Source organism: Oreochromis niloticus, linkage group LG18 (assembly GCF_001858045.2).
Source record: "Oreochromis niloticus isolate F11D_XX linkage group LG18, O_niloticus_UMD_NMBU, whole genome shotgun sequence".
Lineage (NCBI taxonomy): Eukaryota > Metazoa > Chordata > Actinopteri > Cichliformes > Cichlidae > Oreochromis > Oreochromis niloticus.
This window is the reverse complement of record NC_031982.2, coordinates 19824071-19895209: the sequence shown is the minus strand read 5'-3', so window position 1 is coordinate 19895209 and position 71139 is coordinate 19824071. Positions and strand designations below refer to the sequence as shown.

Here is a 71139-nt window from a genome sequence, read left to right as displayed (position 1 = left end):
GTATTTTCTTGCTTTTGCACCTTGAAGGGAACCTTTCCCTTACTTACTTACAAAATGACAGAAAAAGTTTGCAAAAAATGAAAGTAAACACACATAAAAGTATGTGTGTGATCTAAAAGCTCAGGTGACAGGCTGTCCTAAACACTTGGCTGTGGGTTTACCTTGTGTTTTCTTTTTAATTTTTTTCTTTTAATTATCTTACATAAATTCAATGCTAGCATGGCATGGATTTCCTAAATGGCTTCCATCACCGGGTTTCCTCGCAGAAGTCCATTAAAAGGAAGAGGGCGCTAAGCAGACACGAGCTCAGGGGCTGCATAAATAGCTAATACATAAAGAAGAGAAATAAATATAATTTTGAATTGTAAATCATGTAAATCATTTATATCACCTTACAGGAAGCTTATGTGATGGCCAGTGTGGAGCACCCCCACGTGTGTCGTCTGTTGGGCATCTGCCTCACCTCCACGGTGCAGCTCATAACGCAGCTCATGCCTTACGGCTGCCTGTTGGATTATGTCAAAGAGAACAAGGACAATATTGGCTCCCAGTACCTGCTCAACTGGTGTGTGCAGATAGCCAAGGTAAGAGGGAAAGTTCATAAAGGTATCACGTTACAGTTGAGTAATCTGTTGATTAGGCTGGACCTGTTGTTGCATGAGTTGTTTTACATGCATATAACTCTGTATTAGCCAATGAAGATATAAATCTAGGGGTTTTATTGTTTTTATTTTCAATAACAATATTATTAATCGCATGCTTTTGTGGGTTTAAGTCTTAGTGGGTGTGCAATTTAAAAACATAAGCTTAAACTTAGATTTGCAGAGCGGCGGACAAGAAATACCGTTTCTTTTATCTGAGTAATCAGATTATCATGACAAGTCTGTCGTGACAGATGTCATTTTTCACTTTGTCTGAGCAAGCGTTTCACGTTTCTAACAATATCAGCGAGCCAGTGAAAGCATGGCTCTTATGTAATCTGTATTTGATTATTTGTTTGATAAAAGGGTATGAACTACCTGGAGGAGCGCCACTTAGTGCATCGTGACTTGGCAGCCAGAAACGTCCTGGTGAAGACTCCTCAACATGTCAAGATCACTGACTTTGGTTTGGCCAAGCTGCTAAAGGCAGATGAGAAAGAGTACCATGCAGATGGAGGAAAGGTTGGTTGGGGTTTGTTTTTGTTTTTTTATTTAGTAGTCAGTTGTTGTGACCACTGTTGCATCACAGCAGGAGATCCCTGGTTTAGAATCCACTCGGCTTCCTCCCACAGTCCAAAGACACTGATGGCTTTGGGCTAATTGGCAATGCTAAATTGACCTTAGAGTGAATGTGAGCGTGAATGGTTTCCTGTCTCTCTGTGTTAGCCCTGCATTAGACTGGTGGCCTGTCTAGAGTGTACGCTCCAGCCCCCTCACAACCCTGAATTGGATAAGTGGAAGAAAACTGATGGATAGAGTTGTTGCTGCACACAAATGGGCCTAAATATGAACATGATCTTGTTTAATGAATTTATAGCCAGTTGACAACTGACAGACCATTTCCTGTAGATCACTCAGCTCGACTGCATAAAAGATATATTTTTGTACTTTGTTTTGTTCTAGATCGTATCTCATGCAAGTGGTGCTGTATATAAATAGCTTCTGTCAGTGAATTACATTCAGAGAGAAATGACAAATCCAAAGGGTTTCTTGTCTTTTGTTTCCTTTGGAAACTGAAGGATTCCTTACTCAAAAACATGCTGTGTTGTTTGTTTTTTGTGCCTGTAACTACAGGGTGAGCAGTGCATGTTATATCAGGTGTAATTAGGAGAAATAATATAATACAAATTCAACCCAGATATCTCTCTGTATTGCCTGTCAACACCAAATGTGCAGGTGTGGAAAAAAACAGGTCTTTAAAAAAAAACATCTGGACAAATCCAGATGAATCAGTGAACTTCAGACACTCTTTTGTGTAGTGCAATAAAAAAAATATCATTGACTTATGCAGAAAAACTGCCAGAAAAACTGGTTTGTGTGATGGTCTTTGCGTGCCTTAAGTCTGCCTTAGTAATATAAAGAGACTTTTGTATATCTCACCATTAGGTGGCAGTAAAATTGCATCATAAACTCTAATGAATTGGCCAGAGACATTAATCAATTTGAGAATTATAAAGAGCTGCAGCGTTTTAAGGTGTCTTTGAAAACATCCCTGCAAATACTTGATGCAAAATGATGCCACAAAATAAACTCACTGTTATCAGTAGTATCACATTTAATTTATCCCATGCATGCATATGCAAAATGATATACACACCATACATTATAAACATGTTAGTGGGTAACTTGTCATTATTTCAAGTGTTTTGCATTCTTTTTAATCACGCTATAATGTTTATTCCCACAGGTGCCAATAAAATGGATGGCTCTTGAGTCGATCCTTAACAGAACTTACACGCACCAGAGCGACGTATGGAGTTATGGTGAGTCACAAGAAAAGAAAACCTCGCTTGCACTGTCCCAGATTGAGCCCGAATCCTTGTGTAACTTCCGATAAGTAAAACAGCTGGCCCTCCGTGCTCCTGAGCATTGGTGACATTCTCACTGGAGCAATATTTATTCATCGCTAAATAAAGCGTTTTAACAGAAAGCGAGGCAGGGAGCGGGCAGTCATTTTGAAACTTCGGATAGCGTGTTGTTTTTGGAGCCAATAAAGTTCATCAAACAGGGAGTGAAAAGGGAGAACATCTTGTTAGCATCTGTGATTTTAGGACACAGGTAGCACACACCTACATGCTGGCAGTCTCGGATGGACAATTTCACATCAGAAGAGATTGCTGCCTCAACCCACATAAACAGTTCTACCAGCCCAGGAACGCGCGCACACACACACACACACACACACACACACACACACACACACACACACACACAGAGGAGCATGCACAGATGCTTACACACACACACACACACACACACACACAGGAGCATGCACAGATGCTTACACACACACACACAGAGGAGCATGCACAGATGCTTACACACACACACACAGAGGAGCATGCACAGATGCTTACACACACACACACACACACCCACAGAGGAGCATGCACAGATGCTTACACACACACACACACACACACACACAGAAACCAAATACAGCTTCTTTTTTTTTTGTGGGCCAGCTTCCAAATCTTCTTTCCCCGAGGGTTTGATCATGCCTTCCGCTCAGTATGGCAAAAGCATCAGCAGACCCTAGCAGAAGTGACGGGCTTCCTTTCCTCCTTTTCCCTTTTTCAGTTCCTCCAACACAGAGAGGCATCCTGCTCACTCCCACTCCTGCATACAGAGCCAATTTGTCAACATAGCTATTTTGATACTGTGCAATACTTGAGAAGCGTACATCCTGTCACTCTCATTTCTTCCCTTTTTTTTTCTTTTTCTTTTTTTTTTATTGGGAGCAAAACAAAGTCAGTGACAGCTCATCAAACTGACATTTACCATCTGTCCTCCTCTCTGTGCTGTAGGTGTAACAGTTTGGGAGCTGATGACATTTGGGACCAAACCATACGATGGGATTCCAGCCAGTGAAATAGCTGGGATACTGGAGAAGGGAGAACGCCTGCCTCAGCCACCAATCTGCACCATAGATGTCTACATGATCATGGTGAAATGTAAGCTCGTGTACAAAACCCGTGTACATTTATTATTTTATGTAAGAACTGCAGTAATTAGTCGTCTATTTTGGGGGGTGTTTTTTCTCTGTTTCCTCCAGTTTTATAGAACAAACAGTTACACATGACAGTTAACAGCAAATGAATCAGGAAGGAAAAAGTAATAATTAGTTACATCACCATTTGTTTTATTGTTTTTAAGACATAATGCACTTTAGCAAACAGTTGTTTTTTTATGTTATCCCTGTACAGCCTACAGCAGGGGTGGGGAACTCCAGGCCTCAAGGGCCAGTGTCCTGCAGGTTTTAGACGTATCCTTGATCCATCACAGCTGATTTAAATTGCTAAATTACCTCCTCAACATGTCTTGAAATTCCAGAGGCCTGGTAATGAACTAATCATTTGATTCCGGTGTGTTGACCCAGGGTGATATCTTAAACCTGCAGGACACCGGCCCTTTAGGCCTGGAGCTCCCCTACCCATCATATATCTTGCATATCATATTTGATACGCAAGACTCCTACATCATCGATGTGATGTAGCAAATATGATACAAATTAATTTATTTTTTGTTTGTTTTTTTGTCAGAATGTTTAATAAACACTCAAATTTTATGGCAGTTGTTTCATAGTTCAGGCTCTAAAGAGTTTAGTTTTGTCTTTATCATCCGTCTTTCCCAGTTCTGCTTCCTGCTGACCCGCTGTTTTTACAGATTATGTCTGCTAATGTACTCACAAATTTAAAGTTTCATGTCACTGAGTCGACCCACCCTGATGATCTCTGCTGATGCATGTGCGCAGGTTGGATGATTGATGCAGACAGCCGGCCTCGTTTCCGAGAACTCATAGCTGAGTTTACAAAGATGGCTCGGGATCCACCGCGTTATCTTGTCATCCAGGTATAATTTTAAGCCACTTCTTTCTTTAAAATTGCTTAAATATACAGAATATCTGATGATGAGCTGCAGTGATTTGTTACGTACAACAAAAAGGGTAAACTCTTTGATTTTAGGGGGATGACCGCATGCACCTACCGAGTCCTTCAGACACTAAGTTCTACCGCAGCCTGATCAGCGGGGAGGACATGGAGGATGCTGTGGACGCTGATGAATATCTGGTGCCACAGCGTGGCTTCTTCAGCAGCCCGAGTACCTCCCGCACCCCACTGATTCACTCAACAGTAAGCGCCTTTATGGAAATGTAAAATCAAATCTGTCCACGTGGTTTACAGTAATTTAGATTTTAGACAAATCTCATAAATCAAGCAATCATTACACTTTAGAAATAAAAAAAAAGAAATGGCGTGAAGCTTTTCTGCTTTGTCAGGCCAGGCGTGTAAGAGTAAAACTAAAAATCATTAGAAATTATGCAAAACGTTTGAGTCTTGGAGACCGTGCTCCTGCTTAACTAGTGCAGCTCAAGTGAAAGTGAAATCAAAAATGATGTAATTACGAGAGGGGAAATCATCACGACTTGCGTTGGTGTCACACTGAGTACTGACTACTCCTTGTTACACCCACAAGGTGACGCGGTTCACCAGAAACCCACTCTATTGTTCTTGTGAACATCACACAAACTGACTGTGCTGTGTGCGCCTAGTAATCAAACGCCTGAAGTCACAGCTGCTGTGAATCCTAGGAAATAAAGTACTGTGCAAAAGTCTTGAGCAATCCTTCATTTCATCACATTTTCCTTCCAAGGAGCCAGACTGTCTTGTACTTTTGTAAGTGATCTTGAGCAATAGTTCTCCAGACTTTCTGAAAGGTTTAGTAAGTTTTTCATTTGCTGCTCTTTCACTCATTTTTAATCCATTTCTAAGGAATGTTTTTTTGGTTTTTTAAGCCACTTAATACTTAATAATGTGTCATTCAAGCATAAAAAGGCACCTAACTCAGGGGATGAGGCAGTGGTGTCTACACATAACAGACAACTTAGGAAAACTTATTTTAAATTGTGTCTTCAAGCATTTTGTCTACAGCAGATGAACAGTGTCTGAAAAATCCAGGATCTGAGAGATGCATCTGGCTTTTCAGTGTCTACTGCCATTTTTTATGAAGGGAAATAGGAAAAGTGAGTGAGCCTCAGTAAACTCTGGAGGCTCTGTCATGTTTGGGGCTGAATTTCAGGCAGTGGTGTTATGGATCTTGTCAAAATTGATGCAATTATGACTATAGACACAGAAAGAGCCGTTATATACTTACAATATATCCTCTCCTTATATAAATATTTTGCTGTCCCTCTATCAGCACAAGGCTGAAGCCAAATGCTGAACTGCTGACCTGTTTCAGCACGTTCACTTCTAATTTTAAAAGATTTTTACACAAATACGGGATCCACATGCAAAATATTGCCACTGTATTTTGTGCTGTGAGCTGTAAGGCTCCTAATGAGCCATGTAATGGTGCATTTACCACAGACACACACCCACACCAGATTCACTCACACTGACCTTCTTGGTTCACACAGCTTTAGCTGTGAACACTTTACCAACAGGCAGTCAACTGTTTGAAAATGTAATTGTGCTGCGTTAACTGTGTTTTGGGGAAATGAGATTTCGGCATAAATCATTACCCTGTGAGTCTGGATGGAAATAAACACAGTCATTTTTTTCTTTTACTGTGTTGAAAACAATTGCTCCTGCCTTCAGTCAGGAGAAACAGAGTTGCAGCTGCTAAACTCAGCCTACCAGAAGTGTTTAGACAGAATTTAACTAATTTTACTGACTTGAAGTGGGAAAAGGTTGTTTTTGACCCCAGCGGCCCTGCTTCTGTTTACCTGGCCTGTCGTGACTACCACCCACTCGCCCTCCTTAATCAGCGCCTCTCCCACGTTTCCTCCCAGTTGTCCTGTGATTGATGAAGGTGGAATAAGGAGAACTCTTTTACTGCAGGTTCAGTGAAGGCCATGCGTAGGTCTGGCTCTTTTACCTGGGATTATTGCCGGCCACTGACAGCCTGGTTAGTCCATATGAGGTTTCAGGTTTGATTACCTTTACAGGCGCCTTTTTTTTTTCCTTTGTTGTTTTTTATTTCTGTCCAATAAAACTTCAGAATAGGTCTGTTTTTGTAATATTACTGTTGGGACATGGCCCAGTAAGGCCTTCTTTCGTTTTTTTTCCCACATGGTCAGTGCTTCAGCGTATTTAATTTCCTTTTCTTGTTGAAAGTAATTGCATTGCCACAGCTGTCACCCTGTTTTCCCTGTTTTCCCATTTTTCATGGTTTTATGCCGCTCACAGCCCTTTGACTTAGACACAGCAAAGCTTGTCAGATTGTCTGAATGCATATGAATCTGCATGGCGAACGTTTATTTTGATCCCTATCAGCTTGTACTAAGAATGGCAACTTCTCGGGGACCATAAAAACACTTTCATGTCACAGTTCAGAGAGAACTTGCCATCCCTGTGTCCAAATGAAACATGCAGTAAAAAAAAATAAGAATAAAATTAAAATAAACCAAACCAAGAGATTAAAAAAATGATTTTCCAGAAACTAAACAAAGCAGGCTGTCTTTGTACGGTGCATTATGCCTGTTTAATAAAATGTTAAACCTTCCTCTTCACTCAGTGGATGCTTTATGGTTTATAGAGGATTATCTAATTATGTTATGGCTTCATAAAACACAATTTCCTGTGTCGCATTTGATGTGGCATCATCATTTGATGATTAACAAAACGTTTGCCGTACCTATTTTTCAGAGCCTCAACAGCAGCATCGGGACGTGCCACAGCAGAACTGGCTTACTGGTGAGAATGCATTAAACCCTTATTATACCTGTAAAGAAAAGGATTTTTCTCTTTGTGCTGGCCTCTTTGCAATATTTTCACAGGGAGTGTCACAACCCTGAAAACCTCCACTCTTTGTTACAGAACGGATTTCCGAGCAGAGATGGAAGCATGGCCCTGCGATATATTCCAGACCCCACAGACAAATTTCTCGATGAGGCCTTCCAGCCCGCTCCAGGTTAGTCACCTTCGACTTAATGCCATTACTTTTTAATTTAGTTCAAGAGAAATCTCAGCATGGCTTGCCTCTGCGTCCTTTGTGTGATTAAGTGAGGAACGGGGACATCTAGTGGCCAACAAGTGTACTGCTCCCCTCTTCTTGTAATGCTGTTAGCAGAACATGCAGTAACCCATCTATTGTTTACTAGTTACATTAGCGTTACCACTCAGATCTTTAGCCTAAGAACCTCTAGTGGGGGACTTAAAATGAGAAATGCTTAGCAATCAGGCATTAGAATTTATGAGCAACTATTATTACCATCTGCACCGTGATTTGACCGCTTCTTTTTGTCAGACGTTGTAAGGCTTTTTCATATGTGTCTTTAATGCTAATCAACCTTGACGTGCCACACCTCTTCATGTCCCCTTGTCTTTTTGGCTACTTGTGACTTTCATTATCCTTCAGCCTGTAAAACCATCTAGCATATAATGACGCAATAAGAGTGTAAAATACTCAAAGAGATGCAGTAAAATAATCAAATTTAAGAAAACACCTGAAAATATGAAAGCAAATCGGATTATCCAAACCAGTTTCTTTGGAGATGAGAGGGAGGCAGGTGAAGCAGGGATGATGTGAGAAGAAGAGTAGCGAAGGGGGCTGAAATACCTGGGGTCGACCATCCACAGATCAGACAGTGCACAAGAGAGTACTGGCAGGGTGGAGTGGGTGGAGACAAGTGTCAGGGGTGATTTGTGAGATAAGGATAGAAGTGTGAAAGAGAAGGTTTACAGGATGGTGGTGAGACCTGCTATGATGTATGGTCTTAAGACGGTGGCACTGACAAAAAAAAGGGAGGTGGTGCTGGAGGTGGCAGAGTTGATGCAGAGTTTTCATCAGGAGTGAAAAGAATGGACAGGATTAGAAACGAGTGCATCAGGGGGACGGCTCAGGGTTGGAGACAAAGCTAGAGAGGCAGGGCTGAGATGGTTTGGACATGTGCAGAGGAGGGATAGTGGATATACTGGACAAAGGATGTGAGCGATGGAGCTGCCATGGATGTAATGAGAGAGGGTTAGTGATGATGAGGATGATAGGAACAAGGTGAGATCGAGGCAGAAGAAGAAAAACAAGAAAAAGAAGACTTTCGTTGTTGGATAGAATGGGTCTTATTAAAGCCTTTCTGCATAGATTTGTAGATTTGTACCATTTCATCTTCAGAATCAGAATACTTTATTAATCCCTAAGAAAATTATGTGGTTATAGTGGCTCCAAGATAATAAGGACAGTAACAGACTGAACTAAATTAAATAATACAATAAAGTTACAAAATATAAGAAATGGCTCTAATATATGCAAATAACTCAACGTCAAGATTACAGCATTATTTGGGAGCTTTGGGAAAAGATCTGCACTGATGGTTTCAGCTCATGGCGCATCAAACCGGGGGTCTCTACTGCATGTCATGACTCATCTTTTAGCCTTCACTCATGCCATGTTTAAATAGTCAGTTGGTCTAAATAAATAAATACCCTAAAGCATGCGGCTCTCCTGTTATGATCATTACTTTTTTCCTATGGAAAGAGAAATTGTCTGGTGCCCTCGTTAATGTAAATGTCTTTCTTGCAGGCTACATAAACCAGACTCCCATCTCAGATGTGGTGAATCCTATCTACCAGCATCCCGGTCCACCTCGCACCCTTCTTCCCACCATCTCCTCGGACCATACGGAGACAGAGTACCTGAACTACTTTAAGAACGGGGCCGCCGGACCAGAATATCTCAATGAGATTCTGTCCCCGGCCGTCCTCCCGCTCACGTCAAACGGCACGGTCCACAGCATTGAGAAATACCTGCCTCAGCAAAGCATAGACAACCCCGACTACCAACAGGATTTCACTCCCACCTTCAAGACCCACACCAATGGACACATACCGGCAGCGGAGAATGCAGAGTACCTGGGCCCGGACTGACTTGGTGGAATGTGACAAGAAATAAGAGACTACTTTCTGTTCCTTTAATGAAAGGCGTTATCTTCAGTATCTTGGCTGGATTGCTGAGTGGTACCACCCTACTCTGTCCTATCGTATGGAGTCAGCTGACAGTTTGAGCAGCATTGTTGGCATGCCTTCAAGTTAAACCAGTCTCATTCCAAAGACTTTTTTTTTTCACACCACCTCCAAACTACCAATGAGAATGACAAAAGTTGTTTCGCATGTCTCAGCTGACCTTAAGAGAACAGATAGACTCCACCTTTGTGACGTACCTCCTGACAGGAAGGGAAACTCTCTTCTGAAAATGTGAGAAGTAGAAATGTGTAGATACTATGCACAAAAGATTTTGTGATCCAAATGTGTTGGTGGAGGAATGCTATTAAAAGCGTGTAAACACCTCCGGTAACATTTCAAGAACGCCGAAGCGGGCAGGTCAACCCAAAAACACAACTTGAGGTACATACGTTGTAGACTCGCTAGTTATAGGCCATGTCTCTGTGGTGAAGTCAAAAAGATTAAAGGGAGTTTCTTTTAAAGATTCCCCTGAATTCCTTTGGCACCCCTCCTGGAGGATGAGTCAGATACCTTGGAATGTAGGGGATGTACAGTCGGCATAAAGGGGAATTCTGGTGAATTGTCATTTTAATGTGTGATCTTTATGTTCTAAATTAATTCTGTATGTATTAAAAAAGACTGTTGCATCACCTGGCATACAACAAGAGAGCTGAGCTTCTTGTTTTTCCCTGTCATAACTATGTGGAGATTGTGATGGTAAATACAGCAAATGTTCCCATTCGTCCTGCTGTGTTTTGTAGCTCAGAATCGGCAGCGTTCTTGTAACATGAAGCATATTTGTGGAGACCCACAAAGCGAGATAGTCTGAGGTTTTTTATCAGTGTGTCATACTAAAGTCTGAGTATTAAGGAAGTCATTTGTAGCCCTCATGACTGAGTACTTTTCAGCAAGAGCTGTTTTTTTTGTTTTTTTTTGACAAGCAAAAACGGCGTCATAGATAGACAAGTTGGGGAAAAAACTCAGCAGCACCAGTTGTGATCTAGATATATAGTACTTTTGTCTTGTTTGTACCATGTTTAAAATGCTGGTTGACCTGTCTTAGGCCGTTTGAGTAAATTGTTTGAACTGTAGCAGTAGTTGCACTTCCCTGGGACATATTTTAGAAATGAATGTTTCTGACGCCCGTGGTCTGTTATTATCACCAGAACCCCTTTGGCTGGTTCCTTGTTGTTTCGCACAAAGTGTTGACAATGCATCTATGAATCTGTTCCTAGCTTTAAAGCCTTTTTTAGTCCTGCAGCAGCATTAAACCTCGCAAATATCTATTCCTAGTTTTAAGGGAATATAGTTTTGTAGCAGCCTGTAAACCTACCTTTGCAGATTTTACACAGGTACATGTACAGGTAACAGTGTGTATGCTGTAATATAACCCGGCATAGTCGCCTATAATTTATACTCAGTACACAGTTTTGTCATATCATATGTGAATATGCACTTATTCCTGAATTGTGATTATTTCATTCAAAAGTGTAAATGAGTAAATCTTATTTTCTATGGACATGTCTCCTGTTTGTTGTTATTTCAGCACAGCCTGAATGCTTTCCTGTTTCTGTTTTAGTGAAACAACGATGCATTAAGGTGTTCCACTCACAGCTTTAAAGAGATCTGGACGTCAAGATATGCTCTTGATTGAATTTTAGCTGTGTGCATAGACTAAAACATTCAATTTATTCGGCAGACCAAATGACAGGTTTATATGTCGCTTATGCACTTTTTTCTGTCCTAGCAGACGACTTTTGGTGGACCTCAAAAACTAGGAATGTGAAGGGAAACAGAGTCATTACAAAAAACACAAAAGGTTTCTTGCAGTACCAGGACATGAGATAAGGTAATGGCTGCTGGGTTGTGGGCAGAAAAACTTGAAATTAAAATGTCGGCCTGCAGGAAAGAATTATTTAAATTAGATTTGTGACTGCAGAGAGCCAGTAACATCACAGCAGGATCAAAGGTAAATTAAATCGTTTGGCTTCAGGAGAAATGCGGAAATGTCCTCTGCTTTCTTGAAGTTTCTGTCCTGTCTTTGGACATTTCCAGAATGTATAATTATAACAGTAAAGCTGTTCAGGTGACACATGAGCCAGAACTCTGCCCTGTTTTGGTAAAATATTCAAACTTGTGTGTTTCAAAGGAATGCTGAAAACACATGTGGTTTGTGGTATCAGAATATACTAGAAATGCTCACTTCCTGGTTGGCAGTGTTTAAAAATAGTTGGGAAAAGGAAGGCCAAGGAATGCCACATCAACCCCGGGACAAATCTTGGAACAAACAAACTCTTGGCACACATATTCACATAAAGTACAGTCACTTTTTTAATGGTTGTATTTATGACATAGGTCAGGGTAGGGCTGTGAGTGGTAAACTGATACGGATGATTGACTACTGTATGATATGTTCCATAGATGTAAAAAAAAAAATGTTATATTATATTATATGGTATTTATGGTTTCCCCTTATAAGCTAAGGTTAAATAATTTAAATAAGGTAAATTTCTCTATTGTCTTAAAACAAGGTAAATATTTTATGGTGTAAGCTGTAGCAAGCAGATGTCTATCACTGCAACCCAAATTTATCTGACTCAAGCACACTCTAATCCCTAGTTTAATCATGTGAATTCACGTGAAGACAATAAAAAAAAAGGTAATGGGGATTATTAAATTAAATGGGGAAGTTCCTTTTCGTGGTGCAGTGGGCCGTCTTCGTCGCTAGGGGGCAGCGCTCGGATAAATATTTATCTCCGCCCCAAATAAATAGTGGGAGGAAGAAGACGAAGAAGACGGTTGTGAGGATATGTCAAAGTTTACCTGAGCGTTCAGTTCAATTTGATCGTTTCAGGCACCGAGATGGGGCTCATGGCAGGGAGAAGCTTCTTAAGTCTGCTCTTCCTCGTTATATTCCTGGCCGAGGGTTATTTTAGATCGGTAAGTTTGATTTAACGTCACTGCTCTCGTGACTGTTTAATGACTCAGCTCAGGCGTAGCTAGTGTTTGTTTATCAGTTGTCGAGGGAAACTCAGGTTTAGGCTGAGTCGAGCTATTAAAAGTGCTCACCCTATTTTGTATATATTGAAGACAGCATTAGCCGATAATTGGCTTAATGTCGGTTTGAGCATATAGCTGGGGTTGATACTGCTGCTTTGTGGCGGAGTAACATGAGACTGGCGGTGCGTGTACAGGTTCTAGGTCCTAGGTTCAGCGAATGTCGAAACCAGATTCGTGTGCTGACTAATGTCTCCCGAAGTGTCATCATAGCTATGATAAATGTCGCTAAAATCTCAAGCCTGTCAACGGTGATCAAAACCTGCGAGTTAAAAGCTAGGTAGTAGGAAAGAATAGCTGTGGTGAAAAATTCACTTTCTATTTGGATGTATCAGGTATTTGAACTACACGTAATGTAGCTGATGTAGTAACCGCGGAGCTGGTTAAAAGAAAATGGTGCAAAGAGAGAATACAGAAGCTCATGAGACTTGAAACTGCTGGGGTTAATTTTGAGATTAACATCAATTCACATAAAAAAAAAAGCACAGTTTTGTGTGCCAGCTTCAACTTCAGCATGTATTGATAAACTTTTAAATTACTACATCTCCTTAAGAAATACCCATAAAATTATTTAAGATCAGTTTAAGAGATTTTTGATCAAAGCAGACAAAAAAAATCTTGTCTGTGATTTAATCAATGTAGATAATGCTCAGCCTCCCAGCTCCTATCACTGCATTGTTTGCTCTCCTCCTCGTGATGTAATTGGGTCAGTCCACTGTCTGCACTTTTTTTGAAATTCTGCTAAAACACCAGAATGATTAATCATTACCTCTTTAGGATAAGATATCCGGACAGAAGCAGCAGGAATGTCAAAATCAGTAAAAGAGTATTGATTTGTGGCTGCTGTGGATGAAGCTGAAAGTATTTTAGCAAAGCCTCTGAGTGTGCATGGCTCCTGAGTTGAGGTGAATTTCTCTGAATATTCCCAGTCGGAGTTTTGCTTTTTACCCTGAATTAACAAGACTTAATTTCGATAGATGCAGAGTTTGGTCACTAGCCCTGGCTGCACTTTCAATTTTTTAGTGATATTCTAATGCCAAGTGTCATCTTTGCACCACAAGACACGAGTAGGACAAAGTGTGACAGGCTTTCCCATAAAAGTTTGTGGAGTAAGTGAATCAACTTCCCTAAGTTACTCATCGGAACGAAAAAAGCATGTGAGAGCGCACTGATGCTGAATAAACAGAAAAAAAATGTTTAGTTTTAAATCTTTATGTAAGAGTATCTCTCCATGGTTGACTGATTGGAAAACAAAAACTGAGAAATGTGTCTGTCTGCTTTTCAAAGGGTATTCTTTAAAATACCAGATGAAAAGGAAACATGTTTGCAGAAGTGAGGGGACTATTTTCAGACATGCAAAGCACAAGATACTAGAAACACAGGAAATGAGACGGGTCTGATATTTAACTCTGTTAAATGTCGTCTGCATCCAAATTTGTTAAATCCCCTTAAGCAGTTTCAATCAAAGTCACACAGTCTGTTGGAGGAAAAGTTGGCGGAGAGGAGTGAAACCAAGGGAACCTCCCTCTATTCACTTCAGTTCTTCACCCTCTTGGAGGGATGACAGGAGAGGAACGGAGAGAGAGAAATGTGGCCACTCTTTGCGTTTGTGCAAGGGAAGTGAGAATCTGCAGTGACGTACCGATGAACTCTTATTACTCTCAAACACAAATACAAGAATACATAAATGTGACTCTGTTAAGGTGTGGTCTCTTTTCACACATATTTGAACGCTCGTAAGGGCCACCCACTTCTGCTGTGGCTCAGGAGGTAGATCAATTCCCCAGTTAGCCCCAGCCTGGGCACAATGCTGAACCCAAGTTTAAGTTAGTGTGTGTGAATATTAGACATTATAGAAAAAAGAGATTGAGAGTGAGTGAGACGCATCATAAAAAAATCACTGTGTAAGTGCTAGCATTTCTAACTGCTGGCACTGTTTTAAGTCTCATTCCAACATCCTGAGCTGATATTTAATCTTGAAAACTTTTCGCAATTACATTTAATCACACTTTTTTTCTTTTCATAAATCTCTGCAGCCCTCACAGCAGACTCACTCTGAAAGTCTTTGAGACGGAAATGTATCTAAAGGAAGTCAGGTCATCGGTCTACAAAGTCATATGGTCTGCTGCAGCCTTTAGAGAAACTAAATGTGTCTGGGCTTTCTCTTTGCCCTCTTGGTTTTGACCATATCCTCACTTGGTGAAAATTGAAGCTGAGTCACATGAGTTAAAAAAAAAACCCAAAAAAAACCAAACATGTTGTTTACTGGACTGTGCAGCTGAAACGACCATAAACTTGCACTGCTGCTTTCTCTACAATCACTAAATAAATGACCTCTGATTTTCTTGTTTTACAAGTATCATGTTGTGGCCCATCACTGTGTGTGGTACGGTGAGTGCGGTGAGTCGACGGTGGCTGGAAAAAAGTACAACTGCAACTACACTGGTCCACCTATGCCACTACAACCTGATGGTTATCAGCTTCTCACCGTACGTACAGCCCTTCAATGTTTTGTTTTGTTTTGTTTTCTCTTATTGCTCAAATTGTTGACACCTAAAGCATCCCACAGGTTTCCTCTTACAGAAATACTCTTATAAAGTGTCATCATTCTCTTTGTGTTTGTATATGAAGGAGCTCTGTCCTGGGTACGACTATGGAAACAAAAGTCTCTGCTGCAACGCTGACCAGTTGCGAACCCTCAAAGGCAGTCTCCAGCTGCCACTTCAGTTCCTGTCTCGGTATGCAGAGATGTTATATAATAAACTGCCAGAACACATGATCTGCTTGGCATCGTTGTTCCCTTTTTCTTTTTGAAATTTCTGATGATAAACTCTGCAGTGGCACACACAGCATACTGACAGTCTTACATGTTGCAAGTGTCAACGTTGCATTTTCCAGTTAATTGGTTTAGATGTGGACTTGCTCAAAGGCCAAAGGAATTTCATTTTATGTCAGCACACTTTTGTTTTCTCCAAGAAACTTTTACAGACTTGTACACTTGAACTTGTTTTATTATTTTGAGTTATAGCAGCAAATCTGTTTCCTTGTTTCTGTCTGACTGTGCGTCTGCCTGCAGGTGCCCGGCGTGTTTCTACAATCTCATGAACCTCTTCTGTGAGCTGACATGCAGTCCCCACCAGAGTCAGTTTATGAATGTCACCAATATTACTGGCGTAGACGTAAGGGCAGTGGAATACTATATTGGACAAACATTTTCTAACGGTGAGTTTTTAGCCAGAATTCCCAGTATTGTAACAGTAGGGAGCTTTATCAGTTCTATATAAAGTCTTGTGTAATTGTTTAATTTTTGGTGACTGATAATTATAACATTTTAAATTTGGAGTTGACTTAATTATTTATATGCCACCTTTTTGGGTTTTTTGCCTTGTTTTTAAAATTCTGTCATTTGACTTCTGCCAGCCATGTACAACGCATGCAAGGATGTCCAGGCACCATCTAGCAATGTGAAGGCCTTATCTCTTCTGTGTGGCAAGACCGCAAAAGAATGCAATGCTACCAACTGGATCCAGTACATGTTCAGTACCAAGAATGGACAGGCCCCTTTTCCCATCGAGCCAGTATTCACAGGTCAGTATTTTTTAAGTACTTTTTTTTAAAATTTGTTTTTAAAGCAGTAGTTTTCTGAGCTTGAGTATTTTTAAGTGTCTGGTCCCTCTTTGTCCTGTGATGTGCAATGTCTTTACTCTAGATGTCCCGTTGGCTGGTTACACTCCCATGAACAACAATACATACGCCTGTAACGAAAGCCTGGACGATGGTTCAGGCCCGTGCTCCTGTCAGGACTGCACCAAGTCCTGCGGCCCGAAACCCGTACCTCCACCGCTCCCGCCTCCATGGACCATCCTTGGTATCGATGCCATGGCCGTCATCATGTGGCTCTCCTACATGGCCTTCCTGCTCATTTTTTTTGGAGTTCTTCTGGGAGTTTGGTGTTACAGGTAATGGACTTTTTTAGCTTCTAACACACACTGTATAGTTGGATGTGGAGAGATTTGTATGATGACACACTTCGAGGTTAAGCAGGGTTTTTCTGGTACTAGATAGGCCTTGAGGGTTGACTGCACACGCATGATGGGTAAAGGCGATGACTGTGTGAAGAGGTTTGTGATGCTTTGCCAGCTGATTTCAGTTGTCAGTTTTGTTTTGTTTTGTTTTTTTCTGCTTGTGGTTTGGTTTTCATCTGGGAAAATGCATCGTCACTCATGCTGATTTGGGGTTTGTCTGTCTAAAGAGTTGACGTGATTCTTTTAAATTATCAGTACTGTTCAAAGGATCTTGCAACCATCTACCACTTTTGCCTTGTGTTGGAACTCGAGCCTTTTCATGTTGCCAAGTTTTGTGATTCATTTTTTTTATTTTTCCCACAAGTTTACCAGACCGTTCAGCCCACTCCTGATATTCTCTCTCATATTTATTTATTTATTTTCATATTCATTCACCCACCCACCCAGACATTCATATGAAAAGAGCAGGAACCTCTGTTGTTTTTACAGCATAGGAATTCTCTGGTTTACTTGCCCTGCGAATTCATTTTGTCGGAACTTCCAAATGCAAATGCCACTCTCTGAAGTTCAGCAGGTAAAAGGTCATAAACTAATTGTTCAAGCAAATTTAAAAAGAAAAAGAGGGGGGAGGGGGGCTTGCACCAAACCCATGATCTCCTCGGGAAAAAGGGTTGGAATATCCTTAAATTAATGCATTTAATAAGTCTGTGCTTTACATTGAAATTGTAACTGCAACTTATAATTCGCTGAATAGTTAAAATAACAAATCTTTCTGACTGTATACTTTTGGGTCCTGTGTCAAACAGTACATACTGTAGCTGAATATATTTCAGAGTGGAAAACAGATTTGGATGATATCGTATGTTTGTCCTTCTTTGCAGGAAAAGAGCTATCACATCTGAGTATGGCCCCATTTTGGACAGTAATAACCCACTGTCGCTTAACGGTGATGATCCTGATCAAGGTACAGCCATGAAATGTCATTGAGACTGCATTATTTCTCTAAATGTGTCTTGATGTAATTACCACACAGCCCAAACTAAGTTCTAGGTATTTCCTACCTTTCAGTAAATGCATCATGCTGTGAAACGCTGGGTGAGCGTTTTGAGAATGGCCTGCGGATGCTCTTCAGCTCCTGGGGTTCCTTCTGCGTGAGGCATCCATTTCTCATTCTCTTCTGCTGCCTGGTACTGGTGGGAGCCTCAGCTGGGGGCCTGGCCTACATGCACATCACCACTGACCCTGTTGAGCTCTGGTCATCTCCCAAGAGCCAAGCTCGTCAAGAGAAGGATTACTTTGACAAACACTTTGGACCTTTCTTTAGAACTGTGCAGCTCATCATAACTACTCCACTCATGCTCAATGAGACCTACGATCCGTATTTAGGAGGACCATCTATCCCATTCGGTTCGGTTCTGAACAAAGAGCTCCTGCATCAGGTGAGTTGAAGTCAGACTGGTTTATTTCGGAAGCCTGTTCAGTCTACTTTGACTATTTTTGACACATAAACTACATAGAAGTTTAAACAAAAGGTATTAACGAACCATCCAGATATTTCAATGAGGTTAAATATGATTTAATGCTCTCCCAATGTACACAAGTCACTTTCTTATCATCAAGAAATAAATAAATACAGCACCATGGTGTCTCTGTTTTGAGCGTATCCTTGGCTAACATATTCCACATTAATGGCACAGGCGGAAGATCCAGACTCATGCAGGTTTTCAACCAGAGACTGTTGTGCTGTTGAGCAACATTGCTAACCACCGAGTCACAATGCTGTCAGTGTGTAAATTCTGTAACAACGTCACTGTTTCCTTTGTTAGATAAAATAGAAGCTTTGCATGTGAAAAGCAAGCAAATTTTTCAGACGGTGGTTAAAAGGTTCTCCTTTCTTTTTCCATTTTCTTTCAACTTACCAGGTCCTGGATCTGCAGCTTGAAATTGAAGGCCTCGTAGCCTCATATAATCAAGAATCCGTTACCCTGAAGGACATCTGCTTGGCTCCTCTGGCCCCGTACAATGACAACTGTACAATCCTTAGTGTCCTAAACTACTTCCAGAACAGCCACGCTGCACTGGATCACTATATGGGAGATGAATTTTATATCTGGGCTGACTATCATGACCACTTCCTCTACTGTGTCAGGTAAAAGTATTTGTATCTGTTTTATTGATAGATTTAGCCTTTACTTCTCTTATCAGCTTGTTTTAATTGCTGTCACATTTGTGTCAAATGTCTAAGAAATGTTTTTAAAAGTTTAAAAAAGCAAACAAACAGTTGAAAAATGATGCCTGCAGTTAACAAGAATCTCCTTTGTGCAGCTGAGGTCACTGAAAAAAGTGTCTTCTTAAAATAGTACACTCAACTTCCTCATTCGCTGTCATGTGCAATCGATGTTTATCTGATGCAGATTTCTGCAATCCCTTACTGACGGTTGTCTTTAACCTAATTGTTTACTTTTTGCTTGTGCAGTGCCCCAGCTTCCCTCAACGACACCACTATGCTACATGACCCTTGTTTAGGCACCTTTGGTGGCCCTGTCTTCCCTTGGCTTGCACTGGGGGGATACGATGGTGAGTTGTGAAGTATATTCACATGACTTCGGTTTGACACTAGACAACCCTTTTTTTTTTTTTCTTCCCCCCCCCCCTTTTTTTTTTTTCTTTTCTTTTTTTTAAATTAATTTGGTGAGTTGGGAGCATTTACAACTTCAATCAGAAAATGGGGGTTGTACTGACACAGCTTTGTATGTTAAAAGTTGTTTGAACGCCATCCTGGCAGTTAAACTCTTGCATTGGGGGGAAAAAAAACTTGCATATTCACCAATTCTGAATTTTCTTTTAATGAAATTATACATTTAACTTGTATGCAACACGTTTCATAGAAAAGCAATTTCAAGTGCAAATCACTTGCTGTTTGTCCCAGAACTGTGGGAATTGTTGTTGTTTTTTTCTTCCCTACAGTAGTTAATTGGTTTACAGCTTCTCGTATTATTCCTTTATTGAGTTTTACTACACTGAAAGAAACACTTTGGTCTTTGATCACTCGCTGTACTCTGCATATAAACTTTCCATTTGTAGCAGTGTATGGAGGGCCTAAAGTGCCAAAAATTTAATTAGAAATAAAAATAATGGAATAGATTTTTTTTTTTTTTTTTTAAGTGCCATTAAATCCATACAAATCAAAAACAATGAAAAAAGAAGAAAAATAATTCTGTGCAAGTTAAAAGCAGGAAAAATTCAACAGGGGAAATAACACGTGTCTAAATTTCAGTGTTATTAAGTTATTTCTATAAATAGGTAAATTAAAAAATAATCATAATAATAATAATACTAGAGTGCATGATTGTTGTCGAAGAAAATGAAGACAAAAATAGGAACGTATGTTTGCTCTTCCAATTGATTATATAATTCATTAATACCTATGTTTATTTAATTTTATTCATTTTATGTTGTAATATTTTGTTGGAGTTGCCAGGGAAGGATAGGATTTGTAATAACTTCAGAGGGACAGCTCAGGTTGGAGACAAAGTTATCAGGGCGAGGTTTAGATGATTTTGAAATGTGCAGAGATGGTGGAGACGAAGTTACCAGGCAGGAGGAAAAGAGGAGGAACACAAATTCATGTATGCAGGATGGTAGAAAGGATGAGATGAAGGCAAATGATTCACTGTGGCAAGCCGAAGAAGATTGTATCAGTGGCGTATTAGATATGCATTGATGTCTGTGTTTTATTTTGGCGTGTTGGGCTGTGTTGCAGTTGCAGTAGTGTTGATTCAGAATAAACCCTGGCATTTATTATAATGTAATGCAACATGATTAGAACTGATCTTGCACTACAATTAGGAATTGAAAAACAAATGACTAAGTACTTGTAGCAAGAATATGGCGCATTACTAGATCTGAAATGTTGCATCCAAATAAAGCCTAAACCAAAAGTAAGAACAACTTCCCATTTTTGTCTTCAGCCAACTGTGACGATCTAATTTAGAAGCCATTTTTTCCCCCAGCAAAAGGAACATTAAGCAATAACTGTCAGTTCAATAATTGTTATTATTATGATTGATTGATAAACGAGAGGCATTTTAAGTGGCTCATGCATCTTGTTTTTTGTTTTCCTTCTTTCCCCACTACAGACACAAACTACAACAATGCCACTGCACTCGTGATCACCTTTCCCATCAACAACTATTTGAATGACACCGTCAGATTGGAGAAAGCTCTGGCGTGGGAAAACGAGTGAGACAACAAATGATCAAGAAGCTCACAATAGCTCAAGATGCTGCTCATACGTTAACATGTGGGTTTTTTGCTTCCATTTCAGGTTCATCAAATTTATGAAGAACTTCAGCAACCCCAACCTGACCATCGCTTTCAGTGCAGAGAGGAGCATTGAAGATGAAATCAACAGAGAGAGCAACAGCGACATCAACACTGTGGTCCTCAGCTATGGCATTATGTTCATCTACATCTCCCTGGCCCTGGGTCACATCCACAGCTTTAGAAGAGTGCTGGTAAAAATTAAATTCTTTTTCTTCACTGTGCATGTGCTTTTAATGATCAGTGAACATAATCCATGCCTGATGTAGTTTGACACATTATGCTTTGTAACTCCTCCTTCCTGTTTGTGACCTTAGAATTTAACACATGACTTTAATTTAGCTAAACTGGATCAACGTGATTGGCAACTTTCTTTCTAGTCGTGCATAAAGCGTGCACATGATGGGCCTTTTATATTTTTGCCCCTACAGGTGGACTCTAAGATTTCCCTGGGTATAGCAGGTATCCTGATTGTGCTGAGCTCTGTGGCCTGCTCACTGGGGATCTTCAGCTACTGTGGTGTCCCGCTCACGCTCATTGTGATTGAGGTCATTCCCTTCCTTGTGCTGGCTGTTGGAGTGGACAACATCTTTATCATAGTACAGACATACCAGGTAAGCTCTTCCAATCCAGTTGATTAAACTGATACATAATTAACAAGTGGTTCACCATATAATGTGGTTGCTAATCTAGACCTTTTATTAATATTAATTATGCTTTATTGTCCAGTTTTTCTGTCTCTCTATTATGGTTTTGTTTATTTTCTTTCTAGGCTTTGAAACTAAGATAGTTTATACAGATTTTTTTTTTTTTTTTTTTTTTTTTAAATGCATAAAGTCAGGCTGACAACCAATCAGAATAAAGATGGGGTGGTCTGAATACAAGGGGAGCTAAGGTGGTATGTTTTAGACAGATGATGATCTGAGGGCCTGCGCTCAAGCCCAGTGTAAGATTAATAAGGATTATTTCAGACGGTGAGTCATGTTAAGCTACTCTAGTGAGTCCAAGAATAGAAATATGGAGCTGTAAATAAAACCAGCTCCATGTGCTAAATTGGTTCTTCATTTGTATTTTCGAACAGAGGGATGAGCGGATGCCACAGGAAGAACTCCACCAGCAGATCGGTCGTATTCTTGGAGACATCGCCCCGAGCTTGTTTCTGTCCTCCTTCTCTGAGACCGTCGCCTTCTTCCTGGGTAAAATAGATCGGTTATTAAATTTTCCTTTATTACCACATCAAGTACACAGACGGCTCTCAGATCAAACTGCTCTTTTTATCATTAATAACTACCCTGACATTGAGTGTTCATACAACAGTGATTTTATGATAAATGCTCTGTAACACTGTTTGTACGATGGGACTATTTCAGATCTCTAACAACTGAGTCACTTGGCAGTAACTGTGCTATTTATTTCTCTCTTCTGACTGTATGCCAAGGCTGTGTAATGCTGATTGTCTGAATCTTGATTCTAATAGTGCTTGTTTCCATTACACTTATTAAAGCCATTAAAAGCTAGAATAATTTTTTTTTTTTTTGTTTTGCTTTTTTTTTGGTCCAAATTGTTGCCATGGCCACAAAATGTGTCATAGTGCCCTGGTGAGTCACATACTGATAAAATAATCTTGTTCTTTTTCCTTTCCAGGAGCGCTGTCCAGCATGCCAGCAGTCAGGACGTTCTCCATGTTTGCTGGCTTGGCTGTTTTTATTGATTTCCTTTTGCAGATCAGTTGCTTTGTCAGCTTGCTCGGTCTGGACGCTAAAAGGCAAGAGGTGAGACGATCATATGAACAGAGTTACAGATTTACAGACTGAGGGTTTATGGAGATGTTTTGCCAAATATTTAAGCTAGAAGTTTCAGTCCCAGCAAACTCTAATCTAATTTTGAGGAGATTTAACATGAATGGTAACCAACTAACTCAGAGGCTGAGAGGCTGCCAGGGTGTTTTTGATGCCCCAAATCATTATTGTCTCTTATCATTAACAGAAATAAGAATAGCTTATTTCTGTTAATGGTTTGGTGCAGTGATGTAATTTGGTGCAGTGATGTCTCTTCTTATTATTCAAATTTCCTAGTGGAGTTTGGAGTGTATTTGAATCTCAATAACAAATGTTTGAGTGCATATTCTTCATAGTTTCAGACTAGGTCAGTAGTGGTAACGTGCACTTATCAAATGCTTTGTTGCCTGTGTCTAATAGAGGAATCGACTTGATGTCTTCTGCTGCATGACGCTGCCAGAAGGCCAGGAAAGCAAAACAGATGGCTTCCTGTTCCGGTTTTTCAAGAAAGTCTTCGCCCCATTCATCCTCACGGAGTGGGTGCGACCAGTCATAGTGAGTACCTCAATGCAGTCATGCACGCCTGCCTTTTGATAATAAGCTAAAAAACAGGTTTTTGGGTTTGATTTGAAGAATTGTTTGTCATGAGCATGCATTCATGATCATATTGTTATTTATAGGTGGCAGTGTTTGTGGGAATGCTCTCCTTCAGTATTGCTGTGGTGAATAAAGTTGAGATCGGACTGGACCAGAAATTATCCATGCCAGATGTAAGTTTTATGTACACCATTTAAGCCATTTTGATACTTTTGGAAAAGTTTGTCTACAGGTTGATTGTAGCAACACTCAGCAGTGACGTTGAAATTTGTATTCGGGTTAGTTTGCTGCTTAGTCATTCAGGAAATCATGCATGTAATGTGCCATAATTTCTCACAGCTATTTGTGTGTGTGTGTGTGTGTGGTAATGGAACAAGCACGATATCTTCTCTCACATCCTTTTTCCTGCGGGCAGCTCTGACAGTTTCTTTCTCTCTAGGACTCGTATGTGTTGGACTACTTCAAGAACATGAGCGAGTATCTCCACACCGGAGCACCTGTTTACTTTGTGGTAGAGGAAGGTCTCAACTACAGTAGCCCAGAGGGTCAGAATGCTGTTTGTGGAGGGGTGGGGTGTAACAACAACTCCCTGGTGCAGCAGGTCTACACAGCTTCACTTCTTAGCAACTAGTAAGTCTGAGCTATGAGGATGACATGAGCTCCTGATCAAACTGTTTAAGTGATTGTGTAAAGTAATATATCAATAGCTAAAAACTCTAGATCCTGCAAAGGTTATGAAACCTGTCTGCTCTGATGTTGTGATGCCAGAGCTATTTATTTATTTTTTTCCTCTGCTTGTAGCACAAGCATTGCGAGCACACCATCCTCCTGGCTCGATGACTACTTTGATTGGGTGAAGCCTCAGTCCACCTGCTGTCGGTACTACAACACCACCGGGGCCTTCTGCAATGCCTCCGGTAAAGTTTTATTCAGTGCTTTGAACTCTTGTTTCATAACCCCATAACCCTGCTGTTACAATGGGCCAATCTGGCCAAAGGTTTTTATTTTTAGTTCTTCATACGAAACAATGGCTTTAAAACATAAAATTCATGCCAAAGCAACAAGGCAATATAGGAACTCAAACGGTTAAAGTAAGGTGCATTACATTTTTCAGAACAAAAAAAAAAAAAACAGGTGCAGGAATCTGTATCCATGGTGATGATAATGGTAATCTTAGTAATAATGCTGATAGTGTGATCTGTATATATTGTATGTTAATCACCTCTATGTTGTATATCAGACTTTCCAAAACATTCACTTGTTATTTTAGTAGTTTTCAGTTCTTGTGTTTTTTGTCAGAATAAATGTGCAGAAGTATATGTACTGATTAATGTATTTTTCCAGTGGTAAACTCGTCCTGTGTATCCTGTCGGCCGATGACTCCCAGTGGAAAACAGAGGCCTGAAGGAGAAGACTTCATGCACTTTTTACCCATGTTTCTGTCTGACAACCCCAACCCCAAATGCGGAAAAGGGTAATTTTAAAGCTCTGTCAACATCTCCTCCTTCTATTGAAAGCACTGTGTACCAGTTTTGTTGTGGATTATGATGTTTCACTTCTTCCCATATTCCTCTAGTGGCCATGCAGCCTATGCCACAGCAGTTGACCTGTATCCCAACAACACAGGGGTAGGAGCCACGTACTTCATGACTTACCACACCATCCTAAAGGAGTCCTCAGATTATACAGAGGCTCTGAAAATGGCTCGAATCCTGGCCAAAAATATCAGTCAGTCCATGGACCACAAAGTTTTCGCCTACAGGTAAGACCTATCGTATCAACTTGCTGCGCATATATAAATCATTTTATAGTTCTATATTAAAGTTTGTTCCAAATGAAGTTTTCAGTTTCAGCCACTGTTTTATGGTTTATGGTGGTGTATGCTGAATTTTTTGAACTGAAACTTTAGGGTTATCAGAGGTGGGGAAGTAGGTCATAGATAAGCACATGGCAAAGAAAACAACATTACAATACAATACAATTTTATTTATATAGCACATTTAAAACCAAAGGTAGACCAAAGTGCTTCACAATAATGCAATAAGTCATTGTATATATCATTAACAAAGTACAAAAACCAGCACCAGTACTAATACTAACAGATGGGAAGCACTAATTAAACCAGGAGTGGGGGCTAAATAAAACTGATACCGCACCTCAGTTCAGAGAGTGGGTCAATTCAAAATATAAAAATATTATCTAGGAGAATCAGGAATAATGCAGTAAAAGGTTAACATTCATGGAAATGCAGATGATGTTTGACGTTGAAGTGTTTCCTGTTCTCTGCAAATTTCACTTTATTTTTTTAAAAGCATCAACAGAAAAATTGTTCATGATTATGAAATTACATTTGCTGTTTGTCAGAACAGGATGATTGGTAACTAGTTTAAAAATGCAATGTAATAAAGCAACAGTTCCTTGTTGATTTTAAACAGATACTGCTTTATCTATTGAGATAACAGTTTATTGCTAACTAATGTGTATTGTCCTCCTTTGCAGCGTCTTCTACGTGTTTTACGAGCAGTACCTCACCATCATGAATGACACTATTCTGAACCTGTGCGTCTCGCTGGCAGCCATATTTGTGGTGACAACAGTGCTGCTGGGCTTCGAGCTGTGGGCAGGCGTCCTGGTCAGCATTACCATCGCGATGATTCTGGTCAACATGTTCGGTGTCATGTGGCTGTGGGGCATCAGCCTCAATGCAGTGTCACTTGTGAACCTGGTTATGGTAAGAGCACCTTGAATTCACTGGACTCGCAGGTTAGGTTTGATAGAGTGAGCCTGTTTTACACTGTAATCATGTGAAAGTCTATCATTTAACCAAAATATCCTTTAATACAGTGGAAAACCAAAAAGCTTTGTATTTTGTTGATTTTCTTTTCTATTGCATGCTTTTCACACTACAGTAACAACTAATCCTAATATACTGGTTCATTGAGCGCTAAGTGTTTTATATAAGTGTCATTTTTTTGGTGATATTATTAAAGATAACCTTTAATAGCTCAGTCACAGTAGGAGAAAAATGCCAATTTCTTTTCAAATAGGAGTAAAATCTGTGGTTGCCCAGTGATTGCACTGTTTTCTTTTGTTTTTTTTTTTAAATTATTATTATTTATCTTTAACATCCAGCAACTCATTGTAAGCAGTTCCAGCAGCTACTCGAGTCACTTGCACAGATTGCCTGGTGGGAGGCAACCTGTCTTCAAACAATCGCAGTCTGACTGCAATCACTGAGACAAATTTGCAAAGAATTCTCTCATTGTTAAACGCCTACAGATTGGCAACACATCTTTTGCAATCAGTGATCCCGGTGGCTGCCATCTTGACTGTGTTCTGGTTATAGTTGTGTATATAAAAGCAAGGTAGCCAAGGGTGATGTCATTTTCCAGTTGAACTGCCATCACGATTTGTGGAGGATTTTCTGAATTATGTTCTGGCTGGACTGGAATGTGCTGTATGTGTATGACAAAAGATTTGCAGCATCTGACAGATTTCTGTTGATTTATCAGAGCTGGCATGTAATTGCCAACTTGACCCCGCTCGATCAAAAACTTATAGCAGACTGACTTTGTCTATTGCTTGATTGTGCTGCTGCGTCCAGCCACTGTTTCCCCAATTGTTACTGTAGAATAGGTGAAATCTTGATATGATTCATAACAGAACAAAATTTAGGTGTAGTCAAGTTCTGTTCCTGTTTGCATCTGAGTCACACGCTGTACCCTTTGAACTGTGCCTGTGTTTACATTATTCAGCCCTCCAGTCAGGGATTTTGTCTTTGCAATCTAACAGTGTCCCTTAAAGTTTGCACAAATTAATATGTTGTATTCATATATAAAAAAAAAAATAAATAAAAAAAAAAAAAATAAACAACATAAAAACCTCACACAGAATTTTCATGTTGGTGGTGCTGAGGTGTTTCCTGTCCTCTGTTGCAGAGCTGTGGGATCTCGGTGGAGTTCTGCAGTCACATCGTGCGAGCCTTCACCGTCAGCGTGAAGAACAACAGAGTGGAGCGTGCTGAGGAGGCCCTAGCTCACATGGGCAGCTCAGTAAGTTTTTCACCTCTCATTAAATCCACAAGAGGGCGTCATATTATGATCTCTTTTGGTTTAAAGCAGGGGTAGGGAACGTTAGTCCTCGAGAGCTGGTGTCCTGCAGGTTTTAGATCTCACCCTGGGTCACCACACCTGAATCAAATGATTAGTTCATTACAAGGCCTCTGGAGAACTTTAAGACATGTTGAGGAGCTAATTTAGCCATTTAAATCAGCTGTGTTGGCTCAAGGACACATCTAAAACCTGCCGGACACTGGCTCTCGAGGCCTGGACTTCCCTACCCCTGGTTTAAAGAATAATTTTGGCACTTTGGTAATGCAGTGCATAAAAACTGCTAGATGAAAGGGTCACGTGTACTTTTAATTATCACTGCCTCATGTAACTTTTTTCCTCTTTCTGCAGGTTTTCAGTGGGATCACATTAACAAAATTTGGAGGCATCTTAATTCTGGCACTTTCCAAGTCGCAGATCTTCCAGGTCTTCTATTTTAGGATGTACTTGGCCATAGTGCTGCTGGGAGCGGCGCACGGCCTCATCTTCCTCCCTGTACTGCTCAGCTATATAGGTCAGTAATGCGGTAAATATAAGAAACAAATGCACCAATATAGAGACTGTTTATACTGACATGTTTGACTCTTCACAGGTCCATCAGTGAACAAAGCAAAGGTGTTTGCCGCTAAGAAGCGCTGGTCTGGCACAGAAAGGGAGTGCCTACTCAACTACTAGCAGCTTGCTTGAGCCACTGAACAATGAACTAACTATTTGTCTGTGAGCGACGTGTGTGGGTGTGAGCGCGAGCAATTTCTGTGATCACTGACGCACTCATCGTCATTGCCACTACTATGCATGGATTTAACTCAGGAATACACTTTGGGAATGGGAGCGCCAGAGGCCTTGCCCGAATACATACTTACCGAACTTCCTCAGAAGACTTTGGATCCCACCAATCCTGCTCCTTCCTCTTCCGCCTACTCACACTACAGGATAAGTATGACTTCAGAGTTTGAAGCTTGAGCAACATACCACAGAACAGACACTTTGCCAGTCTGAATGTGGGAGATTCACCGCCCCCGGCATCATTTTACAGACAAACCCTCAGTCAGTTCCAAATGGTGCGTGTGGTTCTGATTTGAGAAAACTAAAAAGGGTGATACTGGTTACTTTTATTATAAATGTATATAGCAGGAAAACATGTAAATGGATTTTGTGAAAGCAGGACTTTTATATAACTATTTGATATTATACAACATTAGAGCTAATGATGATAATGGCATCACAGGCTCTTATGATATCTGGCATTAGCATGAATCATAACTTCAGCTTCACATCACACAAAACAACACATCAAGCAAATAATGATCCATCACATTTTCCAAATCCAGCGATTTAACCCCAGTGGGCTGCGTGTAAACATTATCTAAGGTTAATCGGGTTTAACAGAGCAATACAGAAACTGCAGCTCACACTATGCTTAGCAGCAGCGTTAAAGAAAGATGACATTTTCTGCATCTGGTGGATGTAAACGCCATCGGTGTTGAAACACTGTGACACAAAGCCCAACCAAAACATTCCATATATGTGCATTCCGCATTGTTTGCTTCCACATTGGTAGTTATCGCTTTTTACTTTCAAACCTGCTTATTTATCTTTAGTGCCTCAAGCGACTGCAGATGTGGATTGTTGGACTTAAATGCAGCCAGAATGCATGTTGATGCCAGGTGCAAAGGGAGCCATGGTGCTTAGAACGGTTTTATATTGAAGTGTTTAGATACATTTTACAGTTACAGTGCAACGTGTTGCATCAAGAAGGTGGAGAGATGCGGCTTCACATTCAGCCATGAAAAAGCAGGACTGAATTAGAATACAGTTATTATTCGTGCTCATCTAGAGTCATCCCTTCACCTTTTACTTTTATTATTTAGTTGATTTTAACTATTAATGTTTTGTTACTATGCATTACTGTCTTAGAATTCCTTCTGGTGTCCTTTTAAAAACAAAAACAATTAATTTGTGGGCACTCTGAAATCATAACTACATTCCAGGACCTTGTTCGCTCGCTTCACCCAGGTCACAGCACGTCTGATACGGGTGACGGCGTCTCTCCATCAGAGGAGGTGAACTTTTTTTTTTTTTTTTTTACCCACGGTATACTCTGCTGACACATTGATACCTCCCATTGCTTTCCATTTATTGTTCTGTGTTTGTTTTTTAGTGATGCAGTGATATTGTTTGGAATTTAAACTGGATGTGAAGAATGCTTTTGCACAGCTGATGTAATCATTAATAATGAATTTATGGTGTTTTTGTTTTCTTTTAATAGAGCTGTGCTTTAACACAGAGTTAATCGCATCTAATAATGATGAATTTTGTTGTGAAAACTGAATTTAACAAACCTTTGGGAATTTTAAGTTTTGAAATATTTTAAAAATAAAATAAATAGTACTTTTAAAAATACTGCAGAGCCTACTTCATGTTGTTTTCCAAGTATATGCTATAAATCTTGCTGATGTAGCTTGTTGTTGTTGTTGTTGTTGTTGTTGTTTTTCATTATTTTCAGTGCTGTGAACTGTAACTGTAGCAGACACTAATGTAGCATAACCCACTCAGTAAATGTAGCCGAGGCTGCTCAGACTGACCACTGTGTGGCGCCTGAATCCATGCACTGAGCTCTGTCTGCATCACGCTCTCAGTAATGTAGTGGAAGTGACCTAATTTTTATGGTTTGCAGAGAAGCGGTCCTGCAGTGCTTTTAATTAGTCAGTGAATTAGTTTTCTGCAGCATGTCACTATTTCACAGCTACACAGACGTCTTAATGGAGCTGGTTGTTTAGCATCTAAGTTTTGCAGCTTTTTGGAAATCAACACAAACACTTTGGGGGCCATCAGTCACAGTCGCATCCCATTTGAAAGCAGTTGCCAAACCTAGAGCTGTCTTCTTCCTGCCAGCATGTGTTGTTGTGACTGTCTGTCGAGCGCTGTTGTCACACAATCCTCCAGCTCATGACTTATTTATCCACTGCCCCGTGAGAGCAGGGAGTGTTCTTTGAATCAGGCAGACAGGTTGTCGGAGTACTATTATGTAAGATGTGCGAGGCTTGCCTCTCACTGGACTCTGACCTGTCCTCATCTTTCATTATGACAGAGACAGATGTGCACAGTAAGGATATTTTAGAAAACGGGAAGCATGGCAAACATTTCGCTGCAACCCTTTGTGTGTGGCTAAAATCAGTTGGTGTGAAATTATTTCCTCTGCACTCCTATACAAGAATATCTCTTAAATACTAGACAGACAAATTTTGCTTGGTAGTAACGCCCAAAATAGATGATGACTCATGATTATTCCTGAAACCCGAAACCTGAAACTAAAGTGAAAATCGAAAATTGTGGTCTGGAATTGAAACTAAAGATTAGTTGATTTACTAGTGTGATTGTAATCCATAACTTACCGGCAGCCCAATAAAATTCTAGTTATTATTACTGCTGAAAAGTTTGGGTTACCCATGTTTTTGTTTTTGTTTTGTTTTTTTCGAAAAGAGAAGCACATTTGTTTTTATCTAGCTACATTAAATTGATCAAAAATGTACATGACCATGATTAACAGTGTCATTCATGACACATTGTTTATAATTTGTAATGTAAGCTTATTGTGTTGGCACAACTAAAGCTGTTTTACTGATTAAAGAAGCAATAAAAAAGGGTGGTGTTTTTCTGCAACTCATCAGCATTTTTAAGCTTCTAACAGATGAAGGTTGCATGCAGGAAACTGTCAATAAAAGCCGAAGCTTCCATATTTACTATTCCCTGCACAAACCAGCACAGCTTGGCTCTGATAACTTTTCATTAAGTTAACCCTTGAGGTGTCTGTTTGTCAGACTAGAGAGTCGGGGATCCTGATAAACATCTGAACAAAAGGAGTTCTTTTCGACTGCTCTGCTCTGTCTGGAGCCAGTGTGCACTGTTTCCTCAAAGGTCTCAAGTGTTTTTAGCCGTTCTCATGAAATTCTCTTCATCTCTTACAATAAACATGTTTCTGAAGAAATTTCTTCTGTTTTTGTCTTTTTGTTTGTTCGTTTTTTTTGTTTTTCCTGGATAGATTTTGGACATCGAAATTTGTCGCATCTTAAGATGTTTCTTCGAGTCAGTCAGCTTTTTAACATGCTAAACAATGATTGTTGGTTTAAAAAAATGGGTCTAGTTGTGTATATTTTCTAATAACCAGTTATATTTCATCTTTACAATACAGTCTACTTTTTGTGCAAAGTGTAGACTTGGAGTTGTGCATCGTGTGCCGGCTCACCTAATCGCAAATCCAGTCGAGGTAGATTTCATTTCTGTGAAAAGGTTACAGTATGTTGTGTAAATCCCCCACATACAAAGTCACCGGGGATGATTTTATTAAAAAAAAAAATCTCATTGTATAATTTGTACTGTGACACTGACTGCTGTCTGGATGAAAGTGACTCTGGATTATCAACAGCTGGAAACTATATTATTTTTTTCTTAGGTAACAGGACTATTCTAGAAAATAATCTGTTAGCTAATACTGACTGTTTTTAACACAAGTCAGTTGCAGTGTATCCTGGTAGATTTTAAATTCTGAAATGTCATCTATCACCATCGCATCTGCTTTCAAAGATCAAACGTAAAGCCTCGTCTTTGAACTCGCACTGGAGCGTCCACTCAACCTACTTAAAAAGTTGATCTGTGTGTCCTCTTAAAGATCCATCAATAAATAAGTGGAAGAAGCGTTTAATGACCTGCTTTGCGTCACTGGTTTTTCGTTACAGTGGGCTCAGTTGTCCCTGAAATAGACTCTTGGGGTGGAACAAAAGAGATTAGGTAGCCTCGTCAAACATGAGGAGAGGATCAGATTTTTAGGTCTGCCTGCAGAGTTTTCCCCTCCTGACCATGCAGCAGCTTCAGAAAAATAGCACAGTGGTTACTGAAAGATGAAGCAGATGTGAACAAAGAGAGCACCGAACCCGCTGCTCAACAGTAATTTGCCTCAATCCTTAGCTTCCACCGTTTCCTTGTTTACAAACTGTACATGATGGAAAAGCCCTGAGTCACTGTATCATGACAGGAAAGGGGGCAAAATGCCGTTTCAGCCAAATGTTGTTATTTTAAAGGGAAGGGCAATAGGCTGCAGCTTGCCCCAAACGATGGTACACATATTTTCACAATGAGGGTCACTTATGTGTGAGCAGGGCTCAGGAAGGGCTGTCAATAGATCCCTTTATGAGGTGGTGAGGGGGGAATTAGGCCCTCAATGGAGGGGACTAAGCCATGTAGGACATGTGCCCACACTCAGGCCTGACCTGTTTGTTTTGATGGCAGCACGAGACTGGCGTGACTGCAGGCCTTGTTTACGTTGGACGTGTCAGGAAGAGGACAGTTCCCACTTGATAAGAAACCGACCTCTCAGATTGCATCAGAGCAGCAAGTGCAGAGATTTTCAGTGAAAGCAACTGAAGGGAAGCATGGTTTCATGCACTTAAGAGAGATACTGGTTCAGGCACTGTGCAAGTAGCTCAGATTGTTCCAGAGCTATTTTGGATTTTGTGCAATATTACACGTGGCCAAAATAAATCCATAATATCGGCACGTCAAACTGACATTACCCAACTTTAAGTATGCAGCAAGACTATTTATCAATAAAATAATATGCATTGTCTAAAAGATGAGCTACCTGCCAGCTCAATTGTGCTGTACAGTTATAAAAACAATACTTACAGTTTGACTTTCTTCCCTTTCTGTATTATGACATGAGCTCAGGTCAAGTATGCAATAAGTGTAGCTTGCATCACAACATGATTAATGTATCTTGGCATGCAGGCCTATTGTAGACTATATCCTGCATCAGTGCAACACTAAGAGAAAGCTTTCAGGTCTGTTTCAAATGGACGGTTTGCACTGGTTAAGCATGAAATTATGGTACACTGAGCCTGAAAACCATGGGAGGACCTGGTTTATCAGGTTTATATGATGGTAAAAAAAATTTACAATAAGGTGGCTAGATGTTTTGTTTTTGTTTGATTTATTTATTTTTAAATTAAAGCAGTAGTTACGAAACGCAAATGGAAAGAGGGCGAGACATGAATGGGGTCTAATGGGGTGCTGCAACTATGGTCACTATGCTAACATGGTAAGTAGGTGTAATTATTAGCATGGTTGAATGTAATATTTCTAGCTGGAAACATTCATAAGGTTATTTGTTCATAAAGCATTAATTTTCTATAATTAAAAAAAAAGACCTGTTATTAGATGTCTGAACAATCTTAGGTTTGATGACTAAAGAATTTTAATCTTACTGGAAAACAAAGAGACACACACCACTAACTAAATCTTTGATTGACAAGCAAAGCAATTTATTTACAAACACACACAGGTAACACGAGTCACCCGTGAGCCTTTCCTCGCGGAGCATTTAGTGTGCATCTTACAGCAACGTCTTTGGGCTTGCAAACAAAAATAAGCTCAGCTTTTTTACCCAACTTTGAATCAAGACAATCAAATGTGGTTTGGTTTAGTCTCGTGATCATTTAAGCTCATAATGCTCTGAGCAGCATCAAATACTATCTTTCTCTGTCGCCTCAGCTTCTGATTCAGTGGAACACTCTGTGGTAGTGTGCGAGACAAGTGCAAGGTAGGAAACAAAAGGATTAAGGTGTGAAAGTGACATGCCAGAAAAATGGAATGAATCACCTTTAAGTGGTCGCACCGGTCGAGATGTTCAGTACTTTTTTGTTTTTTAATAAAAAACATCGTAGATTTCAAATCAAATGATGATTCAAGTTAAATGTTTGATCTATGACTAGATCCCACGTGAGATTTTGCCTGGATTTTTTCCCCCTCTGCAGAGATCAGAGAGAGGTCAGAGGTCAGCTAAAGAGATGCATCTATGCAGCCTGTAGGGCTCAAACACACTTATAGTTACTGGCATGTCCTCTCAGCACCCGAGCATCCTGCTGATCCTGATCACTGGTCAATGGCGTGTCCTCGGAACAAGCATCTGTTAAAGCACTGTAAACGTGCTAGCGATACACTCTAACATAGAGCACAGAAAATTCAACTCTGATAAAAGACGGTCTGTAGCAAGCGTCTGACTGGTAGAAAAATGAATGGAACACTTCAGTGAAAAATAGGAAGTCAAAACTTCTCTGCAGGTACCTGCGTACAAAGAATCAATACTTTTCATGCAGACTGTGGTTGGAAAATTGTGAATAAACCATAAGAGAGAGAAAATAAAAATTGAACGGTCCGTTCCAGCTTCTGTACGGTGCTTACGAAGACCGCATACTTTTCAGCAGGGGCAACTTCAGGGTTAGTTCTCAAGCCCAGTGTCTTTTAAAAAAAAAAAAAAAAAGTGCACTTTTAATGAAAAGATGATTCACGCTGAGGAATAACAGTCCAGCCACAAAACCAGCCTCTTAAAAAGGCTTCTGTTTAAACTGTATGCAGCTCATGAGGCAACCAATCATAAAAAGGTTACAAAAAGATTAAAGAAAGGATCAAATTGTTACAATCACTGATTGTTTTAACTGACAAAGATCACTATCAGATTCAGTTGTTTTTTTTTAAAAAGAGCCTCGTGTCAACATGAGGACTAAGAATACAAAATGATGAAGGATGAGATGTGAGAGATGCAAACTAGAAAAACCAGCTTGCTTGCAGACGGTTGAACCCTTTTCTTTCAGTCCATGTAGTGATGCCGAATGCAGAAGTCAAACAGTGGAGGAAAGTTTGCTTAAAAACACGTGTCCCTTTGGCTGATGTTGGTCCAATGAGGGGAAGCGGGCTGTCTGTAGTGATCAGTGGCTGCGGCTCGCCAACAGCCAGAGGTACCTTGAAGTGATCAAACAGAGACGAGGAGAGAAGACAGAGGATGGATACTGTGGTAACTGTGGAGAGCCGGGAGATCAGAAGGAGAACCTGGCGGTCGTCCTCCTGATGGATCACCAATGCTAGGAGGTCTGCAGGAGGCGTCTGTAGTGGGGCATGATCTCGTGCTCTGGCAGGTGCAGATTAAACTCCAGCGCCACCAACACGGGGAACTCGAAGGCTATCAGCTCTCTGCGGTTCACTCGGAACCTTTCCTCCAGTTTCTGGCAGAAAAATAAAGCAAGTCAGTGTGAAAGGAAAAAAAAAGAAAAGTTTCTCGACTCATAATCCGCACCTTCTTATTTTTATTTATTTATTTTTAACCCTGGATGTTGTAACACCTGGCCCTGCACTGCTCACAGCACACTTGGCTCAGAAGTGTGAAAGTGACGGCTTTATATTTAGTCACCGTGTGCAAGAAGCCAACAAATGGTCACAAAAAGAGGAGCATTTGCTACTCTAACAGGGCTTTATATATTAAATATTTCCTTCACTCATAATCATACGATCCACTTGTTTTATTCACTTGAAATTGAAAACCTGAAACTGCACTTTTTTTGAGCTTAAACACATTGAAAACTAAAAACATTTAAAAGGTTTGTTTTTACTATGCCGATGTGGTAATGTGAGGTGGACTTTAGGACCCTGGGAAACTGGGTGGGGTGTGCATCCAGGTACCAGGTTGCCAGGTGCAACTCAGCACATATCTTACCACACCCAACCAGAGGTTAAGGGTTCAACACTAATTCCCTTGGATTCCCAGTTAAACAAAGCAGTTGTTAAAGCATTGAGACTAGCAATGTGTTACTCTGTAGGGGGGGAAAAACAAAAAGCTCTCCTATTTATGAGATTCGAGCTTCAGGCCCTGTTCTCACTATTTTTTTTCAGGTCAATTAAACATTAGTAAGTTTTGGAAACACTTTCTTGTAGACCGCTTATTACAGATGATTTTATTTCATTATGTTATGTTGTGCAGCCTGTTTAAAGTTATACTTGAACCCTGAGGGATCGATTTTGCCTCATCTGCTACCCACACCCAGCCCAGTGGACTCTGTCACTGAGAGCAGTGAAAAATGATGCTCAAATGTTCGGAAAGAAATCCCTCAGCTTTTGATTTGAGTGAACTGACCCTTTAATCTCTTGTACTGTAATTAAATATTGGGGTTGGACGTGTGCATGAGGAAGCTTACATCTATAAGAAGTTTGACCTCCTGTTTCTTCAGATCACCCCCGATCTTGGCTGCCAGCAGGACACAAGCTCCAGCGCAGAGTTTACGGTTCTGCTTGTTTAGTTTGCCTTGAAGAACGAGTTTTTCAAAGTAGACGAAAGCCATGGCCACCGTCGGTTCCTCAAATCCACACTCATCCTGAGCCAGTTTTCTTATCTCCCTTTTCAAGCTGCAGAGAGTTAAAAAAAAAAGAACAAGGAAGGAAAAATGAAGAGAAAGAAGTTGGTAAAGAAAACAAAAGAGCTTCTGTTAAGGTGAATATATGTTGTGTCGTGTTTTTTTTACCTCCTTATTTTGCTGAGTGTCAGCTTTATGTGTGGGAATTTTTCCTTGAAGGTTTCATTCATGTCCTTTTTGAGGTCAGAGGGTTTCACGTATTCAATGACTGTAGTCTGGAGAGGAAAACCAGAGGTGGTGTCAAAATGACCACACTTTCAATCGAGTAACTATTTCTAACACATCACTGCTGTCACCTCTATCACTGGTGATATTTTATCTTTTCTAATGTGAACAAATTCCTTTGAAAGATGAAGTCTGACTGTATTTCAGTCTACAGTCCACATTCTTTCAATTCCAACGTTTCATGTATCAGGACATAATAAAAAAAATAATTCCATCCTTACAATTAGATAAATACAACCTCAGAAAAACAACCACACATGATACATTATACTGTGTCAATATTTATTTGAAGAAAAGGTGTAGTTGCAGAGCAGCAATAACTTGAAGTAACCGCTTTCAGTCTCTCTGGAAAGTTGTGAAGGACCTTTGGCCCACTCGTCTTTATGGTGTTGCTGCAGTTCATTGAAGATTGTGGCCTTTTGTTTATGCGCAGCTCTCTCAAGGTCCTGCGGCAGTATTTCAGTTGGATTGAGGTCCGGACTTTGAGCGGTTGCAATACTTTGTTTTCAGTTTCACTCATGCTGTTGTAGATTTGCTGCTGTGCTTGGCATCACTGTCCTGTTGCATGACCCAATTTGTCCTACAGCCCAAATCATCACCCCGCCACCACCGTGCCAGACAGTTGGCAGTATGGCAGTAGGTGTGTGGCCACAATGCACAGCACCACAGTATAACAAATAAACAAAACAACAACCACAAGAATTTCCAATGATGTCTCGTCCATCCTCTCCTGGCATGACTGGGAAGTCTTCTAAACAAGCTAAACTTGTTCAATCTTTTTCTAATTGTACTGTCAGTAACTTTAACATTTAACACATTAACCAACGCCTGTAGAGTCTGAGCTGTAGCTTTTGGATTTTTTGCAGTTTTTCTGAGCAACGCACGCTCTGACCTTGGGGTGAATTTGCTGGGACATCCACTCGCTGGAAGATTGGCAGCTGTCCTGAACGTTTTACACTTAATGAGTAATCTTTCTCACTGTAGCACTTCAAATTATTTGGAAAGGCTTCTCTAAGACCATTGCTGGCGACTTTCCTCATCAGCATTGTGTTAGCACACACCTAAATGCTCCAGGCCAGCAAACTGCCAAAACTTTAGCTTTTGTAGGTGTTTACACCTGCTGAGAATCAGCCGTCAAGTGCATTAGAGTAGCAGCACCTGGCTGCTGCTTTCCCTCTTAATTCCTATGGAAGCAGTGAGGGTGTATTTAATTTTTCACACACTGCTTCTGCATTTTGACTTTGCCTTCGTTAAATAAATAATGACATTATATAATATGTTGTTCGTCTGAGGTTGCATATGAAATGATTTTAGAATCTAGTAGAGACCAGATTAATTATTTTATTACGTCCTGACACATAAAACCATAGAAACCGTGAAAGAGCGTGTGGTTTGTTTGGGTTGTTTTTTTTTTGTTTTTTTAAAAAACCAAGACTGTAAATGTTTTTTAAAAATTGCTCCGTGTCACAAAAAGTAGCATTAAAAGACAGTAACAAGATAAACTGATGTCTTTGGCCAAATCTTAATTCATCATGATGACCACAAACTATTTAGCAGTCAATCCCACACAGATGGTTCTGCTGCTAAAAGCAGGATTTTCAGTTTCTCTGCATCTTTATTTTAGCATTAAATCTTAGTTTTCAGTTTTATATAGTTTATAGATTTTCTTATTTGCCTTTCTATTGTCTTTCTAATGTCTGTTAAACAATCCTTAAGCAGATCATACTCAAAGCATGCCATAACAAGCACTGAGTCACACTGGGAGAGCTTAATGTGTGGGTGCGAGTTTGGGCTAGGAGTTCGATCCCTGTCGAGGCCTGTCTATTAATCCCAGGATTAAAGGTCCATAAAAAAAATTGTTTTTTGTTGCTCTGGGATGGTGAATTTGTGGTTTTAGAGCTGATTGAAGCAATGTTAAGTGTAACAAAAGGGAACCTTCCTTGGGTGTAACCCATTTACTATGCAACGTCGCCAGAAATACAAAGAAGACTTTCAACAGATAATTTTATCCCCTGTTTGAACCTGAAAGCTAGAGAGTCAGGTCTCCCAAGCAGCCTGTGTCCAATTCCTGAAGTGCTGAGAATTCACTGCTTCCATTGCGGTAGTAAACACAATAGCTATTGTTGTCAAGAGTAATTGGAGGAAGAGAGGACAAAAAAAAGCCTGGCCTTGACTAACATTTCAACTATGTCAGTACTCGTTGTGCATTCTGCCAGTCTCCACAGAGAAAACTGAATCCCGGAAAGAATGAGGAGGGAATCCGGCTGTTTTGTTTTTTTCCCCCCTTTTCAAACCACAATAAAACATCCGCGCTTTTCCGGAAAAGTAAAAAGAATGATTAGTGTTGAGGGAGAGCCACAGTAGCTCTTTAATAGCTACTGCCAACTACACAGAGATAAAGTATCTGCATCCTTTCAGGCCCAAAATACTGGGAGAGCGTCTCATCCAGTGACCTTGCTGATAAAGACTAAATAAGCAGATAAAACTGAGGATTTTTTATTTTTATTTTTGGTGAAGGAACCCTTAGACAAATATTTCCGGTTTTATTGTTCTCTGTTGTGGTGGGAAAACTGAGCACAGAAGCCCAGAATGATAAAAAAAATTAAATAAAAAATACCAGTGAGATATTTCTGAACATTTTAACAAAACATCTCAAAGCAAATGAAGCTGCGAATAAAAACAACCATTCCTTTCTGCTCTCAAGAGGCTATGAAGCAGCAGTTGCTGCTGCTGTTGTGATTGTGATGTATTAGATTAGTATTTTCTCACCATGTAGGAGGGGAAGATGAGGACTCTCTTGTGTTTACCACAAGGCCACTGTGGGTCGTCCAGCAGATTAGGGTCGTACTCGCGAAAGTCCCCGAAATCATTCCCTGCAATTTCCACACAGACAACAACGAAGGTTGAGCCAGATTTAGAATTTCATGCATTTCTTTTTTCAATAAAAATATACAGTTAGGGCCAAAAGTGCTCGGACGGTGAGACTATCTTTGTATTTGTACACCAACACAGAGCATTTTAAGATCAAATAATCATGATGTGACTGAAATGTGGACTTTAATTCAAGGAGTTTACCAAAAAAAAATTGGCTTTAAATGTTTAGGAATTACACTGAGCTATAGACAGCAGGTGATTATGGTTGAAAAACTCACATACAGACTGAAAATGGAAGAAAAATACAAGACTGGGAGAAATAGTTGCCATACAAAGTGAAGAAATGACTTGAATTAAAGTAACTTAAATTATTAAAAGAGGCAAATTTGCTCCAACTGACTGTTTTTCTACATATAAACAAAGCAAATAAAATAAAGTTATAACTGTTTAGGAATTAACAGCCATTTTTATTCGTAGTCCTCCACTTTCAGAGGCTCAAACAATCAGGTGGCTGACTGATCCTTATCCACTTGTAGTGAGAAGCGTCGTCTCATCAGTTCTGCAGCGTTTGGCTGAATCTGAGCAGAGAGTATAGCCCAGGCCACGTCACAATCCAGCCTGCTGCTGCTATCAGCGCTCACATCATAAACAAACACTAGTGGTCCAGTTGCACTGGCAACCATACAAGCCCACAACACAACACGTCCTGTAGCACATTTAGCAGGTAATGTGGTATGCGTTGAATCACAGACCGTTTCTTTTCACTTTATTCGAATATTATTATTATTATTCTGTACATTATTCTGATATGAGGAAATCTTGCGTTCAAGATTTTTCTTTTGAACTGTGCGAGCTCTTTTAGGTTTGTTTAGATGCTTCCTGTTTTTATGTGTAGCTGTTGCTGATCTGGCCGGTGAAACGCTTCTTTTTAACAATGAGCCAGATTTTTGCTCTCTCTCTCTTTTTAGCCTAATTATGGCCTCTCTCTCTCTTTGACTGACATATCTTTGGACCTTATATTGAGAGTTGCATATTGAAAGTGAACAGCTACCAAATGCAAGTTCAGTACTTTGATTCAGCTCCAAACGTTTTATCTAATCAGTTTGTCGTGAATAACAGGGTCTCACCTGGCCAAGAAATGCTCGTCAGTGAGCTGTCCAATTAATTTTGTGCCTCTGAAAGATGTGCAAGGCTTTTGTTAAACCCTTTGAATTAAAGCTTAATGTTTGTACTTCAATCACATCTTGATTTAAAATAAACTGATGTGGTGTACAGAGACAAAATTGCCCCCCCAAAAAAACAAGCCCTCATTGTCCAAACATGTGGACCCAACTGTAGTAAATGATGAAAAGGTGAGGCCTGCAAACATTCAGGATGAACCAACCTGTGTCTAAGCTGCTCTGGTTGCTGTTGGCTCGGGCCAAGCTGAGGCTGCGGTGGCTTGCGTTGCGAGACTGAGAGAAGGACGAGGTGGAGTCGATTGTGTTTCTTCGGCCACCCAGCACATAAGTAGGATACAGGAACTGGGTGTACGACACAGTCTGCAAACACAGATACAAATTATTATGTCTATTCAGTAGAGCCAAAAAAAGACTTGCTCGCTCTGATGTTAAACCCGTTCGACCTATTAATGTTATCAGATCCGTTTTCCAGCACAAGAGGACCACAAATAACTATTAGCACTAACAGTGTCCCAGTATAACGTACCCATGAGACATCACACACAATAACAAGAGACTGGAACTGACTTGGCTAAAAGGAATGCAGTTGTTATTAATGTGCTTAATTGCACATGGGGCGTTTGGACTCCCCTGACAGCAAAATAGTGCCCAGAAAAAGGCTCATTGCACAGGGTTCTACAAAAAAATCAGCTCGCTAAGCATCAAAAAATAAAAGCCTTTCACTTCATTTTCCTCATTTATGAAAACTAAACAACGTTTATAACCAACATTAATATTTAAATGGAAGTAATTTGTGTGAGGAGAAACCTTTATAAAATTCTAGCTTCTGTAGCAACTAACAAGCTAGTTTGCTAGCTAATGTTCCATCAACAGTACAACACTTCTGAACTATTACGATGCTAATGTGCCATTTTTAGCCAACCTTAACCATTTTTGGCCTTTCTGTATGTACAATGATGTGCACAAGTCTCGATCCACCCCTCATTTCTTTACATTTTGCTGGAAAAATGAGAAATGTTTGCTAAAACATATATACAGTTCTCCAGGCCTCTTGAAGGACATTCAAAGCTCTTCTTTGGATGTTGGCTACCAATCTCTGTTGAGACGATCACACACCGCTTCAAAAATGTTGAGGTTCTGACTCTGGGAAGGCCAGGATCAACATCTGACTGCACTTCATGCATTCATAATTCCATCAGTTTTGATAAGATCTCCAACACCACTGGCTGAAATGCAGACTCAAACCATGACAGAGCCTCCACCATGTTTTACAGACAGCTGTAGACACTCACTGTTATACCTCTGTCCTGACCTTTGTACATAAAGACGATGATTTGAACAAACAACCAAACAAAAAATGGATTAATTACTCCATAAGACCTGTTGCAGATGACTTCAGTCCTGTTCCTGTGTATTTTGGCCCTTTCTCCCAGTTTCCTTTCCCTAAAAATGGCTTGATGCAAAGACTTTCACTGACACAATTTTAGCAAATAGTATATGGATCAACTGAAGGGACCGATGCAGCTCTAGATTGCATTTTTACTCATTTCTTCAGGCCTTGTCTTTGAGTTTCTGGCTAGTAGCTCTTTTGAAATCCCCTTGTTGGTGTAAAAATACTATTTTATACCTTTCAAGCTGTGTTATCTTTGGCTTTCTTGTAGATCCAAATAAAGAAATGAGAACAATTTATATGTTTTGTAAAAAGTAAGGCGCTCATAACAAAGTTCCTAAAGAGACTTTGCAAAGTTGTTGGGTATTTGTCGACGACACCCTCGAGTTAGGTGCCTTTTTATGGTAAATGGACTGATTCTTATATAGCGCTTTTCTACTCTCACGGAGTACTCAAAGCGCTCTATACAACATGCCTCATTCACCCAATCACACCCATTCTCACAAGCACTTTATCTACACTTAGTGCTTTCTAACGACATTCATACACATTCATACTCCGATGGATGCATCGGAGAGCAAGTTGGGGTTAGTATCTTGCCCAAGGATACTTGACATGCAGACTGGAGGAGCCAGGGATCGAACCACCGACCTTCCAATCAGTAGGTGACCAGCTCTACCTCCTGAGCTACAGCCACCTTTTAAAGACAAACTTTAAAAGACCTTCAGAAGCCTGTCCAACTTTTGATGAAGACCGCTTTAAAAGTTATACCAAAGTCTGACTTTTGGAAACAAGATACAAAGAAATGAGTGGTGGTTTAAGACTTCTGAACAGTCGTATGCAGTAAATTGTTTTGCAAGACAGTGGATGGGTCTAATTTCCTAAAGTAAATAGATATGTGTTTTGATATCTACTTTCCTGTTAAAAGATATTTTTCGTATCCAGTGAATTATCCCAGTAAACTATATTGATCCACCACACATATACATATTTGCTGGTTTCTCACCTTTCCATCTGCTCCCAACTCCACTCCCTCCAGCCCAATCACCATCTCCCTGGCGCCTCCCGAAGGATGCCGCTGACGCCCTCCTTCCAGCTTTGCATCCCTAACGAGCACAAGACTTTTTTTTTTAAAACAGATCTTTCACGATACAAAGTTTTCCTGCAGCTTCTTTAAACGCCTTTTCCTTAGCAATCTTTCAGAGGCCTGTTCTAGCTCACCTCTTCACTTACACACTCTCCATTTCACAGATTTGGGTCCTGCATCGATCTGAGCTCATCAGCTGGCCTAGTTTCTGTAACCGCTCGTGTCTTTGGGTGCATCTCGGGGCAATCAGTAATAAAGTGCGCCCTTGGGAGGCAGGACGGAGGAGAGTACGGTTTCGTTCTAGCAGGCAAGCCTCTTCAAACTCAGCTGCTGCCTGAAATGCCATACTGCTGTGGGAGATTTGTAGGAGGTCAAAAGCTCTCCTGAAGCAGAAAACAGATGGCCAAAGAGGGAAGTGTGTCGGTGGAGCTTGACCGACACATGGCCCAAATCAAATATACAATAATTAAAGTAAACACTGTTTACTGCTAAGATTTAACTTGATGCGATATTTTTAGGTCGCTGTCAGTAAAAGCTAATTTAGATTGTGTACAGTGGCAGAGAAGATTACATGCCTGCAGTCCACTTCATTTACAGTCTGCCACAAAGAATAACTGATAACACTGATGGTAAGCTGAAGGCTAACTCTTTCCAGCGATTTGTGATTAAAAGATTGGTAGAAAATTAAAAAGCTCTAAGCAGGAGCTGATATTCATGTTTTCCCATTTTTCCTTGGGTTGAAATAAAGTCCACAGCTATTAAAATGTGGCCTGTTTGCTGACAGATAAATTTCCACCTGTATTTGTGTTACATTAACTTCAGCCTTATCTCAATATTTGTACTGTTGCAACATTTCACAGCGGCGGCAGAAAGTAGAGGTTGAACACCGTCTTGTTTTTCTGCGGCTGCCTTATCTTTCCTTTGCTTTGTCTTGCGTTCTCTTTAAAATGTCGTTCATACACGAAGCATTAACACACGGCGGGTCCTCACATGACTATGCCAGTGTTTTGTTGACATGTGGGGCCAATCTGTTTTAATGAAAACAGCGTTATCTGGCAGACAGGCACGGCAGGACACGATGATGACAGATGCATCGTAGACACGGAGATCCCCAGGCAGTGGACCTCTTACAGAACAGTGAAAATCAAAGAAGAAAGGGGAAAAAAAAGAAGAGATGGAAAGCTTTCTAGGGAGAGAGCTTTTCTATGAAGCCATCCACAAAATAAAAAGGTTTTGCTTCATTTGGTTGAGAATACAGAGAAATGAAAGGAGACAATAGGAAAAGCTGCTCAGTAGCATGCACGAATAGGAACCACTGGCTCCAAACATCTGTATGTTAGTATTGGTGAAATTCTTGCAAAGTGCTCGTCACCCATGCTTCGAAATTCAGCGTCAAGAAAGTAAAAATAGCCACAGCTTAAACAACTTTGACCCCATTACAAATACTTTATAGTTCACAGGAACAGTTGAGGGTGACTGCTTCCAATTATATTCCAAAGTCTTTTTTTTTTTTAACTTCAAATATCCCTGTGAGGAAATTCATCCCGCATTCGATCCATGTAATTTTTTCCACTCCGATGCCAGAAGTGTTCCTTAACGTGCCAGAGAAACATCGGAATCCAGCGCTGCTAAAGAGGAAACATGCAAAGTCTGCACGGAAGTGTTTGAACTCAAAGAATTAGACCATGAAAAGACAGTGACGACCCACAGCCAGAGGTTTAACCACCTGAAGCCTACTGCACTCCACCTTCTTAGTTTACAAAAGTCTGAGCTGGACTTTGAGCTGCAGATTTAACCATGTATTTAACATTTGCAAAATTACTCAAGATGCAAGGCATACCAGTCTGCTGAATGTACTCTAAAAATAAATAAATAATTTAAGTAACAAGTTGTCTAATAAAATATTTTTCAGTTTTGGCTGACCCAGCCAAAGTCGAGCTGGAAACGGGCAATTAGCGTGAAGAAGCAGTGAAACGTGCTTATCGGAGAGCCCCGGGAGGTTTATTAACCCTTGACCTTGCACTGATTGGCTGGCTTAGGAAATTCCCCGCTCTTCACTAAGCAGTGGTGTGTTGCTTTTCTTTCTGTGCATTGTTTTCTCTGGTGTTTATCTGTCGCCCTTTCGCTTTCACTTCCTCTAAAACACACCGTTTTTTTGGGGGGGGGGACGTCAGAAGCAAGGCCATACAACAGCTAAACCCCCCAACACAGAGCTTATGTTGCTTTAAAAGAAAAGCAGGAAAAATTATCTATACATAAGATATATGGTGCTAAGACATGTAAACCCTGGCAGTTAAAAAAGAAGTGGTTAATAACATGCTATGAGTGTGCAGACAATAGAAATCCTAGTCCGTCAGCACAGTGGATAATTAAAATCAGTTGACTACACACCGAAAACGTCCATTTCTAATAACCAGGAGAGGTTAATATTAAATGCTGAATAGCGAAGCCAGCAACAGCTGCAACAGACAAGAATGGGTCGACTTGAACAAAGGATGAGTGCCCAAGAGCCACCACGGGAAAAGTATCACAAGCAACAAGCATTAGGCGACAATCTAAGCCTTAAAGTCCTTGTTAGGCTACTTTTTTGTTCATTTTTATTAACATGTTAAGATAAAAATGCATCCACCAAAACAAGAGGGATGAGGAAAACAAAGGGAAAGAGGAAGCACAGGTTGGAGGACGTTACGACGTTCGGCATGCCGTAGGATACATACCCCGCTTGGCTACAATCTCGATAGGGCAGGACAGAAAATACACTATAGAAGGATCTTCTGCCACTGATAAGGACTATCCTACGAAAACAAAAATGGCAAACAAGCTAATCAACATCTATCGGACAAGATCCACAGGTTACACTTGGTAAGGGTTTGCAGTAACAGGATGAACTGAACATTCTTATGTGTTATTTTGTCTTTCTTGCAGTTTGGCACATACACTAAGTTTGTGTGTAACAGTGATGCATTTGTTACAAGACCTTATTTTTAATGACTAAAGCATCCAATCAGAGTCCACTTCCTGATGACCTGAGGTCAACAGCACAGCGGGCAGAACGGATCTGACATTAACTACAACGACCTCATAATTCCAGCTTCCTAACTCGGGCTCGCAGACACGTGGTGAACCTTACTACTAAAAATCAGCATCAGGAAACAAACTCCACACGAGGGTCTCAAAAAGCTGGGTCTTTAAACATCAGCTGAAAACTGGATAATCATTTCAGAGATGGTACACTGATGCCTAAACATAAGATGCTGTACTACCATCTCCATATCAACCAAATGTTGGATAAAAGAAGTGAAGACTAACTCATAGAGCTACACTTTGAGACAATTGAAAATCACCTGAGCACGATTGTGCCACGCAAATCACCGATAAATAAAAGCTAACTGAACTATCGTCTAAATCCAAACGAAGTGGCAGTGATAATAAGAGTCACCCCGTCAGTGTTACACAGAAACGCTCCCTAGATACGTTGACCTCGACTTCAACATCAGAACATTTCTGCCAAAATTTGTTTGCATTTAAAGATTTGCGTGCTGCATTCATGCTACAGCATCTTACAGTTTAGTAGCGAGTGATCTGTGGCGTGATTACAGAATTTGTGACAGTGATCAAATAAAGATTGACATCAAAATTCATCAGATTCTTCTGCACGTGCAGGATTGGCAGTTGCATCCATCTATAAGCTGAAACTGTGGCCGGGGCCTGGCCTGCTCGTCTGCGATGTGGCTTGTAATGTGAGAAACATCCAAACTGCAGTTCATTGACTGGGGCAGCCTCCATTATTCAGTGAGGACTTGTATCGACTGCGGGGAGGCGATGTTTGGCTTCATACCTTCCATTGCGCATATCGTGTTGCCTCATGTTCTTTACGAAGTGGACCTTCTTGAAGCTCTTTGGTCGGGGTGAACCCGATAGGGTTCGACATCTGAAATGCAAAACAAACAAAAAACTTAGAAACAGACAGTTCCCAAAGTGGGGCGCACTACACTGTGCTAAGCAACTCGCGTTGAGACAGAAATACACAGGAATGGTAAAAAGAAAGCAAACCTTTCAAACCTTAGTTTTAAGGTTTTACATATCGGGACATTATACATATTTTTTAAAAAAGAAATCATATAATCCTTACCAGTAATACTACCGCATAAATGTTGGTATCGAACTCATACCAGGTAAATACAGAGCCAGTACTGCCGATACCAACACCGATATAGATACTTTTACCTACAAAAGTACCTTATGTAGGCGATAGCAGCGTGTCATGGTTTCTGAGATGATCACCATCAATTTGCAAATTCTGAACATATTTTAATGGATGCCTAAATCTCTGTGATTTTTACTTTTTATTAACTTCAGTTTTTCGTGTATTTGAAGCAAGGTTTTTGGAGATCAGGGATGTAAAAGTGTCTGTCTCCAAACAATCTGATCAACACAAAAAGTTCAGAAGTTTCTGCATTTTTTCCATTTCCAAAAAAGCAAATTATTGAACAAAATTCAGTGAGCTACATACTAAACTTAGAGGATAGAAACAAAGTATCGATCTTATCGTGCTAGTATCAAGCCAATACCAGCACTGATACGGATACCCATCGATATTTAGATTGATCTGCCCACCTCTACATACCAGGCCTTAAAATTGGCTACACACAGCCTCAGAAATGCATCATGTCCTTGTTTAGTTAAGGAAATCTAACCAATATGAAGAAGCACTGTGGGAAAACCTAAGTGCCATAAGAATTAAGAGGGAAAGCAGCATCCAGGTTGTGTTATAATCAAATATACTTGTTTTATTAATCATGAGTAAATGTGAGGACCTCTATAAAAGCAGGCATTTTCGCAATTTGCATGTCTGGGGCACTCGGGTGTGTGTTAACTCAATGCCTTCTTGCAAAGCTGAAGACTTCTGGAACAATGTCCTTTGGACAGACGAGACCAAAGCTGAGCTGTTTGGCAGAGGGGTGATGATTTGAGTGGTTTTTGCAATTAGAGGATCTGGATAACTTGCAACCACTGAGGTAAAAAAAAAAAGAAAAGAATAAAGGCGTTGCAATGGCCCAGTCAAAGACCAGACCTCAACCTGATTAAAATGCGGTGGAGGGACCTGCGCATAAATGAATGCCTGCAAACAACAATGAACTGAGTCAGCGTTGAAATCGACTAAACTTCCTCTTTTTTTTTTTCTTTTTTTTTGCTTGTCCCGTTTGGCTCTTTTGCCATCAGAATTATTGTCTAAAGGCAAAGAAAGATGCCCAACGGATTTACTTTACCAAACTGACCATCCCAGCCTTGCCGTAATGGTCCATTTGATTCACCTTTTATTGTTTATTTTATTTTCATTTGCTGAATACGGGACTAAACTTCCTCTACAATTTTGTAGAGACTGATAAAGTCATACAGAAAATAATACATCAAGATATTGCTGCTAAAGTTTCTACCTGAAGCTGCCGTGCACGTAGTTTTTCACACTATGCTTCTGTATTTTGAATTTGTTTTCATTAAATGAATGTGTGACGATTTTGTTTTTAAACACGTCCAGATATGTAAAACCTTAATGAAAGAAGGTGTTTTTTTTCCCCCTTTCCACATGACTGTAGTAGCAGTGTGAACATGTAAAGCGTTTACCTGCGTAGAGGAGCATTTTCTTCAATGTCCTCTAGAGTTTCAAGCGATGAGCGCTGAGAGATGAGCCTTCGTCTGGGGGGGGGAACATAGAGGGGAAGTTACACGTTACGGGATATGAAGAAATATCAACATCACACCAACACTTTACAAGTTCAACAGTCAGCTTTAAGAGGAACTACCTTTTGCTTTGAATAACTCTTTCCACTGTGTCAATGTTATATTTTTAGTCTGTACTCAAAAAGGTTGAATGTTTAACACCCAGGTTTAAAAACAATATGTGTGGTCAGCAGTGGCCTGGAACAAAGGTTAAACTGTGGTTTCCAATTATAACCCCTTTCTATAAATTCTGAGATTAATTTGCAAACACCGGTTTTGGACAGCTGACTTATAACTGTCGTCAGCGAACGCCACTGTGCCCCCTGTGTGGTCAACGATCGCCCCCCACTCAGGCTTGCGTGGATCACAGCGAATTTTCCAGGATCAGAGCTGCTAAGAGGATAACGAGCTGGCTCTGTGAGCACTTTGTGTAACACATTTTGTCACAGATGGCCTTTATTTCACACTTAAGTTGCTCGACTCAACAGTCTAATTCTGCTGGACCGCTTTTATATGATCAACTGCCAGTTTCAGAACAAACCCACATGTGACAGCTAAGAAGGTCTGAGCCGTGCCAAAATTAGGTTATAATTGCACGTTTAGCACCACAATAACAACACGATCCGGCTCCAATTAGTCGTCCTTCAAAAAAAAAAAAAAAAAAAAGTGTCTACATTTAAAGTAGTGGAAATTAACGTATTAGAGGTCAGATAAGAAAAAGCTCACATTTTCCCAGCGAGTTATCTGTCATGACGTAGGAGACAAATCTGTAACAGTGCCGCTTTCGCATTATCAAGAAAGAGGGTAAATATACATACTACTGTATACAACGCAGGCTTTTTCCTGCAGAGAGAAATTTGCAAGCTGTCCGTCTAATTGGGGTTTGGATCGCTTGAGCAAACTGTCTTAATTAGCATAAAAATGCAAACATTTCTGTCAAACAGAGGTTGCACACACTTTGACTTTACTGTACAAGGACAGATAATGGTTATGTGCATAGGCACGGCCCCCCCAAATGCCCATTCTGAGCCAGGAAAAAGCCTGTAATCGTGCAGCATCCAATTCTCCTCATAAATCAAGACGTGCTGTAGTGCTGCAAGGCGCTGCAGCATCAAGACAAACCGAATACGTCCAACCGGACACACTTGCCCCTCACCGAGCATTTCAGCTGGCCAAAGGGAGAGACGGTAGAGTGTAAAGTAAAGCAGCTGGTTAATAAGTGACAGAGCGTGCAGACAAATGAACAAAAAATGACTCCGTCCTCGAGGATCCAACACGGGCTGAGTGAACAGTGTATACTAGAGGAGATTGGGTGAGCTGAGTGTTTACATGAGAAGCCAGGCCACTGGAGCAGACAAAAAAAGCTTAAGGCCTTTGTACTGACTAACCTTCTGCACGCAATATAATGGGCCTAATGATCATAAACTGAAGGGGAAAACATCAAGCCTTCATACAAGGCATGAGCAGTAAAATCGGAGTCTAAATGATAAGAACGATCAGACCTGTGGGCAGCTGACACCAACTCTGTCTCCTGTTTGCGTGAGTTGAAAGGGCCATAATAAAAGGGTCTGGCCTGACCTCTTCGTGAGGGTCAAACGAGTGGTGACATGTGATTTATGGCCAGTCTTACATCATCCTCCTTCAGTGATAACCCTGAGGGATGGACTGGCTTGGTGATTTGGGATCTATGAGTGCAGATGCCCAGGAAAGTAAAGGCTTCTCTACTGAGCATCGCTTCATTCATTAAACTACTTTATGCTGCATGAAGCTCTTAGCGATTCAAAACAGGTTGATAGTTTTATATGGAGAATTATCAATTAACAGTACAGTCCTCTTCAGCGTTGCAGAGCACTTTAGGCTTTTCCAGCTCCTTGTTTTGACATTATGGCCGGCAAATTACCATTTTGGTTTGCTCACCACTTTTATCCGCTTTGTTTGCAGCTGCAGCATTTTAGCAACTCAGAAACCGCACACCAGACTCCAAAAGCCCTCCACTACTACTAGTGTATCCTGGTTGTGTAAATAAACCAGTGTTTTCCAGCAATAAGACCCGTGTTAAGGGTATTTCCATGTTGTTTTTAACGCCTGCAGAACAGCCCGCATGAAGGAAAAAATTTAAAAAAGGTCACAAAATGAATATTTAAACAGGTTTTACTCACTTTTCAAATTTAACCTCATGTATTGCTAATGTATACACTGAAAAAGTTATTCTTTACTGTAACTGCTCTTCCACGTGCATGAAAAGAGAGAAGATAGAATCCACATTCCACCAAGACAATGTAAATTTGAGCTGAAGCTAATATAATACTGGGACGGATAGAGTTTGTTTCTTTGTTAGATAAATCAGGCAAGCTTTCAAACTCACAGTCTTGGTAGTCTCTCTTTATGACCATGTGGTGCAGCAGTGAATGAATTGCATTAGAAGCCTACAACTCTGCAAGTTACCGGCTTCATTTCATTATCTTGAAAGTTTCTGAGCTACATTTCTTTCCAAATTTTATCAATCAAGTTACCAACTGCTCCATATGCATGTAGGACTATAACAGGAAGAAACCCCCCTCCCCCCTTAAAACTCTGCAAAGAGTGTGCTAAATGAAAAATAATGTCTACTGCAGTCTTTTTGCTCCATTCTTCATGGAATTTTATCATTTTCCGGTCTAAATCTCTGAATTGATACCAGGAAAAAAAGAAGTAATTTTGTTAGCTGAAGGGCACATTGCCAGTTCATAACTTCACGACTGAACTGAACTTCGACTTAGCCGCTCTACATGAACATCAGCAGCAGGACGTGCTTTTAATGCAAAAGATGTTTTCCAGGCTGGTGCAAATCCTGGAAACAATAACACGGGACAGGCTGCTCATTCACTTCAGACCCTGCCAAGGAGGGTTAGAGCAATCCGTTTCCATCCAGTCTGGCATTAACTAGGCCCAGTGAGAAGGTTCAGACAAGCGTCTGTGTAAATCAACAGCAGAGTCCCTGAAAACAACTCCTGCCACTGTTGCCTGGGAAGTGATTTTATTTAAGCACCTTTTCATGAATGAAGTCAGGCACACCGTTAAATTATTTTCACTACAAATGCACACCATGCTCCTGCAATATAATAAAAAAATGTTTTTGAATGCTATTGATAATCCTGCTAAGCAATGAAGCCATAAAACTCAAGTGGACTGTTTAGATGTGGAGATTAAACGGTTTCACACGTACGACCTGTTGGCAGCTTGCCATAGGACACAGTCTTCCATTTTCCTGCTGAGTCGTTGAGTGAAAAATACATGTAATGTTGTGGGCTTATTCACACAAATATAGTCAGGAAAAGGGGAAATGTGATTACGGTGATAAAAAAAATAGCAGTCTGGGGAGTTCAGCCTGTCTGGTCCGGAAAGGTTCAAAAGTACAATGAGTACAAACGGGATGTACCAACAAACGCGAGGAATGGACAGGCAAAAAAGGAAATAATAAAAAAAAAAAATAATAAAAATAATAATAATACAATAATTACATCAAAATAACTTTCAAAACACGTTTCACACACAGGCTGATCCTGGTTAATTTTGGGGGCTTTTATTAGCTTTCCTTTTATCCACGACTCAGACGCCGAAAGATTCAGGGAAGGAAAATGAGGCATTCTTATATAATCCTGAGATTATGCCAACCATGACCTCAGCGAACAACAATCAGCCCCATAACCAGAAGTATGTGACCCGAACACACAAGACTCCAGAGAGCCATTACAGTGGCTTGTGCTGCTTGTTTTCCAGCCACAGTTTTGTTTCCACATGCAAAAAAAAAAAAAAAAAAGTCCTGTTAAAATACTTTAAAGTACATGTTTCTGGGTAATCTAATAGTGATGGGAATATAACCCACGCAGGACGTGATAAGACTCAACCTGCCTGTGTTTTACAGGGGAAACAATATAATGAACATTGCTCTACACCTCAGGCAGACAGCACCAGATGGTACTCACTATTATATATTTAAAGCACAGCTCTTGGCTGATTCTTGATGGATGAACGCTGAGGAGTGGAATATGAAATTAGCTATCGTTTCCACGCATTAGATTCTGATGAGGATATTGTCTAAAGCAGCTTTGGGCTCAGAAAGTCTATTTTGGCGGCACATCAGAGACTCTTCGGCTTCCTCAACGAAAGCAGGATTGAAGGCCAAAAAGTCTGAGGGGAGAGTGTGTCTCCGATTCCCCTGGGAGAGGAAGTGGAGGACAGAAAATACAGAGCTGAGAGCCAGAGCTGCTTCTCAGAAAGCTTGGGCATCCTGCCTCTCCCGGCGAGGGACCTCTGTACACGTTTCCACCAGCTGCCCTCAGAAAACAGACCAGGCACTGTGCAGAGTGCTCGTCTGTCCGCACGCTGGTGGAATATGGCCGCGCTCAATCAGCAGGTTGCATATTTCTCGACATCAGAATTCATTTTATGTGGGCGTCCTTCGAGCGGATATCAAAAACAGGGGGTAAAGTCAGGCTTTAACAAATTCTGACTGTATTTGCTAAGCAGAATAAGAAGCATCAAATCCATTTTCTTAACCGCTTATTCAGCTGAGGATCTTTGGGGGATGGAGTCTCTCCCAGCAGAGGCGGGGTAAAAAACACAGACTGGTCGCTGGTACATCACATGTCAAAGCACAAACTGGATCCAACATGTGCAACACTGTGGCTGAAACTCAGTATTTCTCTGGTACTGAGCTTATTAGCACAAAATATGAAAAGCTGGCAGGTTTGTACAAGCTGACTTCCAAGTATTTAAAACCAGCATTTAAAAGCAAAAGCTTATCGTAATCTTTGAGATGTGTAATGATTAACATTTGAAAAGTTTGGCTTCTAATGATCTGGAGCCCGACCAATACTGGATACCAATGTTTTAAAGGTGAAAAAATAAAAATATGATATCAGCAATGAATTTCACAAATTAATCTGCAGCTTACTGTGAAGACGCTGCTTCTCTACTGGGATGGGGCAACAATCCAGCATAGTAAGGCGCTATTTTGCATAGCGATATTGTGTGTGTAAATACTCTGGTGATGCTACTATACTTTAAGAAGAAGGCTAATCTCCTGCAATACATTAAATCAGCTTGCTTATTGGAAAAAGTTAAAAATCGCAATAATATCGTATTGAGAGTGAAATACTGTGATAATATCATATCGTGGCATGGGGGATGATTCCCCTTTCTACTGATTGATGAGCTCTGATGCTACTCTGCTACCTGTGCTACAGACAGCAGAGTAAACAGGAGCTGAAGCCCTCTGCTGGACAAACTATGTGATGACACCCTGATCAACTTAACCGAGATCTGCATGTTCTATAGGTAAATGAAGTTTTCGTACTAGCGAATACTGCACAACATATGAACCAATACCACTTCACTTTTTATTACAGCAACTCTGATTACTAGATATTTTGTTTGGTTCAATAATGCTGCCTCCTGTAAGCCAGTTAAAATGTGTTAGTGATGTAATGATGTCAGTCGTGCATTTTTTCCCCCTCTATGTAAATATATAGCAAAAAAAAGAGAGATTAGTACAGATTAGGACATTCCAAACAAGCTGATTTGACAAATCAATTTCAGTGAGGTCAAGAAAGGGAACTAGGCTCATGAGCGTTTCACTGTGAAGCAGAACTTCCTGAGAAGTCTGGCACGGCCTTCAGAAGGAGGCGAGGATTTGGATAAAAGACGAGGGGGCTCTGAACGGAGAAGATCCGATGGCAGGTTCTGACAGTGAGAGAACCACAAGATGACCCGCACCGACAGTCGTCCCTCTTCGAGGTGGAGACCTCCAAACTCTCCCCCTTGTGTGAAAATAAAGTAGACAAAGAAGGCAAATAAAAAGACACTCATGTGAAACAACAAGCCCCTGTTGCATGCGGAGCTGGACAGCGGTGTAGAGTTACAGGATGTTTACGTCACACAGAAATGAAGTAGACAGCAGGTGTGTGCCAAGTTTTGTCAAGACACTCACTAAAAATAAGCTGAGGACAATTTGACAAAGAGCCGGAGAACATTTATGTAAGAAAGACAAACAGACTGAATAAGATGCGATGCTGGATTTTCTCCTCGGGGGGAAAACAAGGGTGCACAGCTCCACGGTTTGTTGGACTTGTGATCAAAACTATCTGCCCCCCACCCCCATCCCCTGTGCATATCAGTGAGTCATAAGCCTGCAGGCACCTGCATGGAGTAAAGCATACAGCTGAACTTTTTCCTCACGCTGTGTTGGTGTTACGTCCAAGAAAGACTGATTTCTCAGACCTGCAAGTATCTTTTGAAAACAGCTGATGATAAGAAACCTGCAAGAAAATTGCCAAGAGTTCATTTATTTGGATGCCCCCCCGTTTTTGTCACACAACAATGAGAAACTACTAAATCAGGGATGCTTAACTTAAGGAAAAACAACCTCCTTCATATTTTCAAGACCCATGCAGTGAGGCCGGTGCCCCAAAAAGTGATTTCCAATGTTTCTGTGTGTTCTCATGTCTAACACCTCTGTTTATATTGATAATCAGTCTGCAGTCAACAGGATTTCTGAAGGGGTTATATATGAGATAAAGAACTGACCTGTTTTGCAAGCATCTTTATGACTCTGCGTTATTGAACATAACCTGTGTTGTACCTTATGATGAATCCAGTCCTTTTTTGGTGACTTAAAATATCTTTATATAACTGTTACATGATATTTGTTGCAACTTCTACTGCATCTCTTTTGAAAAAGACATTCTTAGTGTCGCTGATTGTTTTCCATTCATAAATAAAAGGATGTATAAAAGTAACTTTGCAAGAAAGTGACTGCAGCTTCAACCCCCTAACAGAAATGTTCTTTCTGGCCTAAAATTGCTCAATATCATTGACGAGAGATAAGTTTGACAAATGTTTCAAAGATCATGGGCCAACAAGTCATTTACAACACCGAATTGGAGTCCTTGCCTGGCTGAATATGGCCCCTGGGGCCTTATGTTTGACACCCCATTTCTAAATCATAACATAATAAATAACAACTGATGTAGGAAAGTCTGAAGTCTGGAAAGCAATCATCCTTAACATTTCCTTAAGAACTTGCTGGAACAACATATCCAATAAAACTGATTTTGGAAAGTGCCATAGTGCTGTAGAAATACTAACAGATATGCAACACACAGTGAGTGTGCAAGCACTTTGCAACTCGTTCTCTAATGTGTGCCTTTCTCCTATTTTTGTATATATGTCTCTTGATTGTGTATATATTCCTGCTGTCTACTATTAATATTTCATTCCTGCACAGTTGCTGTGGAGCACCCACATTGTACATGTACAATGCCAATAAAGGGCTATTCTATTCTGCTGGTGAGAGAAGTGAACAAGAAAGGTTTGCCTGCAAGATGCCCTTCGTGTGCAGTTTAATGAGAGGACTATGGAGATCCTGCAGTGCAGAAGTGAACTTTGGTCGTTGTGCGCTCAGACAGTGAAGTAAAACCGTTGTGTACACAGTTACCTTGACCTCTGCTGCTCTATCTGTCCGCCCTCCGGGCAGTAGTTCTGGGAGACTTGCCTGGAGTAGGTCGCAGGTAGGATTCCCTGAGTGTACGTCTGCAGCCTCCCTCTAGTCGAGGCTGGGACCGCGGAGAAAGGCGAGCTGAACGTCGAGGGCACAAAAGCGTCGCCCTCCGCGTCTGTACCGGCGGGGGGAGCAGTGGGACCCGTCCCAAAACTGGCCCTGCTGCTGGCGTGGAGAGCCTGGTTTGCTAAAGCGAGCGCCTGGGTGGCTGTGGTGGTGGCCGCCGCCGCTGCAGCCGCCGCGGCCGCCGCAGCAGCAGCGGCTCCGTACGCCGAGGGCTCCGTAGAAACCAGGCTCTGTCTAGTCCGAGCTTCCAGCGGGGTTTCCCCTTCGCTCTGACTGCCCGCATCGTCCTGCACGGGCCGTCCATCCAGAGAAATGTTGCTGAGAAAGGACAGCGCCGCTTGCCTCCTCCTCGGGTCGATGCGTTTCCGCGTATGCTCGAGACTGGAGTGCTTTATCTGAAGCGTGGCTGTGGATGTGTTGCTGCTCGTGGCAGCCGCCATGGTCCACTTCCAGGTGTCCGAGTCCCACCCTCAGCAGCGGTCTCACCTCGCGGGCATGAGTGCTGAAGGGATGGTCGTGCTTGTGTTGGTGAACGGTGGTGCCCGTCTTTTTAAGTACACGCGTTAAACTGGGTGAAAACAGCGAGGTCACGTGTGCGCAGTATTGTGGCAGCACAGGGAAAATTTGGACCAATGAGCTGTCGGGAATACATGTGTGTTTTTTTTTCTTTTTCCTGACTGCTGAAGCCTCCACTTCTCTGATAGTGCGTGCCAAAATTACATAAACTCCGAGATGTTCGTAACATCTTCAATAAACTTTTTCTTCCTGCTGTTTTGTTTTTGCAGCCTTCACACTCCTGCAGGGTGAAAACCTTTTTTTTTTATCCTTCTTTGTGCATTTCTAATTTTACGCAGACATTTAGAAAGCCCTGTTTGGGCTTTCTAAATGTCTGCACATTTAGTGCAGACATGTGTTAAGTGCGGGGATCGGTGTGCGCTGATAGAGTGGGGGCCTGGCTCTGTTTGTTTTGATAAAATCCATCGGTTTCGTGCGCCGTATGAGTCAGCATATCTGAAGCGATAGCGCCATCTGTCCGCTTGTCATGTACTGGGTATGCTTTTTTTGGCCATAACCCAATTAAATATGCCATCTAGTGGAGTTTTTTGACGGGTGCTCGCAGCAACCAGCATATTTTAGTCTAGAGCTTAAAAGGGAAATTTGGAGCATGTTCAGTCATAAAACTAAGCACCTAGGTGTGCAGACTGCTTCTACAAACATTTGTGAAATTTCTATGTTTTTCAGTAGCTGGTCTCTGCCCCTTAGTTCCAGTGAAAGGAACTTTTCACATTTTGGATAATTTCATGCTCCCAACATTGTAGGAAACAGTTTGGGGATGACCCCTTCCTGTTCCAGCATGACCACACACCAGTGCACAAAGCAAGGTCCATAAAGATGTGGCCAGAACTTAACTGGCCTGCACAGAGTCCTGACCTCCACCCATCAGAACACCTTTGGGATGAATTAGAGCGGACACTGCAAGCCAGGCCTTCCCATCCAACATCAGTGTCTCACCTTACAAATGTGCTTCTGAAAGAATGGTCCAAAACTCGCTTAAACACACTCGTAAAGCTTTCGGAAAGATGTCCTAGAAGCTGTTACAGCTTCAGAGTGGGCTGGCATCATATTAAACTCTATAGATAAGGAATGGGATATCAGTTAAGTTCATATGTTTGTGAAGGCAGACGAGAAAATACCTCTGGTATTATTCACCATAGTTCTTCTCTTCTAGAAGCAATTTCTCAGGCCTGAAGGTAGATACTATAAAAAGTGACTAGACCCTGAAAAACAGCTCATCATTTCCTTGCATGTAGTTTTTCATGTAGATAAATTAAAAATTCCCCGGTACCAAATGCTAGCACTTGGCAGAGAAGCTTTGATTCAGTTGTGTAAAACCAACTTTCTGCCAATTAAAAGAAGCTTCTCCAGATGTCTGTAATGTGCTGTGGGTAGATGCAACTCTCTAGAGGCCAGGCCTAAGAGTAAAACACCAAGATCTTTTTTTTTTATTATTATTTGTACTCAATTAAATTCCTTAGAAATAAATGTTCAGAACCTGGAAATCAATTTACACTCCTAGAAGTAGTGAAAATATGTTCCCCTATCAACAAAGCATTTCTAAACATATTAGTTTTCTTTAGAAAGTGTAAATTCTTTCTATTTGCACACAATAACAGAATTATTTCAGAACAATGAAAAATTACCAGGGTCAACATTATTAGCCACCTAAAAAACTGACCTCTTTATGGAGCCATAGCACAAACCACTGTTGTGAAACGGTGTGCTTTAAGACTGTAATGGTCAAAGCTTGTAAAATCCAGTTAAAAGTTTGCACATAATATAGAAGGATTTGAGCTTGAGAAAGCATCATGCCAAAAGCAAAAGAAATCAGTTTAGACTTGAGTAGAGTAATTGATATACAAAGTTATCACAGCATTTCCTGTGTCATGAACTGGAGTGAGAAGCATCATCAAGAAATTCAAAGAGAGCAACACAGTGCAGAACAAGCCTGTCAGAGGCAGGAAGCGAAAGATTTCAAAGACTCTGGAAAGAAAACTGAGGTACGCTAAAAACAACCCGAGGAAAGATTACTCATACTGGAAGCTCGTTCTTTGGTCGTCTCTGGCCACAGAGATGCACTGAGAAAAAAAGACATTGAGTGGTTGTTACATTTACAAGACTCTAACTTGTAATTTGAACAAAATATTTTAATGTTTCTATGGTGAACGTAATTCAATCTTTTATGATCTGCATGAAATTTAACAACTTAATTTATTCTTGTGGAGATGACATGATGCAATAGTGGTGAGTTGCCTTCACAAGATGAGATTTCAAACCACAGGAAAATCAATGGGGTTATAAGAGGCAGAAAAGCACACGCACACATGTATGCTATTAGTATTTATTGTGGTTTAACCTGTCAAAGACAAAAATATAAAGAAAATTCTGTAACAAGCTTTGTCATCATAGCTTTCCTCCTTTTTTTAAAGTATGGATTGACAGCTTGGTGGTGCACTTTCTGTGTGGAGTTTGCATGTTCTCTGCATGTCTGCCTGGGTTCTCTCCTGGTACTACGGCTTCCTCCCACAGTCCAGAGACATGCATTTAGTGAGGTTAGGTTAATTGGTAACTCTAAATTACCCATAAGTGTAAATATGAGTGCAAATGGTTGTCTGTCTCTCTGTGCTAGCCCTGCAATAGACTGGGAACCTGTCCAGGGTGTTCACACCTCTCACCCTATGACATCTGGGAGAGAGTCCAGCCCCCCCCCCGCAACCGTGATGAAGATGGATAGAGTGACAACTATGTGAACGTTGTTATAAATCCATTCAAGCTTTATGTTAACCAGACTCTAGACTTTGTTGAACACTCCCCCCCCCAAAAAAAAACTCTCTTTAAATGAATTTAAAATAATCATGGAAAGGATTTCTGCATTAATAAATGTCTTATTATTAACATTATGCATTTTTGTTGGATGTAATTTGCATGGGTTGGGTCAACTCAGTTAAATTAAGTTGGACTCAACTGCGGTAAATAAATTGGAAGAGAATTGAATAACACTAAGATAAAGCAATTTAATCACGTGGAAATCCTTTCCATTATTTTTTTTATGTTCATTCAAGTAGTTATTTTTTTGAGTGTGCTACCTATGTTTAGAGAAAGAAGGGAGAGGAGCACAACCCAAACAAGACCATTATGCTGTGGGAATGCTTCAGTGTGTCTGGAACTGGGAATATTGTCAATCAAGTTGATTCTGTTCATCTGGACGTAGCGTTGTCAGTGGGAGAAACGTTTCGTCACTCATCCAAGTGGCTTCTTCAGTCTCAGCTGACTGCAGGTTTCCCCAATCTTATAAACAGGGAGGAAAGCTGGTTTGAGCGCGGAGTCAAGGAGGACATTTACGTGAAAAGGGAAAGACCATCTCTGAATTGAGGAGGGAGCCTAAGGGTACATCTTTTGCCATTTTACAATGCTGTGATTGCAGGCTTTCCCCAACTCTCTGTGAATGGTACCCATGGCCATTGATCAGTGGTTGTTGATCCATGGTCATGAAAATCTGCATATTAATGATCAAGGAACTGACCTTCCAGCCCATTGTTCCTTCAGTGGTGCTAGTTTCAGTCATTATGCAAATGTACTGTTTATACGATTGGGGAAACCTGCAGTCAGCTGAGACTGAAGAATTCACTTGGATGAGTGATGAAACGTTTCTCCCACTGAAAACGCTACGTCCAGATGAACAGAGTATGCACCAAAATCTTGTCAAGGCAGAAGGAGTCATGAAGAAAGAGGGAAGTGAAGATTTTGAAAGAAAACCTTGAGCAGTCAGCAGTAAGACTGGCTTGAAAGACAATCGCTTTGTCTTTCAATGCGACAGTGACTCAAAAGATACATCATTCCTGATGAAGAACTACCTCAAGGATCCAAAATGAATGTTATTGACTGGACAAAGGTAGCACAACTTGACAGGAAAAAAAAAAACAGTACTCACAAAGAACTATTGACAAAAACTTTGCATATCTCATCATAGTGCTCACTGTGTCCTTAAAAACTGAGGAAACTGGACAAGTGAGGACAGAAACAAATGAACAGTACCTGAACATCATGTTCTTAAGAAACAGGAAAAAATTTGTAAAGTCCTGACACAGGACCGGATGAATATATCTTACCCTTCAGCTGTTTGCTGAAGCCTCATCAGAAATGGTCTCAAAGGAAGGATTGCTGTCAAGAAGCCATTCTTAAGGGGAACAGGGAAAAAAGCTGAAATATGTCAGATTACACAATAGCTGGAGTGAAAATCATTGGCAACTGGTCTTATAGAGTCATGAATTCAACACACACTGATGACAATTTAAACCCAAATTGTCATCAGTGTGTACGGAGGACGTCGGCAGAGAGGTGCACAGGTGAGTGTCTACTGCCAGCTGTAAATCAATGTGGAGGCTCTGCCATGATTCAGGCAGCGCTGTTGGGGATCTTGCCAAAATTGATAAAATCATGAACACAGAAAAGTGCCATCAGATTTTGAACCACCTTGCAATATCATCTGGAAGGCAAATGGTTAATTTTCTTCTAACATGGCAATAATCCCAAACACACAGCCAGTGTGGTAAATGCATACCTGAATAGAAGACCATGCAGTGCAACACTATCAATCATGGACTGGGCTCCCCACAGCCTGGATATCAACATTACTGAGGATCATCTTAACAGGAAACAGAGCAATAGAAAGTAACCATAGTTTAGTTTATTTTGGTAAATTATTCAAAAGAATTTGAAAAACAGTATAATAAATTATATCTGCATCTATCTAGTTTTATAATTGTCATTCTTGGCGAATGAAAGCTTTCATTTAGGTCAGTTCAGGAGTTTAAACCATACTTGACTACCTGATGTCAAAGAAGCAATTAACATGATTTTTTTTTTTTACACAGTAGGTAAACATAGGTGTAACCGATAACTTTAACAAAGACTCAAGAACCTCTGAAAGGCTTGACAGTGTGACAACAAGCCATATCATCTCACTAAAGCCAAAACAACCGACTTTCGTTTAGCCATCAATCCCTTTATTTACTCGTATATTTGCACCTGTTCCTACACTGTGACCTCTGTGACGTCTGTTTAACAATGTGTGCAACTTGTGAGAAAATGCACACTTGAAGCCAAAATGTTAAATTATCATTATGGTAATGAAAAGAAAACAAGAAAATAATACTGTCTGTCCTACAGAATAAAACCTGTTAAATCAACTTAGAGCAGATGTTATAAAAAAGACAAAATGGGCCTACTGGTCGTTCTGCTTTTAAAAGATTGCAAGTAGCATAACGTTTTGTTACCACTAGAGGTCTCTGTTGCACTGTGTTGCATGTTTCCGACTGAATGCTCTGCAATGCCAAGAGTTTATATTAACTTGTACTAACTGATGTTTATGACACTTGTCGCCACATGTATATAATGACATTAGTAATAAAATCCTGGCAGTGTTTTTTTTATTTTAGATATATCATAACTAGGTTAATATAATAATGGCAGTGACGATTTTGAACTTATCCTTAAGGTTATGTTAATGATATTTAAAACTATACAGATTTAAAGACTGATTCAATTCAGTTAAGTTTCATTTTATTTATACAGCACCAAACCACAAGAACAGCTGCATTAAGATCCTTCATACTGTAAGGTAAAGACCCAGTAATACAGTGAAACCCAACAATCAGACAGCTTCCTGTTAGCAAGCACTTGGTGATGGTGGGAAGGAAAAACTCCCTTTTAACAGGATGAAACCTCTGGTAGAACCAGGCTCAGAGAGGGCCATGATAATATATTATAGTTATTTAGATAATACTAATTTTACTTTTTGACCGGGTTCCCAACATTGAGATCCATACATATGTATACATACTATCTAAATTTAACATTAAGCTCTTTTTTTAGAACACTATACCCTATAGATCTATGCAGCGATGTCTTTCTGTAGACAGTCTGGCAACAATGAAGAGTAGGAACTGCAGGTTCTTTGGCCCCCTGTTAATCTGAGCAGCCCATCAGTCCCTGCAGCGCCACAGCAAAGACTCCTGCCCTTGGTGAGAAACAGTGAGCTTCCTGTGTTTGTGTGAAATTTCCTACCCATGAAGTACTTCAGCACCTCATTGTGAGGCTTTGCGCACATGACTCTGCTATTACTTGCACAATGATTAAAGAAAAACATGCAAGCATGCATCATACATTTTCCTTGCCCAAAGAGGTATAAACACAATACAGTCAACTCGTAATGGATATATTACTGTGCAGCACAGCAATAATTAGGAGAAAGGAGAGGTCTGAAAGAAAAATGAGATGAAGGTGAGAGGGCAGAATGTGGAAGGAAATGGGTAAAGATCAGCCACAACAATGGGAAAATAAAGTTGAATCGTCCATAAATTTACTGTACTATTAAAATCATGGAATTTCGCTCTCAGTGGGAGAAAGTTGTTGCCATGACGTGCACTTGAGTTCCTGGTAATTTACACCAGGGAAAGGTTAGCCTTTTTGATTTTTGTTTTATTTCTATGCCAGCAAAATATTGAGCCATTGCAGGGTAAAGCAATTAAAATGCCTGTCAAGCTATTTCAGGGGTGCTAATGTCACTGCTTGCCTTAGCTGGCCTGCTGGAACACACATTTGACATTGATACATCACACAAACACTCATTCAAACACACACACACACACACACACACACACACACACACACACACACACACACACACACAGAGGAATGCATGACAGAAAGAAGGAAAAAAAAGCAGAGCATTAAGTCTTTATTCAGGGATTTACAAAAAAAGGTTTTGATTTTTTTGACACTGAGTTATTCCCAAGAGAGAAATCTATCAACATTAACAACTGTGATCAGATTAGGTGTGTGCTGATGAAGGATTTAGATAAGAGCAAGTGTGTGAGGCCAGCACAGAGCTCTCAAACGGGGATGGCTGGTCTTAATGGGCTGGGGTCTTATCAGAGGAATCTAAAGAGCTCCCTGAAGTTCACCTCTGTTTAACCACGTGCTTTTGAATGACACTTATACGGCTCAGTGATGTACTCTGGCACGGGGACCATTCACTTTCACCAGAGTGAGCATCATGGGAAATAAGTTTGTGACACAGAGAAGGGGGGAAAACATTAAATTAATATTCATTAAATCCCTGAGGATTCAGTGACTAGAAACTGAAGATTATAAGAAAATAAATATTAGGAATATTGGACTTTTGGGAAGTTTTTGCCAACACTTAGAACAGATACAACACCTCATATAGAAAATATGAAACCAGCTGTCAGCTTAGAAAACAAGAGTAAACTGCTAGCGTGCCTCTCTCTTACCAACACACCTAACTCTCAGAAACTTGTGTTTCATCAGGAGGGCTGTGTGCCACACTACTTATTCGAAATTCCACCGACAGTGACTTCCTGAAATCTTGTTGCCACTGTGCATTTTGATTTAGGAATGTGTGTCTGTGTGTCAAAAGCTTACAGCCTCCCAGCCTGCACAGCTGTGCCTGACACAGGCAGATATGCTTATCCTGGTTGAGTGTTAATGCTCTGTGGTCAAGAGGGCAGGGTCGGTTGTGGTTGGATACACCAAATGAGGAGAAGGTGGGTTTAGGAAGGGGGGTGGTGGATATATTTGGCAGAAGGTGTGACGAGGTAGTTGGATGTGCAGTGGTGTCCCAGGATTGATGTCTCTGTCATAGAAGGCCCACCCATGTGACACAACCCCCACCCCCAACATCAAACATGCCGTATTACGTTGATCTATGGAGATGGCTGGGCAGCACTTTCAACCGAGTCAGGCCAGGTCCATCAAAGGATTTATCTCTTCACGAGATTAAAGGAGGCCAAGGCGTCTGCCAAACAAAGACTAACTCTGAGGGTCAGCTTGGGTCCTGAACCGAGAGATTTAAACTGATACAAGCTTCATGTCGTACTAAGAACCAGGAGAACGCTTAAAATCAGTTAGACGTATCCTAGCTTATACTCATGATTGTCAGCGATGATTGATACATTAGTAGTACAGCAACACTGTAAACACATTAGCGCATACTTTCTGCCAGACCTTAAGTCAGGCAGGGTTATTCAAAACCTCCTTTATATTTCTGACATGTTCCTGGCATCTTTCAGGATTCCTCAGTAATGAGGAAATCACTTTTTGGGAACATTAAGGTCAATTATTTTTTCCTGTTTCCCTTTTAAATGGTACGCTGGACTCTATGTACGTGAAAATCTGAACCGCCTTTATACAAATTCATGTCACGTCCAGTGACTTGTTCCTGTTGCTTTGACCTTTGCACTCCTTCCTATTAGTCACTTTGTAGTGTTTTTGGGTCTAGGAATGCAGCCTGGTTTCACTGTTTCACTGTTTGGCTGAGACAGTTTGGCTAATCTAACAGATTAAATGCCAAAAACAAACCTGCATGCGTAGAAAGTGGTTTCCAGCATGAACATAATTACTGGATTTGTGCCTTGTTCTCATGTTAACGGTCTTCCTCGCCTTACTCTTGTGCCCCAGCTGTTCTGCAGTTTGTACTGAATGCAGACATGAAAAAACAATTTAGCTACTTCTCTCTCTCTTTTTTTTTTTTTGGCTAGAATTTCCTTCTTTTGTTTTTCTTTTACACGAGCTTGCTCCTTTTAAGAGTATTAGTGTTTTTGGTCACATAGTTTGCTGTTTTTGGTCTGTCCCACAGTGAAAACACTCATTTATATTCATTTGGAATTCAAGTGGGTGAGAGACAAAGTGGACTGGTAGCGAGATACAATCAAGTACTGGATGACGTGGCTCCTTTCATATTAACGTGTAGGTTTTCAAACGAGCTGAGAGCCCGAACGTGAACGAGACGGCCTTAAATCAGGATAAAACATCCTCAGGAATGTAGCTTCGCATACCTTGCAGTTGCTTTCACGTGGGAATATTTGTCTCACTTATAAAATCAGTGGCTGAGAGTGTCTGGTGATGTTAATGGAAGAGCGAGATGAAGGAGAAAGAAGACTTTTATTTGAATTCTTTTGTTCTTTTGGAGCAGCCAATCCATAATAATTATACAGTAGAGGAGAAATGTGACCCGTGCTGACTTCTTTTATGCACTATCATCATTCAGCTGTTTCGACTGGCGGCTTGCAAGGCGATGTCTGGTTCACAGCTAACAGTGCTGCTATGTGCTGCGCCGCCAAGCCTCGCCCATAGTAGGAGGAGAGTGCAGGGCAGGGTGAGCGCTGTGGAGGAGACTCTGTGCCTGGCACGGAGACACACACACACACACACACACACACAAACACAAGCACAAACACATGCACACACTAGATAGGCAACCTTGGGAATCACAGCCAAAGCAGAACAGAATGTACATTAAGGAGGTAATTTCTCCTCCCTTTTCTTCTTATTTCTCTTCCTGCAAAATTCTCTCCTAACTTCACGGTGAGGCCGAAAAGTTCCCCAAATTCTCTTCCTCATTTAGGCAATTCGTTCCCTCTTGCTTTTTCAGTGGCGCAACCCGCATCGCCTCCATTTTACTGCAGCAATGTTTGCTTCTCAACATCAGGCGCGTTTAAAGGTTGAAGAGCACTACGCCATAATCAAGCCCTCGCCCTGCTGCTCCCTTCCTCCTTCACTCACTGTCAAACAGTTCGAGCGCGGGAGGTCACATGGGTAAACTTTGCCTTGTAAACACCCATCAGAGGGTTTTACCTTTGTGTTAAAGGTCCTGCTTTAACAGTTCACCCAATGAGGAGCAGATGACGGCAGTTGTGCGAGTAAGGGTTTTAGGTGTCTGTGTGTCAGCCTCAGGTGTGCTGTCATGCTGGACGTGGAGGATCTATTGCAGGTCTTTGGTACTGTAGGATTAGTATGAGGAGAACAATGCTCTGTTTTGCAGTCAAAATGTCAAACTTTATCCTTAAAGGTAACTGACCCACCGAACACAGAGAATTTAAAGCCAGGAAAGCATAAAAAAGCTGCGCCTATAAAAGGATAATTCTCTTTTATTAGACTTTGGAGGTCTTGGCTCTACAGCTTAAAGAAGACATGAAAATTTCAACGTGTCATTGTTTTTGAGCATAACTACATATCCCCAGTGTTTCTTATGAATATGATGCTTTGACTTGGACCCTGCTGTGGTGTCAAAACAGGCGAGGCTCCTCCCCAGCTGGAACAGACCCAGTTGTGCACTGTCAAAGGGTTAGACAGCCAGATGGTGACGTTGTTTCCACATGCAGTAACGGTCCAGTTAGACTTTCGTTTTTTAACATATTTTTGAGGCTTTTTAGCCTTTATTGCATTAGGACAGGAAAGCTAGATGAAATCCCAAGGGATCGACATCTTAGAGCAGATTCAAACTTGGGCCTCTGCACAAGCCTTCTAACATTCACCCAGTGAACTAAATCAGCATACAGCTGGGCCATTTCTTAAAAACCAGGAAATATTAATGATATTGTAACAATTAATGCACATACTAGTATCTATTTGATTGAAAGCAGTTTTTAAAGATGAAAAAACCACATTTATGTTTATACAGTATGCATGTAAATTATATTATTTCCTCATTGTCTGTTATATGGACTTTGTCATCATCACAAATATCTCATCAGCCAATCACCTTAAAGCAGATGGCTGATTACATCACACCAGGTGTCTGGTAGGTACAGGAAACTGAGGTTCACCAAAATTGGGAAAACATTGCCTGGTGGTTTAATGTGTGTGGGTCTCCTTAGTACCAGCTGAGCAACATTTAAACATGAGTGATGCTGATGACCATGTCCATCCCTTTATGATCACAGTGTACCCATCTTTTAATGCCTGCTTCCATCACATAACACACCATAGCGCGAAGCTCAATTCATCTCGAACTGATTTCTTGAACATGACAATGAGTTGTCTGTACTCAAATGGCCTCCACAGTCACCAGATCTCAATCAAACAGAGCATCTTTGGGATGTGGAGGAACGGGAGTTTCCAATCATGGATACGCAGACAACAAATCTGCACCAACTGTGTGGTGATGTCATGTTAAGATTGAGACATTTTTCCAGCACCTCGATGAATCCGTGCCACAAAGAATTAAGGCAGTTCCGAAGGACAACCTTGTACAAGTAAGGTGTACCTAATATAGTGTCCACTGAGCCCATGTGTACTGTTACATCTCATAACATCCGCCCTTTTTCAGTTCCCATGTCAGCCTGTGGTCCAGTGAGTTCAGTGTGTCGAGTGTTTAGCTCTATAGACTTGTTTAATTCTGAATTTCTTTGTCTTCCAATGATGTAGGCTTTTTATTTTGTCTTCTTTAGTTTTAAATGGATAATATACAAAATTTATTTGCACAAACTTCCCCTTGCTAAAAGGTCCAGGATGGATGTCCAGCCAACAATAAAGAAGGACATTGAACAGACGGTGAGGTAATGTCGGCGACATCCACACAACTTTAAGTTTGAAACTATTTTTCAACCAGGACTAGATGTCTGAAATGGACGGTCAGCCAACGGTTATTCAGCGCTGAAATGTTTTCCGGGAAACTGTGCCCTTAAATTCCAACCTAGCAGTCGCTTTGCTGTCTGTCATTTAATTCATTTTTAATCACGCTCCGAAGCTGCTTCTGCTAACTCTCACTCTAAGTGTCTCAGTTAAATTTGGGTGAAAGATGTACAGCGTTCATTGGAGTTCAGCCGTATATGTTCCAGCAGAAAAGGTGCCGGCATTATGGCCATTATGGGCCAGGATACCATGGGTATTGTACGGTATTTGAGCTGGAACTTGAAAAACACAATCCGGGGACATGTCAAAGTTAAAGTAGCTTTTTAAAATCATGCAGGACCTTTAAGTTGTGATTCCGAATGATAACAATAACACTCTGAACCTTTTAACTTTCTTTATATTGGTCTGGTGATGTTACAGAATTGTCCACCTAGTATAGAAAACAGTGTTTGAACCAAAGAGTCGAGAGTAATCAAGCTTACTTCAAAGATAAATCACAGGTGAATGACCTGTAGTACAGTTTTCCTGTACGTACCTACAGGTGCTCCTGTTTTCACTTTCAGTTTTGCCTCGGGTAAAAAGGTTTTGATAATCTGTTCTCCTATAAGTGTTGTTAAAAACATGCAGGTGTGTGACTGTGATTGTTTTAATTCTCAGCTCCATTGCACCGTTGTTGCCAAGCACAATATTATCATACCCAAAAGAAACGAAGGACAAATTACAAAAATAAGTCTCAGAGTAAAATAAAAGATGTAAACAATTGGGGGTTTTGGTGGTGGCTAAGTGGTATTTTGTATAATTTACATGTAGCATCTGCAGGTCAGTTTTGTTTGGGGATGTTAATTTCGTGTCACTTTGTCCCAGTAAATCAGAACTGCCGACTTCTTTGTCCTGCTAGCCCTTTTTCTGTTGATGAGAAAGGGTTGAGGGAGAGAAGAGAAAACACAAGCAGCAGATTTCAGGCATTCTACAATGCATTAGGTCATGAGAATTGGAACTCATGCTGTTTAAATGATGAAATGGCTCACCAAAGGGACCTCAATTGAGGTCTACACGATTTGGTCACCAAGAGGTCATTTCCATTCGAGAGAAGAGAAGGAATGATAAATACGCTTGGCTCCACACAATTATTAAATTTCTGTGTTTTTCCCCCCCTCTCTCTCATCAACAGTAAATGAAGTTGTTCTCGAGGGCTGTTTAGATTCGAACATGAGCTTGGTCTTCGTGTGGGAATTCAAAAGTGACAGACGCACAGAGAGCGACGAGGGCCAGAAAACAGAGAGGTCGTAGCCAGACATCAGAGCTATTTTTGTTTGTAGAAATTCAGAAGTGGTCCTGTTACCCTGGAGGCGGCTCGTGTTTTCCATATAGCTCAGCGACTTGGCAGGCCACTGGAAGGGGCAGTTTCACATTGAGCCCCCCTCTCCTTCCCTGCTTTATCCTTCCCTCCTCCTCCTACCCATCACCCCCACCCCCTCCCACCCCTCTTCTTTCCTTCTTCTATCCTCCAACCATGCTGCTCTCACCCCCTAGCAGGAAAACGCTCGTGGCCCGCAATGGAGACAGCCTGACTGCGCAGGCGGCCCGGCAGATGCACTGGAGATAAGTTTGTGTGCGTAAGCTAGGCCGCGACCCTCGGCGGCAGGACATTGACCAGATCCTGTCAGTGAGAGGGCAAGAGCCGGCCCAGCACCTCCTCTGTTCATATGTTTCCATGCTGCCCCCCACCCCTCCACCCCTATCCTACTGTCTCCACGCCTGATTTCCCCAGGCAGCCCAGGATGGGGCAGAGGGAAGGACAGGCCCCCCTGGAGCCACAACTTTCCCCTGGGATCCAAGGCTGCAGCCTTGGTCTCCCAACACCCATACCCAAGCACGGTACAAGTGTCACCAACTCAATTAAACACAGTCAAAACTCCACCAGACACACAATAGGTCCCCAAGACAACTTCCCCTGTCCCAGAGAAAGATAATGGATGGTGTTGTGTGGCAGGCTTTGTGACAGAGACGTCGAACCACTTATGAAAACACCATCCTTCATGCTACATCAGCACTTTTCGGTTTCTTTTGTCCCTGGAATGGTTTTGGAGGAAGCACCTAGGCTGGCTGGAAATGTGAATGATTTGTCATGTGAAAGCATAGCTGGTGGCACCAAGTGGTGACTGTGAGAGAAAGTTGCTTACGTTTTTGTATAGTCAGGGTTTTTTCTCCCCCCAACAGTTCTAATGTAGTTTATAAGAGGATTTCTTCCTGTCTGCAGACACTGACTCAGGGAGTCAGTGATAACTGAAAG

At 40.9% G+C, this 71139-nt stretch overlaps 3 protein-coding genes across 6 annotated transcripts in view; 2 read left to right on the top strand and 1 right to left on the bottom strand.

Moving 5' to 3' along the window:
* egfra (epidermal growth factor receptor a (erythroblastic leukemia viral (v-erb-b) oncogene homolog, avian)) overlaps positions 1-11162 on the top strand; it is a 43779-nt gene extending 32617 nt beyond the window's left edge. For both annotated transcript variants that reach the window (XM_025900552.1, XM_019347931.2), the window contains exons 20-28: positions 399-584; positions 1008-1163; positions 2389-2464; positions 3509-3655; positions 4456-4553; positions 4667-4834; positions 7352-7399; positions 7523-7616; positions 9225-11162. In XM_025900552.1, the coding sequence (XP_025756337.1) occupies positions 399-584; positions 1008-1163; positions 2389-2464; positions 3509-3655; positions 4456-4553; positions 4667-4834; positions 7352-7399; positions 7523-7616; positions 9225-9568 (1317 nt within the window). In that variant the 3' untranslated portion in view covers positions 9569-11162. The remainder of the gene's footprint in view (positions 1-398; positions 585-1007; positions 1164-2388; positions 2465-3508; positions 3656-4455; positions 4554-4666; positions 4835-7351; positions 7400-7522; positions 7617-9224) is intronic.
* Positions 11163-12412: 1250 nt separating this feature from the next.
* npc1 (Niemann-Pick disease, type C1) lies at positions 12413-30943 on the top strand. The gene is made up of 25 exons (XM_003437850.5): positions 12413-12583; positions 15058-15189; positions 15332-15438; positions 15777-15922; positions 16121-16288; positions 16410-16659; positions 17607-17689; positions 17794-18164; positions 18648-18874; positions 19202-19302; positions 20865-20967; positions 21053-21242; positions 21480-21662; positions 22130-22244; positions 22693-22820; positions 23247-23381; positions 23507-23596; positions 23863-24053; positions 24225-24340; positions 24768-24897; positions 25000-25185; positions 25923-26154; positions 27362-27475; positions 27884-28046; positions 28125-30943. The coding sequence occupies exons 1-25, from the start codon at positions 12506-12508 to the stop codon at positions 28205-28207; spliced, it is 3822 nt and encodes a 1273-aa protein (XP_003437898.1). The 5' UTR covers positions 12413-12505; the 3' UTR covers positions 28208-30943.
* Positions 30944-33827: 2884 nt separating this feature from the next.
* cables1 (Cdk5 and Abl enzyme substrate 1) lies at positions 33828-57463 on the bottom strand. Of its 3 annotated transcripts, none has more exons than XM_003437851.5 (10): positions 56724-57463; positions 49151-49222; positions 47364-47456; positions 46243-46320; positions 43445-43544; positions 41252-41408; positions 39763-39866; positions 36877-36983; positions 36553-36760; positions 33828-35586 (listed from the first exon to the last, which is right to left on the bottom strand). In XM_003437851.5, exons 1-10 carry the CDS (start codon positions 57290-57292, stop codon positions 35446-35448), a joined length of 1629 nt encoding a protein of 542 aa, XP_003437899.1. In that variant the 5' UTR covers positions 57293-57463; the 3' UTR covers positions 33828-35445. The 3 variants fall into 3 exon arrangements, with proteins under 3 accessions (XP_003437899.1, XP_005476518.1, XP_005476519.1); XM_005476461.4 differs by having other exon boundaries at positions 56781-57457; XM_005476462.4 differs by lacking the exon at positions 46243-46320 and having other exon boundaries at positions 56724-57456.
* Positions 57464-71139: the final 13676 nt, after the last annotated feature.

What these genes read in the sequence shown, in the direction of transcription:
- npc1 (XM_003437850.5), top strand. Translation starts at nt 12,506, where the DNA reads ATGGGGCTCATGGCAGGGAGAAGCTTCTTAAGTCTGCTCTTCCTCGTT. An exon ending in CCGAGGGTTATTTTAGATCG is followed by an intron (nt 12,584 to 15,057) that starts GTAAGTTTGATT and finishes TTGTTTTACAAG; the next exon opens with TATCATGTTGTGGCCCATCA. An exon ending in ACAGCTTTAGAAGAGTGCTG is followed by an intron (nt 21,243 to 21,479) that starts GTAAAAATTAAA and finishes TTGCCCCTACAG; the next exon opens with GTGGACTCTAAGATTTCCCT.
- cables1 (XM_003437851.5), bottom strand. Translation starts at nt 57,292, where the DNA reads ATGGCGGCTGCCACGAGCAGCAACACATCCACAGCCACGCTTCAGATA. An exon ending in GAAAATGCTCCTCTACGCAG is followed by an intron (nt 47,457 to 49,150) that starts GTAAACGCTTTA and finishes TTTGCATTTCAG; the next exon opens with ATGTCGAACCCTATCGGGTT. An exon ending in CCAGAGCAGCTTAGACACAG is followed by an intron (nt 39,867 to 41,251) that starts GTTGGTTCATCC and finishes TGGAAATTGCAG; the next exon opens with GGAATGATTTCGGGGACTTT.